The 72,089-nt window shown below is 38.5% G+C and overlaps 1 long non-coding RNA gene and 1 other non-coding gene across 3 annotated transcripts; both read right to left on the bottom strand.

Annotated features, from left to right (window-relative positions):
* Positions 1-39,091: 39,091 nt before the first annotated feature.
* On the bottom strand, positions 39,092-42,876 carry LOC145112516 (uncharacterized). Of its 2 annotated transcripts, XR_013710536.1 has the most exons (3): positions 42,744-42,876; positions 39,842-41,602; positions 39,092-39,766 (listed from the first exon to the last, which is right to left on the bottom strand). It is a non-coding gene; the product is annotated as an uncharacterized LOC145112516 (long non-coding RNA). The 2 variants fall into 2 exon arrangements; XR_013710535.1 differs by lacking the exon at positions 42,744-42,876 and having other exon boundaries at positions 39,842-41,990.
* Positions 42,877-54,548: 11,672 nt separating this feature from the next.
* On the bottom strand, positions 54,549-54,655 carry LOC145117973 (small nucleolar RNA R71). The gene has a single exon (XR_013712963.1). It is a non-coding gene; the product is annotated as a small nucleolar RNA R71 (small nucleolar RNA).
* Positions 54,656-72,089: the final 17,434 nt, after the last annotated feature.

Below are 72,089 nucleotides of genomic sequence, written 5' to 3'. Positions count from 1 at the left end.
CATCCTTTGGTCTTTACTAATTCTCTTATCCTGGATTGCTTCTTCGGCTACTTTCATTATCATCTTGGCCTCTGGCTGCTTCTCGTGATCCTGCAAACAAAAGGTTACCATTCGTGATAAGGAGTCTGCTAAAACATTTTGTTTGCCATCAATATGTTCGATATTGATTTGTACTCCAGTTCCTGTAACTGCATCTGTAAACTTTAACCACCGGACTCTTGAGGCTTTGTTGGAATTAGTTTTGTTGTAAAAACTAATTATTGCCTGGCAATCGGTTCTGAGGGTTATTTCCTTCTTGTCTAAGTAATGGATCTTCAATTTCTCCAGTGTGTTTATGCAGGCATTGATTTCAGCGTCAATGGTGGATTGTATAGTTTTAAACCTCCCGCTGGTATAGGCGCAAACTTGTTCTTGAGACTTTGGGTCTCCTTTCTTGTTCTTCCACTTGCAAATTCCTCCCCATCCTTCCATGCATCCATCCGTTTCTAGGATTAAATAGGCTTCTTTTGGTGGGATTTGAAGGTCTGGTAACTCTTGAACCTGCCTCTTTATCCTCCTTTCCATCATAGGGACAATGGAAATAGACTTATCTGCAGGAACGCAGTTAATCTATATGGTGCCAAATATGATGATAAGCACAGAAGATTTCCATAACCACATTGAAGTTGCAATCCAAACTCATGGCTATGAAGCATGGCAAGGAGGAGAAAGCAACCTCCTGGTAACCATTAATCTCACCGGAAGATTATCAAACACCAGCTACATGGGCTTTGAATATGAAGTCCAAAATGCAGTAGACCACCTGGAAACAAGCGGAATCATAGCAATTCCAGGCGAGAATCTAAGCATATCAGACCTTGAGGGAAGAAGTTGGCACCTTCAACCATCAACTCAAGCAACAGTCAGAGTTCCAATCGGAGTAGCTGTCAATAACAGGCTTGACAGATCACAAAGCTTAAAGTTCACAAGATACTCACGAAGGCCAGAACCTAGAAGATACTCTGTTGACAATAATGATAGAGAAGTCCTTGAGCAAGATGAGCCTGAAGAAGAATTTATTGGGGCATTTATTCAACAAAACAATTGGGATACTCTAGGAGAGCCATCTGGAAAATTTGACTATCTGGTCAACTATGATCCCCCTTCTGAAACAATTGCAATAGAGGACATCATACCTTCCGGCTGGGAGACGGATGATGAACAAGACGAAGATGAACATGATCAGAAAGACCCCTTTGGTGCGATAAACACAGAAAAAACAGTTGCCGTCACAACCGAAGAAGACGCTATGGAATATCCAAGAATCCGAAAGCTTAGAAGAGACCTAGAGCAGTTAGCCTTCCCAAATACAGAAGAAAGCGGACAATATGATCCTCCAAGTGATCATAATATGGGTCTCCCAACCTACCCACCTGCTAGACAGCAACAACAGCAGCAACCCACAGGGTTCAACTATCCAAGAACCAATAGAGTGTTTAAAGGAGGATATGGTGAATACTATAATCAGCAGTGGACATTACCACCAGCCCACCTCGGCACAGGAGTTTTACTAATCCTACCAGCAGATCCAGGCTTATGGGCAGACGTAATCTCCAGATGGGAGTCTATAACAATTAATAGACTCAACGACCAAGATTGGCCTGACAACAAAGCAAAACTTGCATTTGTTGAAAATCTATTTGGAGAAAATGAAAAAAGAATGTGGCAACAATGGCGAACCATGTACCCTGATGCCTACACCACACTAGAGGCTATAGCGGACGACCCACAAAACATTACTTCACAAGTTCGCCAAATTATTCTTCTGGAAGACCCCTACCGAGGATCTACTGAAGAACAAGATGCAGCCTACAGAGATCTTGAACGACTCACCTGTGAACACACAAAAGACCTATGGAAATTCCGTGATGAATTCAGGATTTTGGCTTCAAAATCAGGCAGGATGTTCTTCCCATCCACAACAGAGAAATTCTTCACCAAACTTCCACCAATATTATCAAAGAAAATTGAAGAATTATTTAGAGCCAAATATCCTGGTCTTGGATCAGGAGTCCTACCAGCGATCAAGTTCACACATAGCTTTGTTGCAGAAATGTGCAAAGAAGCTGCCCTACAAAAAGAATTAAGAGCACTTGACTTCTGTTCTAACATCCCAATCCCCGGATATTATAAAGCAACAAAGAAATACGGCCTCAGAAGATCAACAACATACAAAGGTAAACCCCACAAAACCCACATCAAGGTCTTCAAGAGGAAATATAAAGATGAAAGGAGCAGGATGTCCAAATGCAAGTGCTACATCTGTGGAAAGGAAGGACACTTTGCACGAGACTGCAGAAGTGAAAAAGGGAATATGGCTAGAGCCGCCGTATTTCAAAATATGGAACTTGGTGATGAATGGGATGTCATTTCAGCCGACAATGATGATTCTAGTGTTTATAGTTTTTCCGAAGGAGAGCAAGGAAAAACAAATCAGAACATTGGGACATTAATCAATGAATCACCACTTGAAGAAACATGTTTTATGTTCCATCCAGGAAGTTCTTCACAAATTCAAAAGCAAACACAGGAAGTGGACTCATGGAGGCCAGACAAACAACTTCCTCAAAATAGCAAAAATTGTCAGCATAATTGGGAAGAAAATGGTCTGACAAACCATGTGATGTGTTATTATTGTGGGATAGCTACAACACATAGGTCCAGGTTACATTGCTCACACTGTAAGCTCACAACATGTGCTCTTTGTGCCTTCAATTACCTTGGCAAAAGGATAACAATCAAAAGAGAAGAAAGAATTGCTGAAAGTACCCAACGAGAGGTTCAGTTGCTAAAAGAACTTTTGCAAGAAAAAGACAAGAATTTCAAACAAGCCCTCCAAGATCAAGCCAAGGAATATGCAGAAAGACTCAGGACTGAAGGGCATGCGCTCTTAAATAGAGACATTGACACTCTAAAACTGCAAAATGAAATACGAAGCTTAAAGGAAACTCTAATGGAGCAAAGAGTTGAAATAGCAAACATGCAGAAAGACTATGAACATCAGCTGCATAATAGAATTATGGATGTTCATATTCTTAAAGATCAGCTTAGAATGGCAAGAGAAAAGATAAAAGATTTAGAGGAAGAGATAAGATGCTTCCAAGAAATAAACACGCCCGAACCAGAAACCCCATACCAAGACTCTCAAAATCCTTACTCGAATGAACAATTCCCACCCTTAGAAACCCAGAAGTCAGCCAAAGTGTTCATCGAAACAGAAGTCCACCATTCAATGAATACAGTTGAAGAACCCAAAGTACGAAAGGTGACAAACAAACTATACAATGTCACCGTTGAATTCGAAATCCAAGGCGTCCAGATGTTCAAAGTAAATGCTATTTTAGATACTGGTGCAACCGCTTGCTGTGTAAGCAAGGCAGTCATACCACAAGAAGCCTTAGAACCACTTGAACGAACTGTTTATTTCAATGGTGTTAACTCACGGCAACCTGCAGATCACAAAATTAAACCTGGCTACTTTGTGATTGAAGGTAATAAATTCAGAATGCCTCTGATCTATGTTCTTGATATGAGCATAAGTGATGGAATACAAATGCTCATCGGAACGAATTTCACAAGAGCCATGAATGGAGGAATTCGAATTGAAGGGGACGAAATAACCTTGTACAAAAGGGTTACAAAAATAAGATCTTTCCCCCAGGCAGAGGTTGCTGCAGTCGAAGAAGTTCAAGGATGGGACTGGTACGACGATGAAGCTCATCAAATGTTACAGGAAGCATATGTAACTTCACCTGCTATACCAGAGATTAGTCTAAATCTCTCAAAAGATTTCAACCCAGTCATCCAAGAGCTTAAGCAACAAGGCTATATTGGTGAAGAACCGTTGAAACACTGGCGAAAGAATGGAGAGTTGTGCAAAATTGATATCATCAACCCTGATATCACAATACAAGACAAGCCTCTCAAGCACGTGACACCGGCCATGGAAGACGCCTTCAAAAGGCACATTGATGCTCTACTACAATTAGGAGTTATAAGACACAGTTCAAGTAGACACAGGACCATGGCCATGTTAGTCAACTCAGGCACAACAATCGACACCAAAACTGGTGAAGAGATAAAAGGAAAGGAACGTATGGTCTTCAATTATCGAACATTGAATGACAATACGTACAAAGATCAATACTCTCTGCCAGGTATTAACACGTTGCTACACAGAATCGGGAGATCCAAGATTTATTCCAAATTTGATTTAAAATCAGGATTCCATCAAGTAGCAATGGAAGAAGCATCCATACCATGGACTGCTTTTCTGGTACCAGGAGGATTATATGAATGGCTAGTTATGCCATTTGGGCTAAAAAATGCCCCAGCAATCTTCCAACGAAAAATGGATCGATGTTTTAGAGGAACAGAAAATTTTATCGCAGTTTACATTGACGACATTTTGGTCTTCTCAGAAAACGAAGAGCAACATAAACACCATTTAAGGATATTGGTTCAAAAGTGCAAAGAATTTGGCCTCGTCCTCTCTCCAACAAAAATGAAGATTGCAGTAACAGAAATAGATTTCCTCGGAGCAGTCGTTGGAAGGCAGAAGCTTAAACTCCAACCACACATAATTAAGAAAATTGCTGATTTCAATGAAGAAAATATGAAGACAAAAGCAGGCCTACGATCATTCTTAGGAATTCTTAATTAAGCAAGAGGATATATCCCAAAGCTTGGTATCTTACTTGGACCCCTATATGAAAAAACAAGCCTGTATGGAGACAAAAGGCTCAAACCTTCAGATTACGAACTGATAAAGAAGATAAAGAGGCAGGTTCAAGAGTTACCAGACCTTCAAATCCTACCAAAAGAAGCCTATTTAATCCTAGAAACGGATGGATGCATGGAAGGATGGGGAGGAATTTGCAAGTGGAAGAACAAGAAAGGAGACCCAAAGTCTCAAGAACAAGTTTGCGCCTATACCAGCGGGAGGTTTAAAACTATACAATCCACCATTGACGCTGAAATCAATGCCTGCATAAACACACTGGAGAAATTGAAGATCCATTACTTAGACAAGAAGGAAATAACCCTCAGAACTGATTGCCAGGCAATAATTAGTTTTTACAACAAAACTAATTCCAACAAAGCCTCAAGAGTCCGGTGGTTAAAGTTTACAGATGCAGTTACAGGAACTGGAGTACAAATCAATATCGAACATATTGATGGCAAACAAAATGTTTTAGCAGACTCCTTATCACGAATGGTAACCTTTTGTTTGCAGGATCACGAGAAGCAGCCAGAGGCCAAGATGATAATGAAAGTAGCCGAAGAAGCAATCCAGGATAAGAGAATTAGTAAAGACCAAAGGATGGAAGAACTCAAGCAAATGCAAAGCCTTTTGGAAGAATTGAAGTTACTACCAAAACCCATAATCAAAACCAAGGACCAACCGCAGGAAGTTACTTACCCTTTAGCCCAAAGATTTACTCAAGAAAGTCCTTCAACCTTAAAACCACAAAGCATGGCAAACATGAATCTGGCCCAATTTCATGAAGCCCATAAAAAGGAGAAAAATTGTAAAACCCAATGGTATGAAGCAGAAACCCATGACGATAGCGGAAGATGGGAATGGTATGGAGCACGTTTTGGAACATACTCAATACGGGCTAATAAAGTTGAAGCCCAAAGCCAAACCAAAGCCCAAGGAAAAGAAATCATAGATCAGGCAAAAAGAGCCCAAAGGCCTAACAATTCCCTGTCAATCAACTGCATAACTGAAGAAGAGGAAAAGCCCATTTTCAGAAACAACCCGGTCCATGCATACAAGCCTAAAGGAGACTGGACTGGTGAATCACAAGACACGAATAAAAAACTAGGCCCATATGAAACTCACAAATATTATCGTACGGACCTCGGATACGTAAGGGATGACGATTCCACAGGAGACAATAACAAAGAGGAAGAATGTAACTGTACCAGTTACATTCTTGAAGATGACGGATGGGATGACGCTATACTCCATACACTAGGCCTTCTTTCGAAGAGAACCAATATACGTGGAGCCAGATACTGTCGACTCTAAAAAGCAACGTGTTCGGACCACTTTACAGCTGTTTGTCTGTTTGTTTAAATTATTATCCTACTTTGCCTGGTTTGTCAAATTTTCTCTAGAAACCTGCCCCACCTCACAGCAGTCCTGAGAATTATTGAAGCCAGCTGTGAATAAGTTTGAATAATAGGTGGACCAGCTACCTTATCGTGGGTTTTCTCTATAATTGAGTTGTCCACTTAAAATCTTGTATAAATAAGTGTGTTTATTTTCCGATAGAGAGGCATCGAAAAGCATATACACTTCTCTCTCTATCTCCCTTGTAAGAATCATATTGTGTGAAATATAAGTTGGAAGTTCTTAAACCTTTTTTTTTCAAGTAAGTTTTAATAAATATGTTTGAATATTCTAAGATTTAGTCTTTGTTCTTAGAATAAAAATACTTTCCTGGTAAATATTTCTATTATATTTTTATTTGGTATCAGAGCTTATGAACAAAGCGTTTATAAGCATGGTAGCTTAAAAGCCCATTCAAGGTTTGCAGGAAAAGGATATTTGTACCTTTCTTCTAGTTTTGTTTAAAAATCTTTGGTTATTTAAAGTAATATCGTCTGTATTATCCTAAACGGTTGTTATTGGATTTCTTATTTATGTGGGTCCTGTTTTCAAAAACTAATGTAAAAGCCAAAGTACACGCGATCAAGTACCCAGAAGGGGGAATTATGTGTGGAAACGTGAACATTTTTCAAAGAATTTTAGCATCCACAAGTCCAATAAGAATCGTAACTCCCTTAGTATAAATACAGAAGTTATTATTTTCTATGACTGATCGTTTTGAACAAGATATAGCAGATTGGTATAAACATTCCCGAACTGCTAACCTTGAATATCTCAACCTTGAAGAAACTCAAAAGGTCAAGCTGCCAGTTTTAAGTAATAATATTTCCTGTATTCATGATAAACTACTTTTACACGCAAAAGTTTGCATCAAACGTTTTCATCAGATACTTGAAAATCAAAAGGAATTACAACTTCGTTTAGAAACCTATGAGGAATTGATAAGAAAAACCCAGAGTGAAACCAGAAAAAGCCTACAGCAAATCTCGTTTGAAGTACATCAATATCAACCCCTCACTAAAAGTCAAGTTCTCGATCTAGTTCAAAGAATAGCCGAGCAACCAAAATTGGTTGAGAAAGAAGCACTCAAACTCACGGAAGACCTTAATCAGAAGATCCAGAAGGTTGAACGCCTTCTGCATGAAGTAAGAGCCTTCTTAACCTCATGAGCCTAGCTAGTGTCAGAGCTAGTTCGGACTATCAGGAAGTCGTCGGTGCAACAGAAGACTTTGATTCACCTGCAGTTGGATTTGCAAAACCATCTGATTACAAAAGTGGTGTAGCAGCGCAAAACAGTACAGCCATCATAGGGACAATGGAAATAGACTTATCTGCAGGAACGCAGTTAATCTATATGGTGCCAAATATGATGATAAGCACAGAAGATTTCCATAACCACATTGAAGTTGCAATCCAAACTCATGGCTATGAAGCATGGCAAGGAGGAGAAAGCAACCTCCTGGTAACCATTAATCTCACCGGAAGATTATCAAACACCAGCTACATGGGCTTTGAATATGAAGTCCAAAATGCAGTAGACCACCTGGAAACAAGCGGAATCATAGCAATTCCAGGCGAGAATCTAAGCATATCAGACCTTGAGGGAAGAAGTTGGCACCTTCAACCATCAACTCAAGCAACAGTCAGAGTTCCAATCGGAGTAGCTGTCAATAACAGGCTTGACAGATCACAAAGCTTAAAGTTCACAAGATACTCACGAAGGCCAGAACCTAGAAGATACTCTGTTGACAATAATGATAGAGAAGTCCTTGAGCAAGATGAGCCTGAAGAAGAATTTATTGGGGCATTTATTCAACAAAACAATTGGGATACTCTAGGAGAGCCATCTGGAAAATTTGACTATCTGGTCAAATATGATCCCCCTTCTGAAACAATTGCAATAGAGGACATCATACCTTCCGGCTGGGAGACGGATGATGAACAAGACGAAGATGAACATGACCAGAAAGACCACTTTGGTGCGATAAACACAGAAAAAACAGTTGCCGTCACAACCGAAGAAGACGCTATGGAATATCCAAGAATCCGAAAGCTTAGAAGAGACCTAGAGCAGTTAGCCTTCCCAAATACAGAAGAAAGCGGACAATATGATCCTCCAAGTGATCATAATATGGGTCTCCCAACCTACCCACCTGCTAGACAGCAACAACAGCAGCAACCCACAGGGTTCAACTATCCAAGAACCAATAGAGTGTTTAAAGGAGGATATGGTGAATACTATAATCAGCAGTGGACATTACCACCAGCCCACCTCGGCACAGGAGTTTTACTAATCCTACCAGCAGATCCAGGCTTATGGGCAGACGTAATCTCCAGATGGGAGTCTATAACAATTAATAGACTCAACGACCAAGATTGGCCTGACAACAAAGCAAAACTTGCATTTGTTGAAAATCTATTTGGAGAAAATGAAAAAAGAATGTGGCAACAATGGCGAACCATGTACCCTGATGCCTACACCACACTAGAGGCTATAGCGGACGACCCACAAAACATTACTTCACAAGTTCGCCAAATTATTCTTCTGGAAGACCCCTACCGAGGATCTACTGAAGAACAAGATGCAGCCTACAGAGATCTTGAACGACTCACCTGTAAACACACAAAAGACCTATGGAAATTCCGTGATGAATTCAGGATTTTGGCTTCAAAATCAGGCAGGATGTTCTTCCCATCCACAACAGAGAAATTCTTCACCAAACTTCCACCAATATTATCAAAGAAAATTGAAGAATTATTTAGAGCCAAATATCCTGGTCTTGGATCAGGAGTCCTACCAGCGATCAAGTTCACACATAGCTTTGTTGCAGAAATGTGCAAAGAAGCTGCCCTACAAAAAGAATTAAGAGCACTTGACTTCTGTTCTAACATCCCAATCCCCGGATATTATAAAGCAACAAAGAAATACGGCCTCAGAAGATCAACAACATACAAAGGTAAACCCCACAAAACCCACATCAAGGTCTTCAAGAGGAAATATAAAGATGAAAGGAGCAGGATTTCCAAATGCAAGTGCTACATCTGTGGAAAGGAAGGACACTTTGCACGAGACTGCAGAAGTGAAAAAGGGAATATGGCTAGAGCCACCGTATTTCAAAATATGGAACTTGGTGATGAATGGGATGTCATTTCAGCCGACAATGATGATTCTAGTGTTTATAGTTTTTCCGAAGGAGAGCAAGGAAAAACAAATCAGAACATTGGGACATTAATCAATGAATCACCACTTGAAGAAACATGTTTTATGTTCCATCCAGGAAGTTCTTCACAAATTCAAAAGCAAACACAGGAAGTGGACTCATGGAGGCCAGACAAACAACTTCCTCAAAATAGCAAAAATTGTCAGCATAATTGGGAAGAAAATGGTCTGACAAACCATGTGATGTGCTATTATTGTGGGATAGCTACAACACATAGGTCCAGGTTACATTGCTCACACTGTAAGCTCACAACATGTGCTCTTTGTGCCTTCAATTACCTTGGCAAAAGGATAACAATCAAAAGAGAAGAAAGAATTGCTGAAAGTACCCAACGAGAGGTTCAGTTGCTAAAAGAACTTTTGCAAGAAAAAGACAAGAATTTCAAACAAGCCCTCCAAGATCAAGCCAAGGAATATGCAGAAAGACTCAGGACTGAAGGGCATGCGCTCTTAAATAGAGACATTGACACTCTAAAACTGCAAAATGAAATACGAAGCTTAAAGGAAACTCTAATGGAGCAAAGAGTTGAAATAGCAAACATGCAGAAAGACTATGAACATCAGCTGCATAATAGAATTATGGATGTTCATATTCTTAAAGATCAGCTTAGAATGGCAAGAGAAAAGATAAAAGATTTAGAGGAAGAGATAAGATGCTTCCAAGAAATAAACACGCCCGAACCAGAAACCCCATACCAAGACTCTCAAAATCCTTACTCGAATGAACAATTCCCACCCTTAGAAACCCAGAAGTCAGCCAAAGTGTTCATCGAAACAGAAGTCCACCATTCAATGAATACAGTTGAAGAACCCAAAGTACGAAAGGTGACAAACAAACTATACAATGTCACCGTTGAATTCGAAATCCAAGGCGTCCAGATGTTCAAAGTAAATGCTATTTTAGATACTGGTGCAACCGCTTGCTGTGTAAGCAAGGCAGTCATACCACAAGAAGCCTTAGAACCACTTGAACGAACTGTTTATTTCAATGGTGTTAACTCACGGCAACCTGCAGATCACAAAATTAAACCTGGCTACTTTGTGATTGAAGGTAATAAATTCAGAATGCCTCTGATCTATGTTCTTGATATGAGCATAAGTGATGGAATACAAATGCTCATCGGAACGAATTTCACAAGAGCCATGAATGGAGGAATTCGAATTGAAGGGGACGAAATAACCTTGTACAAAAGGGTTACAAAAATAAGATCTTTCCCCCAGGCAGAGGTTGCTGCAGTCGAAGAAGTTCAAGGATGGGACTGGTACGACGATGAAGCTCATCAAATGTTACAGGAAGCATATGTAACTTCACCTGCTATACCAGAGATTAGTCTAAATCTCTCAAAAGATTTCAACCCAGTCATCCAAGAGCTTAAGCAACAAGGCTATATTGGTGAAGAACCGTTGAAACACTGGCGAAAGAATGGAGAGTTGTGCAAAATTGATATCATCAACCCTGATATCACAATACAAGACAAGCCTCTCAAGCACGTGACACCGGCCATGGAAGACGCCTTCAAAAGGCACATTGATGCTCTACTACAATTAGGAGTTATAAGACACAGTTCAAGTAGACACAGGACCATGGCCATGTTAGTCAACTCAGGCACAACAATCGACACCAAAACTGGTGAAGAGATAAAAGGAAAGGAACGTATGGTCTTCAATTATCGAACATTGAATGACAATACATACAAAGATCAATACTCTCTGCCAGGTATTAACACGTTGCTACACAGAATCGGGAGATCCAAGATTTATTCCAAATTTGATTTAAAATCAGGATTCCATCAAGTAGCAATGGAAGAAGCATCCATACCATGGACTGCTTTTCTGGTACCAGGAGGATTATATGAATGGATAGTTATGCCATTTGGGCTAAAAAATGCCCTAGCAATCTTCCAACGAAAAATGGATCGATGTTTTAGAGGAACAGAAAATTTTATCGCAGTTTACATTGACGACATTTTGGTCTTCTCAGAAAACGAAGAGCAACATAAACACCATTTAAGGATATTGGTTCAAAAGTGCAAAGAATTTGGCCTCCTCCTCTCTCCAACAAAAATGAAGATTGCAGTAACAGAAATAGATTTCCTCGGAGCAGTCGTTGGAAGGCAGAAGCTTAAACTCCAACCACACATAATTAAGAAAATTGTTGATTTCAATGAAGAAAATATGAAGACAAAAGCAGGCCTATGATCATTCTTAGGAATTCTTAATTAAGCAAGAGGATATATCCCAAAGCTTGGTATCTTACTTGGACCCCTATATGAAAAAACAAGCCTGCATGGAGACAAAAGGCTCAAACCTTCAGATTACGAACTGATAAAGAAGATAAAGAGGCAGGTTCAAGAGTTACCAGACCTTCAAATCCCACCAAAAGAAGCCTATTTAATCCTAGAAACGGATGGATGCATGGAAGGATGGGGAGGAATTTGCAAGTGGAAGAACAAGAAAGGAGACCCAAAGTCTCAAGAACAAGTTTGCGCCTATACCAGCGGGAGGTTTAAAACTATACAATCCACCATTGACGCTGAAATCAATGCCTGCATAAACACACTGGAGAAATTGAAGATCCATTACTTAGACAAGAAGGAAATAACCCTCAGAACTGATTGCCAGGCAATAATTAGTTTTTACAACAAAACTAATTCCAACAAAGCCTCAAGAGTCCGGTGGTTAAAGTTTACAGATGCAGTTACAGGAACTGGAGTACAAATCAATATCGAACATATTGATGGCAAACAAAATGTTTTAGCAGACTCCTTATCACGAATGGTAACCTTTTGTTTGCAGGATCACGAGAAGCAGCCAGAGGCCAAGATGATAATGAAAGTAGCCGAAGAAGCAATCCAGGATAAGAGAATTAGTAAAGACCAAAGGATGGAAGAACTCAAGCAAATGCAAAGCCTTTTGGAAGAATTGAAGTTACTACCAAAACCCATAATCAAAACCAAGGACCAACCGCAGGAAGTTACTTACCCTTTAGCCCAAAGATTTACTCAAGAAAGTCCTTCAACCTTAAAACCACAAAGCATGGCAAACATGAATCTGGCCCAATTTCATGAAGCCCATAAAAAGGAGAAAAATTGTAAAACCCAATGGTATGAAGCAGAAACCCATGACGATAGCGGAAGATGGGAATGGTATGGAGCACGTTTTGGAACATACTCAATACGGGCTAATAAAGTTGAAGCCCAAAGCCAAACCAAAGCCCAAGGAAAAGAAATCATAGATCAGGCAAAAAGAGCCCAAAGGCCTAACAATTCCCTGTCAATCAACTGCATAACTGAAGAAGAGGAAAAACCCATTTTCAGAAACAACCCGGTCCATGCATACAAGCCTAAAGGAGACTGGACTGGTGAATCACAAGACACGAATAAAAAACTAGGCCCATATGAAACTCACAAATATTATCGTACGGACCTCGGATACGTAAGGGATGACGATTCCACAGGAGACAATAACAAAGAGGAAGAATGTAACTGTACCAGTTACATTCTTGAAGATGACGGATGGGATGACGCTATACTCCATACACTAGGCCTTCTTTCGAAGAGAACCAATATACGTGGAGCCAGATACTGTCGACTCTAAAAAGCAACGTGTTCGGACCACTTTACAGCTGTTTGTCTGTTTGTTTAAATTATTATCCTACTTTGCCTGGTTTGTCAAATTTTCTCTAGAAACCTGCCCCACCTCACAGCAGTCCTGAGAATTATTGAAGCCAGCTGTGAATAAGTTTGAATAATAGGTGGACCAGCTACCTTATCGTGGGTTTTCTCTATAATTGAGTTGTCCACTTAAAATCTTGTATAAATAAGTGTGTTTATTTTCCGATAGAGAGGCATCGAAAAGCATATACACTTCTCTCTCTATCTCCCTTGTAAGAATCATATTGTGTGAAATATAAGTTGGAAGTTCTTAAACCTTTTTTTTTCAAGTAAGTTTTAATAAATATGTTTGAATATTCTAAGATTTAGTCTTTGTTCTTAGAATAAAAATACTTTCCTGGTAAATATTTCTATTATATTTTTATTTGGTATCAGAGCTTATGAACAAAGCGTTTATAAGCATGGTAGCTTAAAAGCCCATTCAAGGTTTGCAGGAAAAGGATATTTGTACCTTTCTTCTAGTTTTGTTTAAAAATCTTTGGTTATTTAAAGTAATATCGTCTGTATTATCCTAAACGGTTGTTATTGGATTTCTTATTTATGTGGGTCCTGTTTTCAAAAACTAATGTAAAAGCCAAAGTACACGCGATCAAGTACCCAGAAGGGGGAATTATGTGTGGAAACGTGAACATTTTTCAAAGAATTTTAGCATCCACAAGTCCAATAAGAATCGTAACTCCCTTAGTATAAATACAGAAGTTATTATTTTCTATGACTAATCGTTTTGAACAAGATATAGCAGATTGGTATAAACATACCCGAACTGCTAACCTTGAATATCTTAACCTTGAAGAAACTCAAAAGGTCAAGCTGCCAGTTTTAAGTAATAATATTTCCTGTATTCATGATAAACTACTTTTACACGCAAAAGTTTGCATCAAACGTTTTCATCAGATACTTGAAAATCAAAAGGAATTACAACTTCGTTTAGAAACCTGTGAGGAATTGATAAGAAAAACCCAGAGTGAAACCAGAAAAAGCCTACAACAAATCTCGTTTGAAGTACATCAATATCAACCCCTCACTAAAAGTCAAGTTCTCGATCTAGTTCAAAGAATAGCCGAGCAACCAAAATTGGTTGAGAAAGAAGCACTCAAACTCACGGAAGACCTTAATCAGAAGATCCAGAAGGTTGAACGCCTTCTGCATGAAGTAAGAGCCTTCTTAACCTCATGAGCCTAGCTAGTGTCAGAGCTAGTTCGGACTATCAGGAAGCCGTCGGTGCAACAGAAGACTTTGATTCACCTGCAGTTGGATTTGCAAAACCATCTGATTACAAAAGTGGTGTAGCAGCGCAAAACAGTACAGCCATCATAGGGACAATGGAAATAGACTTATCTGCAGGAACGCAGTTAATCTATATGGTGCCAAATATGATGATAAGCACAGAAGATTTCCATAACCACATTGAAGTTGCAATCCAAACTCATGGCTATGAAGCATGGCAAGGAGGAGAAAGCAACCTCCTGGTAACCATTAATCTCACCGGAAGATTATCAAACACCAGCTACATGGGCTTTGAATATGAAGTCCAAAATGCAGTAGACCACCTGGAAACAAGCGGAATCATAGCAATTCCAGGCGAGAATCTAAGCATATCAGACCTTGAGGGAAGAAGTTGGCACCTTCAACCATCAACTCAAGCAACAGTCAGAGTTCCAATCGGAGTAGCTGTCAATAACAGGCTTGACAGATCACAAAGCTTAAAGTTCACAAGATACTCACGAAGGCCAGAACCTAGAAGATACTCTGTTGACAATAATGATAGAGAAGTCCTTGAGCAAGATGAGCCTGAAGAAGAATTTATTGGGGCATTTATTCAACAAAACAATTGGGATACTCTAGGAGAGCCATCTGGAAAATTTGACTATCTGGTCAAATATGATCCCCCTTCTGAAACAATTGCAATAGAGGACATCATACCTTCCGGCTGGGAGACGGATGATGAACAAGACGAAGATGAACATGACCAGAAAGACCACTTTGGTGCGATAAACACAGAAAAAACAGTTGCCGTCACAACCGAAGAAGACGCTATGGAATATCCAAGAATCCGAAAGCTTAGAAGAGACCTAGAGCAGTTAGCCTTCCCAAATACAGAAGAAAGCGGACAATATGATCCTCCAAGTGATCATAATATGGGTCTCCCAACCTACCCACCTGCTAGACAGCAACAACAGCAGCAACCCACAGGGTTCAACTATCCAAGAACCAATAGAGTGTTTAAAGGAGGATATGGTGAATACTATAATCAGCAGTGGACATTACCACCAGCCCACCTCGGCACAGGAGTTTTACTAATCCTACCAGCAGATCCAGGCTTATGGGCAGACGTAATCTCCAGATGGGAGTCTATAACAATTAATAGACTCAACGACCAAGATTGGCCTGACAACAAAGCAAAACTTGCATTTGTTGAAAATCTATTTGGAGAAAATGAAAAAAGAATGTGGCAACAATGGCGAACCATGTACCCTGATGCCTACACCACACTAGAGGCTATAGCGGACGACCCACAAAACATTACTTCACAAGTTCGCCAAATTATTCTTCTGGAAGACCCCTACCGAGGATCTACTGAAGAACAAGATGCAGCCTACAGAGATCTTGAACGACTCACCTGTGAACACACAAAAGACCTATGGAAATTCCTTGATGAATTCAGGATTTTGGCTTCAAAATCAGACAGGATGTTCTTCCCATCCACAACAGAGAAATTCTTCACCAAACTTCCACCAATATTATCAAAGAAAATTGAAGAATTATTTAGAGCCAAATATCCTGGTCTTGGATCAGGAGTCCTACCAGCGATCAAGTTCACACATAGCTTTGTTGCAGAAATGTGCAAAGAAGCTGCCCTACAAAAAGAATTAAGAGCACTTGACTTCTGTTCTAACATCCCAATCCCCGGATATTATAAAGCAACAAAGAAATACGGCCTCGGAAGATCAACAACATACAAAGGTAAACCCCACAAAACCCACATCAAGGTCTTCAAGAGGAAATATAAAGATGATAGGAGCAGGATTTCCAAATGCAAGTGCTACATCTGTGGAAAGGAAGGACACTTTGCACGAGACTGCAGAAGTGAAAAAGGGAATATGGCTAGAGCCGCCGTATTTCAAAATATGGAACTTGGTGATGAATGGGATGTCATTTCAGCCGACAATGATGATTCTAGTGTTTATAGTTTTTCCGAAGGAGAGCAAGGAAAAACAAATCAGAACATTGGGACATTAATCAATGAATCACCACTTGAAGAAACATGTTTTATGTTCCATCCAGGAAGTTCTTCACAAATTCAAAAGCAAACACAGGAAGTGGGCTCATGGAGGCCAGACAAACAACTTCCTCAAAATAGCAAAAATTGTCAGCATAATTGGGAAGAAAATGGTCTGACAAACCATGTGATGTGCTATTATTGTGGGATAGCTACAACACATAGGTCCAGGTTACATTGCTCACACTGTAAGCTCACAACATGTGCTCTTTGTGCCTTCAATTACCTTGGCAAAAGGATAACAATCAAAAGAGAAGAAAGAATTGCTGAAAGTACCCAACGAGAGGTTCAGTTGCTAAAAGAACTTTTGCAAGAAAAAGACAAGAATTTCAAACAAGCCCTCCAAGATCAAGCCAAGGAATATGCAGAAAGACTCAGGACTGAAGGGCATGCGCTCTTAAATAGAGACATTGACACTCTAAAACTGCAAAATGAAATACGAAGCTTAAAGGAAACTCTAATGGAGCAAAGAGTTGAAATAGCAAACATGCAGAAAGACTATGAACATCAGCTGCATAATAGAATTATGGATGTTCATATTCTTAAAGATCAGCTTAGAATGGCAAGAGAAAAGATAAAAGATTTAGAGGAAGAGATAAGATGCTTCCAAGAAATAAACACGCCCGAACCAGAAACCCCATACCAAGACTCTCAAAATCCTTACTCGAATGAACAATTCCCACCCTTAGAAACCCAGAAGTCAGCCAAAGTGTTCATCGAAACAGAAGTCCACCATTCAATGAATACAGTTGAAGAACCCAAAGTACGAAAGGTGACAAACAAACTATACAATGTCACCGTTGAATTCGAAATCCAAGGCGTCCAGATGTTCAAAGTAAATGCTATTTTAGATACTGGTGCAACCGCTTGCTGTGTAAGCAAGGCAGTCATACCACAAGAAGCCTTAGAACCACTTGAACGAACTGTTTATTTCAATGGTGTTAACTCACGGCAACCTGCAGATCACAAAATTAAACCTGGCTACTTTGTGATTGAAGGTAATAAATTCAGAATGCCTTTGATCTATGTTCTTGATATGAGCATAAGTGATGGAATACAAATGCTCATCGGAACGAATTTCACAAGAGCCATGAATGGAGGAATTCGAATTGAAGGGAACGAAATAACCTTGTACAAAAGGGTTACAAAAATAAGATCTTTCCCCCAGGCAGAGGTTGCTGCAGTCGAAGAAGTTCAAGGATGGGACTGGTACGACGATGAAGCTCATCAAATGTTACAGGAAGCATATGTAACTTCACCTGCTATACCATGAAGAAGTTCAAGGATGGGACTGGTACGACGATGAAGCTCATCAAATGTTACAGGAAGCATATGTGAAGTTACATATGCTTCCTGTAACATTTGATGAGCTTCATCGTCGTACCAGTCCCATCCTTGAACTTCTTCGACTGCAGCAACCTCTGCCAGGGGGAAAGATCTTATTTTTGTAACCCTTTTGTACAAGGTTATTTCGTCCCCTTCAATTCGAATTCCTCCATTCATGGCTCTTGTGAAATTCGTTCCGATGAGCATTTGTATTTCATCACTTATGCTCATATCAAGAACATAGATCAGAGGCATTCTGAATTTATTACCTTCAATCACAAAGTAGCCAGGTTTAATTTTGTGATCTGCAGGTTGTCGTGAGTTAACACCATTGAAATAAACAGTTCGTTCAAGTGGTTCTAAGGCTTCTTGTGGTATGACTGCCTTGCTTACACAGCAAGCGGTTGCACCAGTATCTAAAATAGCATTTACTTTGAACATCTGGACGCCTTGGATTTCGAATTCAACGGTGACATTGTATAGTTTGTTTGTCACCTTTCGTACTTTGGGTTCTTCAACTGTATTCATTGAATGGTGGGCTTCTGTTTCGATGAACACTTTGGCTGACTTCTGGGTTTCTAAGGGTGGGAATTGTTCATTCGAGTAAGGATTTTGAGAGTCTTGGTATGGGGTTTCTGGTTCGGGCGTGTTTATTTCTTGGAAGCATCTTATCTCTTCCTCTAAATCTTTTATCTCTTCTCTTGCCATTCTAAGCTGATCTTTAAGAATATGAACATCCATAATTCTATTATGCAGCTGATGTTCATAGTCTTTCTGCATGTTTGCTATTTCAACTCTTTGCTCCATTAGAGTTTCCTTTAAGCTTCGTATTTCATTTTGCAGTTTTAGAGTGTCAATGTCTCTATTTAAGAGCGCATGCCCTTCAGTCCTGAGTCTTTCTGTATATTCCTTGGCTTGATCTTGGAGGGCTTGTTTGAAATTCTTGTCTTTTTCTTGCAAAAGTTCTTTTAGCAACTGAACCTCTCGTTGGGTACTTTCAGCAATTCTTTCTTCTCTTTTGATTGTTATCCTTTTGCCAAGGTAATTGAAGGCACAAAGAGCACATGTTGTGAGCTTACAGTGTGAGCAATGTAACCTGGACCTATGTGTTGTAGCTATCCCACAATAATAGCACATCACATGGTTTGTCAGACCATTTTCTTCCCAATTATGCTGACAATTTTTGCTATTTTGAGGAAGTTGTTTGTCTGGCCTCCATGAGTCCACTTCCTGTGTTTGCTTTTGAATTTGTGAAGAACTTCCTGGATGGAACATAAAACATGTTTCTTCAAGTGGTGATTCATTGATTAATGTCCCAATGTTCTGATTTGTTTTTCCTTGCTCTCCTTCGGAAAAACTATAAACACTAGAATCATCATTGTCGGCTGAAATGACATCCCATTCATCACCAAGTTCCATATTTTGAAATACGGCGGCTCTAGCCATATTCCCTTTTTCACTTCTGCAGTCTCGTGCAAAGTGTCCTTCCTTTCCACAGATGTAGCACTTGCATTTGGAAATCCTGCTCCTTTCATCTTTATATTTCCTCTTGAAGACCTTGATGTGGGTTTTGTGGGGTTTACCTTTGTATGTTGTTGATCTTCTGAGGCCGTATTTCTTTGTTGCTTTATAATATCCGGGGATTGGGATGTTAGAACAGAAGTCAAGTGCTCTTAATTCTTTTTGTAGGGCAGCTTCTTTGCACATTTCTGCAACAAAGCTATGTGTGAACTTGATCGCTGGTAGGACTCCTGATCCAAGACCAGGATATTTGGCTCTAAATAATTCTTCAATTTTCTTTGATAATATTGGTGGAAGTTTGGTGAAGAATTTCTCTGTTGTGGATGGGAAGAACATCCTGCCTGATTTTGAAGCCAAAATCCTGAATTCATCAAGGAATTTCCATAGGTCTTTTGTGTGTTCACAGGTGAGTCGTTCAAGATCTCTGTAGGCTGCATCTTGTTCTTCAGTAGATCCTCGGTAGGGGTCTTCCAGAAGAATAATTTGGCGAACTTGTGAAGTAATGTTTTGTGGGTCGTCCGCTATAGCCTCTAGTGTGGTGTAGGCATCAGGGTACATGGTTCGCCATTGTTGCCACATTCTTTTTTCATTTTCTCCAAATAGATTTTCAACAAATGCAAGTTTTGCTTTGTTGTCAGGCCAATCTTGGTCGTTGAGTCTATTAATTGTTATAGACTCCCATCTGGAGATTACGTCTGCCCATAAGCCTGGATCTGCTGGTAGGATTAGTAAAACTCCTGTGCCGAGGTGGGCTGGTGGTAATGTCCACTGCTGATTATAGTATTCACCATATCCTCCTTTAAACACTCTATTGGTTCTTGGATAGTTGAACCCTGTGGGTTGCTGCTGTTGTTGCTGTCTAGCAGGTGGGTAGGTTGGGAGACCCATATTATGATCACTTGGAGGATCATATTGTCCGCTTTCTTCTGTATTTGGGAAGGCTAACTGCTCTAGGTCTCTTCTGAGCTTTCGGATTCTTGGATATTCCATAGCGTCTTCTTCGGTTGTGACGGCAACTGTTTTTTCTGTGTTTATCGCACCAAAGGGGTCTTTCTGATCATGTTCATCTTCGTCTTGTTCATCATCCGTCTCCCAGCCGGAAGGTATGATGTCCTCTATTACAATTGTTTCAGAAGGGGGATCATATTTGACCAGATAGTCAAATTTTCCAGATGGCTCTCCTAGAGTATCCCAATTGTTTTGTTGAATAAATGCCCCAATAAATTCTTCTTCAGGCTCATCTTGCTCAAGGACTTCTCTATCATTATTGTCAATAGAGTATCTTCTAGGTTCTGGCCTTCGTGAGTATCTTGTGAACTTTAAGCTTTGTGATCTGTCAAGCCTGTTATTGACAGCTACTCCGATTGGAACTCTGACTGTTGCTTGAGTTGATGGTTGAAGGTGCCAACTTCTTCCCTCAAGGTCTGATATGCTTAGATTCTCGCCTGGAATTGCTATGATTCCGCTTGTTTCCAGGTGGTCTACTGCATTTTGGACTTCATATTCAAAGCCCATGTAGCTGGTGTTTGATAATCTTCCGGTGAGATTAATGGTTACCAGGAGGTTGCTTTCTCCTCCTTGCCATGCTTCATAGCCATGAGTTTGGATTGCAACTTCAATGTGGTTATGGAAATCTTCTGTGCTTATCATCATATTTGGCACCATATAGATTAACTGCGTTCCTGCAGATAAGTCTATTTCCATTGTCCCTATGATGGTTGTACTGTTTTCCCATCTAGTATCACGGAGTACTGCTAGTGCCATAGTCCCTGCTCCTCTCCTATGGAGTGCATGTATGCGGATCATAATTAATCCCATGTGTACATGTTGCAACCCTGATTCTTGAAGTTGTCTGTAACTTTGATCATTACAGAGCCTTATATTTGTCTGTTGCCCTTCTGTTACCAGTATCCTTCTTTCTGAATAGTGTTGATACACTCTGTGATGAACTGTGGTTCTGTTGTTGGAGTACAGGACTTCTGCCGGAACGAGACTTGCCCTTCTGCTTCTTGAAAGTTCTAGTTGTCTTTCTGGGCTAACCATGGATTCTAAGGTTCTGTTGTACCTTGTTCCAAACGTCCTCTGAAGACTTCTTCTTGTGTTGTACTGAAGTCGTTGAATCTGTTGATATCCTCGTATCTGATCTTCTTGTGTTGGTGGTTGAGTCTGGGTTACAGATTCTCTGTTAAGAACGGCTGCCCTGTGGCTCATTTTCTCGAGTCTTTCTTGTATTCTTCTTTAAATATTATGTTGGGATCTTGGTAAAAGTATATAGGACCTTGTTTTCTTGAAGTGACTGTTTTTTCCGTAATTGAAACTTTGTCTAACCGTTTGGATAAGCTGATGATGGATTCTTCAAGGTCTGCGGGTGTTGCTTCTTTTCCACGACTGACTTCCTTTTGTAGTCTTTCAACCTTTTCTTCTATTTCTGAAAGCTTCTGGTTTTGCTTTATTACTAGATATAATAGGGTGTTGTTTTGTTTAATTATGGCTGCGTTTTGCGCTGCTACACCACTTTTGTAATCAGATGGTTTTGCAAATCCAACTGCAGGTGAATCAAAGTCTTCTGTTGCACCGACGGCTTCCTGATAGTCCGAACTAGCTCTGACACTAGCTAGGCTCATGAGGTTAAGAAGGCTCTTACTTCATGCAGAAGGCGTTCAACCTTCTGGATCTTCTGATTAAGGTCTTCCGTGAGTTTGAGTGCTTCTTTCTCAACCAATTTTGGTTGCTCGGCTATTCTTTGAACTAGATCGAGAACTTGACTTTTAGTGAGGGGTTGATATTGATGTACTTCAAACGAGATTTGCTGTAGGCTTTTTCTGGTTTCACTCTGGGTTTTTCTTATCAATTCCTCACAGGTTTCTAAACGAAGTTGTAATTCCTTTTGATTTTCAAGTATCTGATGAAAACGTTTGATGCAAACTTTTGCGTGTAAAAGTAGTTTATCATGAATACAGGAAATATTATTACTTAAAACTGGCAGCTTGACCTTTTGAGTTTCTTCAAGGTTGAGATATTCAAGGTTAGCAGTTCGGGAATGTTTATACCAATCTGCTATATCTTGTTCAAAACGATCAGTCATAGAAAATAATAACTTCTGTATTTATACTAAGGGAGTTACGATTCTTATTGGACTTGTGGATGCTAAAATTCTTTGAAAAATGTTCACGTTTCCACACATAATTCCCCCTTCTGGGTACTTGATCGCGTGTACTTTGGCTTTTACATTAGTTTTTGAAAACAGGACCCACATAAATAAGAAATCCAATAACAACCGTTTAGGATAATACAGACGATATTACTTTAAATAACCAAAGATTTTTAAACAAAACTAGAAGAAAGGTACAAATATCCTTTTCCTGCAAACCTTGAATGGGCTTTTAAGCTACCATGCTTATAAACGCTTTGTTCATAAGCTCTGATACCAAATAAAAATATAATAGAAATATTTACCAGGAAAGTATTTTTATTCTAAGAACAAAGACTAAATCTTAGAATATTCAAACATATTTATTAAAACTTACTTGAAAAAAAAAGGTTTAAGAACTTCCAACTTATATTTCACACAATATGATTCTTACAAGGGAGATAGAGAGAGAAGTGTATATGCTTTTCGATGCCTCTCTATCGGAAAATAAACACACTTATTTATACAAGATTTTAAGTGGACAACTCAATTATAGAGAAAACCCACGATAAGGTAGCTGGTCCACCTATTATTCAAACTTATTCACAGCTGGCTTCAATAATTCTCAGGACTGCTGTGAGGTGGGGCAGGTTTCTAGAGAAAATTTGACAAACCAGGCAAAGTAGGATAATAATTTAAACAAACAGACAAACAGCTGTAAAGTGGTCCGAACACGTTGCTTTTTAGAGTCGACAGTATCTGGCTCCACGTATATTGGTTCTCTTCGAAAGAAGGCCTAGTGTATGGAGTATAGCGTCATCCCATCCGTCATCTTCAAGAATGTAACTGGTACAGTTACATTCTTCCTCTTTGTTATTGTCTCCTGTGGAATCGTCATCCCTTACGTATCCGAGGTCCGTACGATAATATTTGTGAGTTTCATATGGGCCTAGTTTTTTATTCGTGTCTTGTGATTCACCAGTCCAGTCTCCTTTAGGCTTGTATGCATGGACCGGGTTGTTTCTGAAAATGGGCTTTTCCTCTTCTTCAGTTATGCAGTTGATTGACAGGGAATTGTTAGGCCTTTGGGCTCTTTTTGCCTGATCTATGATTTCTTTTCCTTGGGCTTTGGTTTGGCTTTGGGCTTCAACTTTATTAGCCCGTATTGAGTATGTTCCAAAACGTGCTCCATACCATTCCCATCTTCCGCTATCGTCATGGGTTTCTGCTTCATACCATTGGGTTTTACAATTTTTCTCCTTTTTATGGGCTTCATGAAATTGGGCCAGATTCATGTTTGCCATGCTTTGTGGTTTTAAGGTTGAAGGACTTTCTTGAGTAAATCTTTGGGCTAAAGGGTAAGTAACTTCCTGCGGTTGGTCCTTGGTTTTGATTATGGGTTTTGGTAGTAACTTCAATTCTTCCAAAAGGCTTTGCATTTGCTTGAGTTCTTCCATCCTTTGGTCTTTACTAATTCTCTTATCCTGGATTGCTTCTTCGGCTACTTTCATTATCATCTTGGCCTCTGGCTGCTTCTCGTGATCCTGCAAACAAAAGGTTACCATTCGTGATAAGGAGTCTGCTAAAACATTTTGTTTGCCATCAATATGTTCGATATTGATTTGTACTCCAGTTCCTGTAACTGCATCTGTAAACTTTAACCACCGGACTCTTGAGGCTTTGTTGGAATTAGTTTTGTTGTAAAAACTAATTATTGCCTGGCAATCGGTTCTGAGGGTTATTTCCTTCTTGTCTAAGTAATGGATCTTCAATTTCTCCAGTGTGTTTATGCAGGCATTGATTTCAGCGTCAATGGTGGATTGTATAGTTTTAAACCTCCCGCTGGTATAGGCGCAAACTTGTTCTTGAGACTTTGGGTCTCCTTTCTTGTTCTTCCACTTGCAAATTCCTCCCCATCCTTCCATGCATCCATCCGTTTCTAGGATTGAATAGGCTTCTTTTGGTGGGATTTGAAGGTCTGGTAACTCTTGAACCTGCCTCTTTATCCTCCTTTCCATCATAGGGACAATGGAAATAGACTTATCTGCAGGAACGCAGTTAATCTATATGGTGCCAAATATGATGATAAGCACAGAAGATTTCCATAACCACATTGAAGTTGCAATCCAAACTCATGGCTATGAAGCATGGCAAGGAGGAGAAAGCAACCTCCTGGTAACCATTAATCTCACCGGAAGATTATCAAACACCAGCTACATGGGCTTTGAATATGAAGTCCAAAATGCAGTAGACCACCTGGAAACAAGCGGAATCATAGCAATTCCAGGCGAGAATCTAAGCATATCAGACCTTGAGGGAAGAAGTTGGCACCTTCAACCATCAACTCAAGCAACAGTCAGAGTTCCAATCGGAGTAGCTGTCAATAACAGGCTTGACAGATCACAAAGCTTAAAGTTCACAAGATACTCACGAAGGCCAGAACCTAGAAGATACTCTGTTGACAATAATGATAGAGAAGTCCTTGAGCAAGATGAGCCTGAAGAAGAATTTATTGGGGCATTTATTCAACAAAACAATTGGGATACTCTAGGAGAGCCATCTGGAAAATTTGACTATCTGGTCAAATATGATCCCCCTTCTGAAACAATTGCAATAGAGGACATCATACCTTCCGGCTGGGAGACGGATGATGAACAAGACGAAGATGAACATGATCAGAAAGACCCCTTTGGTGCGATAAACACAGAAAAAACAGTTGCCGTCACAACCGAAGAAGACGCTATGGAATATCCAAGAATCCGAAAGCTCAGAAGAGACCTAGAGCAGTTAGCCTTCCCAAATACAGAAGAAAGCGGTCAATATGATCCTCCAAGTGATCATAATATGGGTCTCCCAACCTACCCACCTGCTAGACAACAACAACAGCAGCAACCCACAGGGTTCAACTATCTAAGAACCAATAGAGTGTTTAAAGGAGGATATGGTGAATACTATAATCAGCAGTGGACATTACCACCAGCCCACCTCGGCACAGGAGTTTTACTAATCCTACCAGCAGATCCAGGCTTATGGGCAGACGTAATCTCCAGATGGGAGTCTATAACAATTAATAGACTCAACGACCAAGATTGGCCTGACAACAAAGCAAAACTTGCATTTGTTGAAAATCTATTTGGAGAAAATGAAAAAAGAATGTGGCAACAATGGCGAACCATGTACCCTGATGCCTACACCACACTAGAGGCTATAGCGGACGACCCACAAAACATTACTTCACAAGTTCGCCAAATTATTCTTCTGGAAGACCCCTACCGAGGATCTACTGAAGAACAAGATGCAGCCTACAGAGATCTTGAACGACTCACCTGTGAACACACAAAAGACCTATGGAAATTCCGTGATGAATTCAGGATTTTGGCTTCAAAATCAGGCAGGATGTTCTTCCCATCCACAACAGAGAAATTCTTCACCAAACTTCCACCAATATTATCAAAGAAAATTGAAGAATTATTTAGAGCCAAATATCCTGGTCTTGGATCAGGAGTCCTACCAGCGATCAAGTTCACACATAGCTTTGTTGCAGAAATGTGCAAAGAAGCTGCCCTACAAAGAGAATTAAGAGCACTTGACTTCTGTTCTAACATCCCAATCCCCGGATATTATAAAGCAACAAAGAAATACGGCCTCAGAAGATCAACAACATACAAAGGTAAACCCCACAAAACCCACATCAAGGTCTTCAAGAGGAAATATAAAGATGATAGGAGCAGGATTTCCAAATGCAAGTGCTACATCTGTGGAAAGGAAGGACACTTTGCACGAGACTGCAGAAGTGAAAAAGGGAATATGGCTAGAGCCGCCGTATTTCAAAATATGGAACTTGGTGATGAATGGGATGTCATTTCAGCCGACAATGATGATTCTAGTGTTTATAGTTTTTCCGAAGGAGAGCAAGGAAAAACAAATCAGAACATTGGGACATTAATCAATGAATCACCACTTGAAGAAACATGTTTTATGTTCCATCCAGGAAGTTCTTCACAAATTTAAAAGCAAACACAGGAAGTGGGCTCATGGAGGCCAGACAAACAACTTCCTCAAAATAGCAAAAATTGTCAGCATAATTGGGAAGAAAATGGTCTGACAAACCATGTGATGTGCTATTATTGTGGGATAGCTACAACACATAGGTCCAGGTTACATTGCTCACACTGTAAGCTCACAACATGTGCTCTTTGTGCCTTCAATTACCTTGGCAAAAGGATAACAATCAAAAGAGAAGAAAGAATTGCTGAAAGTACCCAACGAGAGGTTCAGTTGCTAAAAGAACTTTTGCAAGAAAAAGACAAGAATTTCAAACAAGCCCTCCAAGATCAAGCCAAGGAATATGCAGAAAGACTCAGGACTGAAGGGCATGCGCTCTTAAATAGAGACATTGACACTCTAAAACTGCAAAATGAAATACGAAGCTTAAAGGAAACTCTAATGGAGCAAAGAGTTGAAATAGCAAACATGCAGAAAGACTATAAACATCAGCTGCATAATAGAATTATGGATGTTCATATTCTTAAAGATCAGCTTAGAATGGCAAGAGAAAAGATAAAAGATTTAGAGGAAGAGATAAGATGCTTCCAAGAAATAAACACGCCCGAACCAGAAACCCCATACCAAGACTCTCAAAATCCTTACTCGAATGAACAATTCCCACCCTTAGAAACCCAGAAGTCAGCCAAAGTGTTCATCGAAACAGAAGTCCACCATTCAATGAATACAGTTGAAGAACCCAAAGTACGAAAGGTGACAAACAAACTATACAATGTCACCGTTGAATTCGAAATCCAAGGCGTCCAGATGTTCAAAGTAAATGCTATTTTAGATACTGGTGCAACCGCTTGCTGTGTAAGCAAGGCAGTCATACCACAAGAAGCCTTAGAACCACTTGAACGAACTGTTTATTTCAATGGTGTTAACTCACGGCAACCTGCAGATCACAAAATTAAACCTGGCTACTTTGTGATTGAAGGTAATAAATTCAGAATGCCTCTGATCTATGTTCTTGATATGAGCATAAGTGATGGAATACAAATGCTCATCGGAACGAATTTCACAAGAGCCATGAATGGAGGAATTCGAATTGAAGGGGACGAAATAACCTTGTACAAAAGGGTTACAAAAATAAGATCTTTCCCCCAGGCAGAGGTTGCTGCAGTCGAAGAAGTTCAAGGATGGGACTGGTACGACGATGAAGCTCATCAAATGTTACAGGAAGCATATGTAACTTCACCTGCTATACCAGAGATTAGTCTAAATCTCTCAAAAGATTTCAACCCAGTCATCCAAGAGCTTAAGCAACAAGGCTATATTGGTGAAGAACCGTTGAAACACTGGCGAAAGAATGGAGAGTTGTGCAAAATTGATATCATCAACCCTGATATCACAATACAAGACAAGCCTCTCATGCACGTGACACCGGCCATGGAAGACGCCTTCAAAAGGCACATTGATGCTCTACTACAATTAGGAGTTATAAGACACAGTTCAAGTAGACACAGGACCATGGCCATGTTAGTCAACTCAGGCACAACAATCGACACCAAAACTGGTGAAGAGATAAAAGGAAAGGAACGTATGGTCTTCAATTATCGAACATTGAATGACAATACGTACAAAGATCAATACTCTCTGCCAGGTATTAACACGTTGCTACACAGAATCGGGAGATCCAAGATTTATTCCAAATTTGATTTAAAATCAGGATTCCATCAAGTAGCAATGGAAGAAGCATCCATACCATGGACTGCTTTTCTGGTACCAGGAGGATTATATGAATGGCTAGTTATGCCATTTGGGCTAAAAATGCCACAGCAATCTTCCAACGAAAAATGGATCGATGTTTTAGAGGAACAGAAAATTTTATCGCAGTTTACATTGACGACATTTTGGTCTTCTCAGAAAACGAAGAGCAACATAAACACCATTTAAGGATATTGGTTCAAAAGTGCAAAGAATTTGGCCTCGTCCTCTCTCCAACAAAAATGAAGATTGCAGTAACAGAAATAGATTTCCTCGGAGCAGTCGTTGGAAGGCAGAAGCTTAAACTCCAACCACACATAATTAAGAAAATTGCTGATTTCAATGAAGAAAATATGAAGACAAAAGCAGGCCTACGATCATTCTTAGGAATTCTTAATTAAGCAAGAGGATATATCCCAAAGCTTGGTATCTTACTTGGACCCCTATATGAAAAAACAAGCCTGCATGGAGACAAAAGGCTCAAACCTTCAGATTACGAACTGATAAAGAAGATAAAGAGGCAGGTTCAAGAGTTACCAGACCTTCAAATCCCACCAAAAGAAGCCTATTTAATCCTAGAAACGGATGGATGCATGGAAGGATGGGGAGGAATTTGCAAGTGGAAGAACAAGAAAGGAGACCCAAAGTCTCAAGAACAAGTTTACGCCTATACCAGCGGGAGGTTTAAAACTATACAATCCACCATTGACGCTGAAATCAATGCCTGCATAAACACACTGGAGAAATTGAAGATCCATTACTTAGACAAGAAGGAAATAACCCTCAGAACCGATTGCCAGGCAATAATTAGTTTTTACAACAAAACTAATTCCAACAAAGCCTCAAGAGTCCGGTGGTTAAAGTTTACAGATGCAGTTACAGGAACTGGAGTACAAATCAATATCGAACATATTGATGGCAAACAAAATGTTTTAGCAGACTCCTTATCACGAATGGTAACCTTTTGTTTGCAGGATCACGAGAAGCAGCCAGAGGCCAAGATGATAATGAAAGTAGCCGAAGAAGCAATCCAGGATAAGAGAATTAGTAAAGACCAAAGGATGGAAGAACTCAAGCAAATGCAAAGCCTTTTGGAAGAATTGAAGTTACTACCAAAACCCATAATCAAAACCAAGGACCAACCGCAGGAAGTTACTTACCCTTTAGCCCAAAGATTACTCAAGAAAGTCCTTCAACCTTAAAACCACAAAGCATGGCAAACATGAATCTGGCCCAATTTCATGAAGCCCATAAAAAGGAGAAAAATTGTAAAACCCAATGGTATGAAGCAGAAACCCATGACGATAGCGGAAGATGGGAATGGTATGGAGCACGTTTTGGAACATACTCAATACGGGCTAATAAAGTTGAAGCCCAAAGCCAAACCAAAGCCCAAGGAAAAGAAATCATAGATCAGGCAAAAAGAGCCCAAAGGCCTAACAATTCCCTGTCAATCAACTGCATAACTGAAGAAGAGGAAAAGCCCATTTTCAGAAACAACCCGGTCCATGCATACAAGCCTAAAGGAGACTGGACTGGTGAATCACAAGACACGAATAAAAAACTAGGCCCATATGAAACTCACAAATATTATCGTACGGGCCTCGGATACGTAAGGGATGACGATTCCACAGGAGACAATAACAAAGAGGAAGAATGTAACTGTACCAGTTACATTCTTGAAGATGACGGATGGGATGACGCTATACTCCATACACTAGGCCTTCTTTCTGAATAGTGTTGATACACTCTGTGACGAACTGTGGTTCTGTTGTTGGAGTACAGGACTTCTGCCGGAACGAGACTTGCCCTTCTGCTTCTTGAAAGTTCTAGTTGTCTTTCTGGGCTAACCATGGATTCTAAGGTTCTGTTGTACCTTGTTCCAAACGTCCTCTGAAGACTTCTTCTTGTGTTGTACTGAAGTCGTTGAATCTGTTGATATCCTCGTATCTGATCTTCTTGTGTTGGTGGTTGAGTCTGGGTTACAGATTCTCTGTTAAGAACGGCTGCCCTGTGGCTCATTTTCTCGAGTCTTTCTTGTATTCTTCTTTAAATATTATGTTGGGATCTTGGTAAAAGTATATAGGACCTTGTTTTCTTGAAGTGACTGTTTTTTCCGTAATTGAAACTTTGTCTAACCGTTTGGATAAGCTGATGATGGATTCTTCAAGGTCTGCGGGTGTTGCTTCTTTTCCACGACTGACTTCCTTTTGTAGTCTTTCAACCTTTTCTTCTATTTCTGAAAGCTTCTGGTTTTGCTTTATTACTAGATATAATAGGGTGTTGTTTTGTTTAATTATGGCTGCGTTTTGCGCTGCTACACCACTTTTGTAATCAGATGGTTTTGCAAATCCAACTGCAGGTGAATCAAAGTCTTCTGTTGCACCGACGGCTTCCTGATAGTCCGAACTAGCTCTGACACTAGCTAGGCTCATGAGGTTAAGAAGGCTCTTACTTCATGCAGAAGGCGTTCAACCTTCTGGATCTTCTGATTAAGGTCTTCCGTGAGTTTGAGTGCTTCTTTCTCAACCAATTTTGGTTGCTCGGCTATTCTTTGAACTAGATCGAGAACTTGACTTTTAGTGAGGGGTTGATATTGATGTACTTCAAACGAGATTTGCTGTAGGCTTTTTCTGGTTTCACTCTGGGTTTTTCTTATCAATTCCTCACAGGTTTCTAAACGAAGTTGTAATTCCTTTTGATTTTCAAGTATCTGATGAAAACGTTTGATGCAAACTTTTGCGTGTAAAAGTAGTTTATCATGAATACAGGAAATATTATTACTTAAAACTGGCAGCTTGACCTTTTGAGTTTCTTCAAGGTTGAGATATTCAAGGTTAGCAGTTCGGGAATGTTTATACCAATCTGCTATATCTTGTTCAAAACGATCAGTCATAGAAAATAATAACTTCTGTATTTATACTAAGGGAGTTACGATTCTTATTGGACTTGTGGATGCTAAAATTCTTTGAAAAATGTTCACGTTTCCACACATAATTCCCCCTTCTGGGTACTTGATCGCGTGTACTTTGGCTTTTACATTAGTTTTTGAAAACAGGACCCACATAAATAAGAAATCCAATAACAACCGTTTAGGATAATACAGACGATATTACTTTAAATAACCAAAGATTTTTAAACAAAACTAGAAGAAAGGTACAAATATCCTTTTCCTGCAAACCTTGAATGGGCTTTTAAGCTACCATGCTTATAAACGCTTTGTTCATAAGCTCTGATACCAAATAAAAATATAATAGAAATATTTACCAGGAAAGTATTTTTATTCTAAGAACAAAGACTAAATCTTAGAATATTCAAACATATTTATTAAAACTTACTTGAAAAAAAAAGGTTTAAGAACTTCCAACTTATATTTCACACAATATGATTCTTACAAGGGAGATAGAGAGAGAAGTGTATATGGTGCCAAATATGATGATAAGCACAGAAGATTTCCATAACCACATTGAAGTTGCAATCCAAACTCATGGCTATGAAGCATGGCAAGGAGGAGAAAGCAACCTCCTGGTAACCATTAATCTCACCGGAAGATTATCAAACACCAGCTACATGGGCTTTGAATATGAAGTCCAAAATGCAGTAGACCACCTGGAAACAAGCGGAATCATAGCAATTCCAGGCGAGAATCTAAGCATATCAGACCTTGAGGGAAGAAGTTGGCACCTTCAACCATCAACTCAAGCAACAGTCAGAGTTCCAATCGGAGTAGCTGTCAATAACAGGCTTGACAGATCACAAAGCTTAAAGTTCACAAGATACTCACGAAGGCCAGAACCTAGAAGATACTCTGTTGACAATAATGATAGAGAAGTCCTTGAGCAAGATGAGCCTGAAGAAGAATTTATTGGGGCATTTATTCAACAAAACAATTGGGATACTCTAGGAGAGCCATCTGGAAAATTTGACTATTTGGTCAAATATGATCCCCCTTCTGAAACAATTGCAATAGAGGACATCATACCTTCCGGCTGGGAGACGGATGATGAACAAGACGAAGATGAACATGATCAGAAAGACCCCTTTGGTGCGATAAACACAGAAAAAACAGTTGCCGTCACAACCGAAGAAGACGCTATGGAATATCCAAGAATCCGAAAGCTCAGAAGAGACCTAGAGCAGTTAGCCTTCCCAAATACAGAAGAAAGCGGACAATATGATCCTCCAAGTGATCATAATATGGGTCTCCCAACCTACCCACCTGCTAGACAGCAACAACAGCAGCAACCCACAGGGTTCAACTATCCAAGAACCAATAGAGTGTTTAAAGGAGGATATGGTGAATACTATAATCAGTAGTGGACATTACCACCAGCCCACCTCGGCACAGGAGTTTTACTAATCCTACCAGCAGATCCAGGCTTATGGGCAGACGTAATCTCCAGATGGGAGTCTATAACAATTAATAGACTCAACGACCAAGATTGGCCTGACAACAAAGCAAAACTTGCATTTGTTGAAAATCTATTTGGAGAAAATGAAAAAAGAATGTGGCAACAATGGCGAACCATGTACCCTGATGCCTACACCACACTAGAGGCTATAGCGGACGACCCACAAAACATTACTTCACAAGTTCGCCAAATTATTCTTCTGGAAGACCCCTACCGAGGATCTACTGAAGAACAAGATGCAGCCTACAGAGATCTTGAACGACTCACCTGTGAACACACAAAAGACCTATGGAAATTCCTTGATGAATTCAGGATTTTGGCTTCAAAATCAGGCAGGATGTTCTTCCCATCCACAACAGAGAAATTCTTCACCAAACTTCCACCAATATTATCAAAGAAAATTGAAGAATTATTTAGAGCCAAATATCCTGGTCTTGGATCAGGAGTCCTACCAGCGATCAAGTTCACACATAGCTTTGTTGCAGAAATGTGCAAAGAAGCTGCCCTACAAAAAGAATTAAGAGCACTTGACTTCTGTTCTAACATCCCAATCCCCGGATATTATAAAGCAACAAAGAAATACGGCCTCAGAAGATCAACAACATACAAAGGTAAACCCCACAAAACCCACATCAAGGTCTTCAAGAGGAAATATAAAGATGAAAGGAGCAGGATTTCCAAATGCAAGTGCTACATCTGTGGAAAGGAAGGACACTTTGCACGAGACTGCAGAAGTGAAAAAGGGAATATGGCTAGAGCCGCCGTATTTCAAAATATGGAACTTGGTGATGAATGGGATGTCATTTCAGCCGACAATGATGATTCTAGTGTTTATAGTTTTTCCGAAGGAGAGCAAGGAAAAACAAATCAGAACATTGGGACATTAATCAATGAATCACCACTTGAAGAAACATGTTTTATGTTCCATCCAGGAAGTTCTTCACAAATTCAAAAGCAAACACAGGAAGTGGACTCATGGAGGCCAGACAAACAACTTCCTCAAAATAGCAAAAATTGTCAGCATAATTGGGAAGAAAATGGTCTGACAAACCATGTGATGTGCTATTATTGTGGGATAGCTACAACACATAGGTCCAGGTTACATTGCTCACACTGTAAGCTCACAACATGTGCTCTTTGTGCCTTCAATTACCTTGGCAAAAGGATAACAATCAAAAGAGAAGAAAGAATTGCTGAAAGTACCCAACGAGAGGTTCAGTTGCTAAAAGAACTTTTGCAAGAAAAAGACAAGAATTTCAAACAAGCCCTCCAAGATCAAGCCAAGGAATATGCAGAAAGACTCAGGACTGAAGGGCATGCGCTCTTAAATAGAGACATTGACACTCTAAAACTGCAAAATGAAATACAAAGCTTAAAGGAAACTCTAATGGAGCAAAGAGTTGAAATAGCAAACATGCAGAAAGACTATGAACATCAGCTGCATAATAGAATTATGGATGTTCATATTCTTAAAGATCAGCTTAGAATGGCAAGAGAAAAGATAAAAGATTTAGAGGAAGAGATAAGATGCTTCCAAGAAATAAACACGCCCGAACCAGAAACCCCATACCAAGACTCTCAAAATCCTTACTCGAATGAACAATTCCCACCCTTAGAAACCCAGAAGTCAGCCAAAGTGTTCATCGAAACAGAAGTCCACCATTCAATGAATACAGTTGAAGAACCCAAAGTACGAAAGGTGACAAACAAACTATACAATGTCACCGTTGAATTCGAAATCCAAGGCGTCCAGATGTTCAAAGTAAATGCTATTTTAGATACTGGTGCAACCGCTTGCTGTGTAAGCAAGGCAGTCATACCACAAGAAGCCTTAGAACCACTTGAACGAACTGTTTATTTCAATGGTGTTAACTCACGGCAACCTGCAGATCACAAAATTAAACCTGGCTACTTTGTGATTGAAGGTAATAAATTCAGAATGCCTCTGATCTATGTTCTTGATATGAGCATAAGTGATGGAATACAAATGCTCATCGGAACGAATTTCACAAGAGCCATGAATGGAGGAATTCGAATTGAAGGGGACGAAATAACCTTGTACAAAAGGGTTACAAAAATAAGATCTTTCCCCCTGGCAGAGGTTGCTGCAGTCGAAGAAGTTCAAGGATGGGACTGGTACGACGATGAAGCTCATCAAATGTTACAGTAAGCATATGTAACTTCACCTGCTATACCAGAGATTAGTCTAAATCTCTCAAAAGATTTCAACCCAGTCATCCAAGAGCTTAAGCAACAAGGCTATATTGGTGAAGAACCGTTGAAACACTGGCGAAAGAATGGAGAGTTGTGCAAAATTGATATCATCAACCCTGATATCACAATACAAGACAAGCCTCTCAAGCACGTGACACCGGCCATGGAAAACGCCTTCAAAAGGCACATTGATGCTCTACTACAATTAGGAGTTATAAGACACAGTTCAAGTAGACACAGGACCATGGCCATGTTAGTCAACTCAGGCACAACAATCGACACCAAAACTGGTGAAGAGATAAAAGGAAAGGAACGTATGGTCTTCAATTATCGAACATTGAATGACAATACGTACAAAGATCAATACTCTCTGCCAGGTATTAACACGTTGCTACACAGAATCGGGAGATCCAAGATTTATTCCAAATTTGATTTAAAATCAGGATTCCATCAAGTAGCAATGGAAGAAGCATCCATACCATGGACTGCTTTTCTGGTACCAGGAGGATTATATGAATGGCTAGTTATGCCATTTGGGCTAAAAATGCCACAGCAATCTTCCAACGAAAAATGGATCGATGTTTTAGAGGAACAGAAAATTTTATCGCAGTTTACATTGACGACATTTTGGTCTTCTCAGAAAACGAAGAGCAACATAAACACCATTTAAGGATATTGGTTCAAAAGTGCAAAGAATTTGGCCTCGTCCTCTCTCCAACAAAAATGAAGATTGCAGTAACAGAAATAGATTTCCTCGGAGCAGTCGTTGGAAGGCAGAAGCTTAAACTCCAACCACACATAATTAAGAAAATTGCTGATTTCAATGAAGAAAATATGAAGACAAAAGCAGGCCTACGATCATTCTTAGGAATTCTTAATTAAGCAAGAGGATATATCCCAAAGCTTGGTATCTTACTTGGACCCCTATATGAAAAAACAAGCCTGCATGGAGACAAAAGGCTCAAACCTTCAGATTACGAACTGATAAAGAAGATAAAGAGGCAGGTTCAAGAGTTACCAGACCTTCAAATCCCACCAAAAGAAGCCTATTTAATCCTAGAAACGGATGGATGCATGGAAGGATGGGGAGGAATTTGCAAGTGGAAGAACAAGAAAGGAGACCCAAAGTCTCAAGAACAAGTTTACGCCTATACCAGCGGGAGGTTTAAAACTATACAATCCACCATTGACGCTGAAATCAATGCCTGCATAAACACACTGGAGAAATTGAAGATCCATTACTTAGACAAGAAGGAAATAACCCTCAGAACCGATTGCCAGGCAATAATTAGTTTTTACAACAAAACTAATTCCAACAAAGCCTCAAGAGTCCGGTGGTTAAAGTTTACAGATGCAGTTACAGGAACTGGAGTACAAATCAATATCGAACATATTGATGGCAAACAAAATGTTTTAGCAGACTCCTTATCACGAATGGTAACCTTTTGTTTGCAGGATCACGAGAAGCAGCCAGAGGCCAAGATGATAATGAAAGTAGCCGAAGAAGCAATCCAGGATAAGAGAATTAGTAAAGACCAAAGGATGGAAGAACTCAAGCAAATGCAAAGCCTTTTGGAAGAATTGAAGTTACTACCAAAACCCATAATCAAAACCAAGGACCAACCGCAGGAAGTTACTTACCCTTTAGCCCAAAGATTTACTCAAGAAAGTCCTTCAACCTTAAAACCACAAAGCATGGCAAACATGAATCTGGCCCAATTTCATGAAGCCCATAAAAAGGAGAAAAATTGTAAAACCCAATGGTATGAAGCAGAAACCCATGACGATAGCGGAAGATGGGAATGGTATGGAGCACGTTTTGGAACATACTCAATACGGGCTAATAAAGTTGAAGCCCAAAGCCAAACCAAAGCCCAAGGAAAAGAAATCATAGATCAGGCAAAAAGAGCCCAAAGGCCTAACAATTCCCTGTCAATCAACTGCATAACTGAAGAAGAGGAAAAGCCCATTTTCAGAAACAACCCGGTCCATGCATACAAGCCTAAAGGAGACTGGACTGGTGAATCACAAGACACGAATAAAAAACTAGGCCCATATGAAACTCACAAATATTATCGTACGGGCCTCGGATACGTAAGGGATGACGATTCCACAGGAGACAATAACAAAGAGGAAGAATGTAACTGTACCAGTTACATTCTTGAAGATGACGGATGGGATGACGCTATACTCCATACACTAGGCCTTCTTTCGAAGAGAACCAATATACGTGGAGCCAGATACTGTCGACTCTAAAAAGCAACGTGTTCGGACCACTTTACAGCTGTTTGTCTGTTTGTTTAAATTATTATCCTACTTTGCCTGGTTTGTCAAATTTTCTCTAGAAACCTGCCCCACCTCACAGCAGTCCTGAGAATTATTGAAGCCAGCTGTGAATAAGTTTGAATAATAGGTGGACCAACTACCTTATCGTGGGTTTTCTCTATAATTGAGTTGTCCACTTAAAATCTTGTATAAATAAGTGTGTTTATTTTCCGATAGAGAGGCATCGAAAAGCATATACACTTCTCTCTCTATCTCCCTTGTAAGAATCATATTGTGTGAAATATAAGTTGGAAGTTCTTAAACCTTTTTTTTCAAGTAAGTTTTAATAAATATGTTTGAATATTCTAAGATTTAGTCTTTGTTCTTTGAATAAAAATACTTTCCTGGTAAATATTCATCGATTGAAGTTTTTGATTTATATTTCTTCAATAAAATTTCCTGCATAAAGTTTATGCAGTAATCTTTGTTTCTAGTTTCCTATTTACCTTTATATTATTGGTTAAATTATAAATAAATAAATTTGTGAAGAAATCTCTCTAGAAAGAAAATTCTAATTTTCAAAATAATTTGAAAATAAACAACATTGTATTTTTCTGAAGTCTCCGAGGGTTAAAAAAAATCTAGAGACTGTTAAAACCAATAAACTATATAAAACAATTGAGCTTCGCTATTAAGTTGTTAGTGTAGGTTTTAGTATTGTTGTATAGTTTGGGTTTTTTTTTCTTTTTAATTTCTTCTTATTTTGAAAAAACTGAATCATTTATTTAAAACCGATTTGGTTAAAACCGAACCGTTGGTTATTGGTATGTTTGTTTTTTTAACCGGTTTTTTTCCCGACTTTTCTAAAAGAACGAAACCGAACCGATTTTTTAACCAAAAAAATTGATTTTTTTAACACAATTCCACTTTCAAAAAAACCAAACCACTTATAACCAAAACCGATTTTCAATAGAAATAACCGTTTTAAAACTGGTACTTGTGCACCTCTAGATTATAATCAATGTATAGGGCCGGCCCATGACCACAGATCAGTCATAGAGGGGGAATATTTTATAGCCCTCATACCGATAGTTTGGTATTATTAGCCCCAAAGTGTTTACTCTAAATGGATCAGAAATTAAAGATACGAGATGAGACAGATAGAAGGAGCGATGATTAATCAAATTGCCATATTGATTTTGAATATTTTATTCTTTTTTGGTCTTTGATATTTAATTGTAATTGTTACATCTTATTATAACATTTAGATTGGTTTTGATATATTTGGTTCTTCTGAACAATTAGATTGGTTTTGATTTTTGAGTTGGTGCTAGTGTAGCATTGTTCTTCATAATAGTTGCTTGCTAGAGGAGTTCATAATAACATTGGTTTTGAACATAAAATTATGATTGTTTTAATCCTTTTCAACATCAGAAACCACCATTATAAATATTTATTGTGAATATGTCTTAATTGGTGCCACATTCTAGATCTGTTATGAATTGTTTGATTTGTTATAAATATAAAAATCTCCTTAGATGTGAAAACTTATAACTGTATATATTTGTATGGCTTTTATTTTTTATTTTTCAGATCATTTTCTTTTAAAAATTCAAAACTTATCTGCTCTCATAATTTGCAACCTGAATTGAGAACTTATATCAGGTTGTATCTTTCTTAGCTCGAGTAATATTTTATTCAATATATTTTCTAAAATTATAGTATGTGTTTGATACACAGTATGATATATGAGCATTGTTATTCATTTCGTTTATGGGCATTAAAAATTAATGTACCGACATTGTTATTGAAATTATGTTGAGCGCAAACTTCTATGTGGACGATAACATTTCACATTTGTATGGTAATGGTCAGAAATAAGGGTTATTGTCATTATAGCCCAACGATGTTTAGTATATTGGTTTAAAAGGTCCCTCGCGATTTTTTTTTGCCTTTTAGGGGTACGTACTTGTATTTTACCATTTTAAAAGGTCATTATACGTACTTGTATTTTACCATTTTAAAAGGTCATTATAAAAAATATGAAGGGTCACTCGGTGAAACCTTCCTAACAATCGATTTTGATATGTCACGTGGTATTTAGTAAGCATCCAACTGTTTCAAACAGAAAGGGATAATGGAATCAAACAGTTCATTAAGAAAGGATTAAAACCAAAAATATCAATTTTGTATGACATAAAATAATCAAATTCGGTGGATCATTACGAATTCCCAAGTAACGATTTACTATAAAATAAGTAAAATTATAAAGAAAAGGTAAAGATTCAACCTTGTTGCCACCATCGATGATGACCGGATGATTGCAGAGACGAAGATGCATCTCCTTCTTCGAACCACACTTGGCTGAACCGCCGCCATCAAAATCTTTTGGTAATCCGAAGGCAAGAACTTCTCCCACACGGCGTCCCATTCTACCGCAAATCGGAAAACATAACACACCAACAATAATCTACATACATCCCTAGGGCTTGTGAGTACCAACGCATTCACGATGAACCCCTCGGGCAACGATTCACAAAAATTGCCCACAAAACCGCCATGGATTTCGCTTTCGTGCTTATCTTTTTCAATCTTCAAAAACCCACCTCTCAGTTTCGCTCCCAAATCAAGAAATTGACGGCTTTTCTCGCTCCAAAAATCTGACCAATCACTTTGCACTAGCAATGAACCCCATCAAACCCACACCCCCGTCTTCACCTCGCTCCATCAAACCCGCAACTCGATTGAAGGTAAGCATCGAATTCGACAAGAACTGAAGATGGGTTTGCTCTTCCTCCAATGTAAAACGACTGCAACATAATACAGTGATGATGACAAATATGATAAAGTAGATCGAAATCAGAAATTCATTCAGATTTGGGTACCTGAAAAGCACTCCAATCGGAGCTCTCGGGAGTGTCGATGCTAGTGATGAGAAGGAGGCTGTGATCGTATCAAAAAGAAAAGGGGGTAGCTTTGTGTGATTTTAGCATAAAAACGAAGAGTGGGATAAAGAAGCAGGGGTTGACCGGCTTAGAAGAAAAAAACCCAAATGCATTATTCTTTTAAATTTTATATTTAAAAAAAAAAAGCCAAATAAGCTTTTTGTAACCGGTAAACCGTCTTAAAAAATATTGTCCATCCATTTATCAGCAGGTAAAATACAAGTACGTACCCCTAAAAGGCAAAAAAAAATTCGAGAGGGACCTTTTAAACCAATATGCTAAACATCGTTGGGCTATAATGACAATAACCCTAGAAATAAATGTAAGGGTGTCTTGTTAGGCTTTTTCGTTGCTTTTATTTTGCTTCAGGTTTTAAAGTCAATTTGGTGATTTAGGGGTTAGTACTTTATGAGGTTGGCTAAAAAGACACCACATTTTACCATATACACACTTTAATTTAATTTTGAAGTATTTTTATTTGTTTAAATTGTATTGTTTTTTAGTAAAATGACACCCTACTTTATTTTTATTGGTTTAAATTGTATTGTTTTTTAGTAAAATGACACCCTACTTTATTTGTCTCTTTTGTCATTTTTTCGCATCGTATACATTTAATTCAAACAAACATCAAAAGTAATTTATTTTTGAGTAAAATGACAAAATCATACAATTTGGTAATAAATAAATTATAACTAAAGCAGTAAAGCGATATGAAACCGACCGATCAAACCTTCCTAACTTAATTCTTTCTCGTCCCGAAAAGGCCTTTAACAAAATCATTAGTGTTAAAAATACTCCTTAGATCATATAAAATATCAAATAAATAAATAAATAAGCATTCCACAACTATCAGTTTACAAACAATTATGAACCGGACAACTTTTATAAAATTGTAAATATCTGTTAGATTGGTTCCTTATTTGAAATACAATAGACACGAATTAGAAAATAGTTTCCTTTAAGTACTTGAATATTTTAATATAACATATTTTTTTTTTCAAGATCACATTCGAAAAAGAAATCAAGTATGGGAAGGACAGGCTTAGCATTTGTTATTTATTCTCCTAAATGAACAAATAAATATACTAATACTAAAAATATAATAAAAATAAGGATGACGACACACCTGTAGTACGGTGGTACGTGGTAGACGAGGCTTTGATTTTTCAAATAAGGTTCAACAATTGAAGGTAATTACAGACTTTTTTGTTAGGTCCAAACAAAACCATTTTTTTTCAAAGTTCGTCACTTTTCCTTAAATCATCTAATCTTCTTGGGTTTCCTGTATTTTCTATTTGTGTATATCATCTCCCCCAACTTTAAGTCTTATATCGTCTATTATACATCAAAGGATAAATGCCATATCAATAAAAAAAACTACAAACACATTTTATGTTAGATAAAAAAAATAAAATGCAACTATCTAGCCGTCAATATTGATGGGGTCCATGAAAGTCTGTAATTACCTTCAATTGTTGAACCTTAAATATTGTATCACAATCTATTCTGCATTCACAATCGTCTCTATCATGTGTATGATTTCTAAATAGATTGTGATTGCCTTTATGTAATGTCCTAACATTTTCCATAACATAAATTACCTCAATATCACGATGAACTCCTACGATCTTACAATATAAACCATAAAACTTGTACAAGTCTTTTCATTTTCTTTGCTGCTACTACTAGCCAGATAGCTTCCTGGGTTGCAAATAAACGAGTGCCTCGTGGCTTAATGAGATCATCGTTTTCATACATATTGACAACAATAGTTTTTAAAACACATGCAACAAAATATATACATCCAACAATTTTACCATGCATTTCTTTTCTTTCCACAACCCGGTGACACATATTAGGGACCTAAAATATCTGGTTCATGCAAGTAACCATAAAATTCGCATCAAACTCACCTCACAGATCTCAATCCTACAAACTCACCTCACAGATCTCAATCCTACTACGAGCTCTTCCCACTTATTAGAACCCTACAAGTCCCAATAAAATTCTAAGACGATAATCTAATATTTATATTGCTTAAAATGCTCCATGATTTAGTCGCATAACCTACATAACCTGTTAAACCAACTGTATTACATTTTTTCATTTACTTTATAGTATTTTGTTCGAATAAATGATATTTACTCGACTTAATCATTTATAAACTCTTGAATCCATCAAGGTTACCATATCAATCTTTATATAAATTTCAAGTTATTAATCTTAACATCTACATCAAAATTAGCGTATTTAATAGAACCCAATTTTTTTTAATTGTAATCAAATACTACTTAAATTTAAAAATATTTACATAAGCTCGTTTAAATAGGTGTTAAATAACTTATTAATATATTAATCTACGAAATGAGTTCATCATCCATACTCCATAGAAAGCAGTATGTCTTTAGATTAGAATGAGCTCAGCCTAATATGTTCCGATTTAATCAAGTAGCTTTATTTATTTAGCCCACTATATATTAGTTGGCCCAAGATCCGCTTCAACAATCTAAACCGGGTTTTGTTTTCTTCTTAACCCGGAACGCATCTATCATAAACTGACATTTCTCTTTTCTGATTTACCAATTAATTTTACTAAGTAAATCAATACTTCCATTAATGCTTATCTTCATCTCTGTAAACAAACAGTTGCAGTAAATTTTCACAAAAACAATATGAAATTTCATCTTATCGCCAGTTTTTCATAACCCAGAATTCGAAATATTTAACTCATCAGTTAATTGGTTTATCGGTCGAATTCTACGGGATCAACTGCAATACGCAACAGGAACACTAGCATCACAAAAGATACATACTGATTAAAACCCAAAAGCATAAATTGTACCTTAATTGATGAAACAAATTGAAAGCCCTCTCCCGTTTTCACCCTCGCGGTTTTATAATACAATTCTAATGAGGTAACTGTTAATAGTTATTGTGAGAAATTATCTCCGAAAATTTCCAGGTAGACTCGTCAATCCTTACGCACGTCTTTTTTGCCCAACCACTTCAAGATTTCATATTTAAGTTGCAGCCCGCAACCAATGTTTTAAAAACCGGTTTGAACCGGCCGGTCGAACCGGTTGGACCGGAAACCGGGGAGACAACGGTTCAACTATCACCGGCTTTACGTTTATTTTTGAACCGGCCTGTTTTTAGAAAAACCCGCTTGAACCGGTCAAAATAAACCGGTTGAATCGATTAAAGCGAATAAAAACACATGAAAATTAACTATTTGCATAATAATCTTTCGTAATTTTTTTCAAATCTATTTAGTTTTCTTTAAATAAAAATATATGGTAAATGTTATAAAGTTTTTTGATGTATTTATATTCATCTAAAACTATATTTTGTTTCGGTATTATACTTTATTTTCTTTTTGACATATATGAATTGATGTAAAACACTAAAACTTATGATTATATGTTAAATATAATTAATTTGGATTGATCTACAATTTACTTATGTATATTTTTAACTAGGTGTGAGACCCATGTATTACATGAATTTTAAAAAAAAATATATATATGAAATTTTAACGATTTGAGAAGTTTGAATTTATAAGAAAAATAAGAAAAAATTTAAATTATTAAAATTAATGAGGCTTTAATAAATTGAATACTTTACATATATAAACACTTTCTAATAAATACCTTGCATATATATTACCTTACATATTAAATGTGGATATTTAATTTAATAAAATAAAAAATACAATAAAATGACAAGTGGAAAATAAAAAATTCAAAAGTTTTAGAAAATGACATTTGTCCAAATGAAGGAGAAGATGACATGTGATAAATTTTTTTTGATTTATTAGGGAGTATGTTTGAACTTGTAAACATCAAAATCATTATATATATATATATATATATATATATATATATAAAAGAAAATTAAAAAAAATGAAAATTATAGAAACCTGTTGATCCGGCGGTCGAACCGGTTGAACTGGGAACCGGTCATCGTACCAGTTCAACTAAAAAACCAGTTTTTAAAACATTGCTGCAACCACATGCCTTTCTTTTAAAAATATTTGCTATCAATCTTCCACCCAAGAGCATCCCTTGTGTGTGTATAGATGACATATTGACCGTTTACCTATTACTATGCATCTATCCACCATCCATGTGTCATTACACGATAACCAACCGGTGGATTTAAGGGGTTTTTGTGATTGCTTAAAAAAATGAATTTTTGACTTTTGGCTTTTTCAAAAAGTTAAAAATTCTAAAAGATGTTTGGCATTTGCAAAAGAACTTTTGGAAATAACTTTTTGGTAAGAAGGAATTGGTGGTTTTCCAAAAGACAAGAAAACATGACTTTTTGTGACTTTTGCCTTCTTACAAGGTAAATTACCTTCAAAAGTCAAAAAATATTTGCAAATACTTTTTAAAACTGACTTTTGACTTTTACTCCGTTAAAAGTTAAAATCAAAAAGTTCTTTTACAAAAAAAACTTTTCACCTTGAAAAGCAATCCCAAACACCCCCTTAAACTCGTATGTGTATAATTTATAAGTTGGCGTTATATTCTTTTCGTGGTCGAGTTGACCGATTTAAAAAATAAATAAATTTTACGTTATTTTATAATGTTCCACTTTCATTTGTTCTTATTATAACATTGTACTATGATTCATTATAGATTGAGATCTTCTTCGAATTTGATGCACAAATAGATATAACAACAACAAATATCATCTTTCTAGCTTACATATGCATGAAACTCAATCTCATTTAGAAAACCTTTTGTCTATCTTTTAGCGATTGAACGAGAAGTGGTTTAGGAAAAGACTTTAGAATCGAATGCGCTCGCCCAACAAGAAAGACATTGATCTTGCCAACCAAGTTAAAATAAAAAAGAAATAAGAGAACGAAAAGATAACTTCGGACAAATGTTAAAGTTAATAATATAAATCAGACGGTTTCCCCCCCACATATCTTCTATAACGCATTATCTCACTTCTAGGCTTCTGGCCACTGAGTTTGCCATGAGTGACCTATGAGATCTTTCATATTTTCTGGGTATTCCAACGACAAGGGTCTCTTTCTATCTCAACGACAATATGCATTGGAACTTCTCGAACGTGTAAACATGTAAAATTACAACCCTTGTCGTACACCGATAGGCACACAGTGTAAGTTGGACGAATCAACCCCTCTATTATCGTATCCAACTCTTTATCTCATTTAACCGATGGCCTTCAATACCTTACATTCACTCGTCAAGATTTTTCATATGCATTTCAACATATTTGCTTATATATGCATCATCCTAGAGATCCTCAACCACATGCACTCAAATACATCCTTAGATACGTTTGTGGCACTCTTGATTTCGGGCTACAACTTCACAGATCCATGCACTCAAATGCATCCTCATATATGTTTGTTTAACAAAAGAATCCTTTTCATGGGAAAATACTAATTGTAATAAAGTTAGCTTCAACAATTGATGAACTACATAGACCAAAACAAATGAAATCCATTACTAAGAAAAACATATTTAATTAGTTGATGATGATACCATTTTTCAGCACCAACACCATGCTAAGGAAATCTTTCCTCTACGACCATCAGTTTGTTTCCCTGGCATAGGCATTAATTGTGGCTCTATATTGTGGTCGAATTGTATATGGTTCCTATAAGAGCTTAATTACTTATGGGAATTTACCATGTCAAATTTAATTCTTCCCATGAATGCCCAAGAAGTGTCAAAAGGAAACTAAAGTAAACTATTGTAGATCTTTGACCTAGAAAATATTCTCCATCTAGGTTAAACAGTTTCACGTAACTTACCACTTAGGTTAAACTCCAACTTAAGCACTAAGTTTGTGGTTTCTTTTAACTATAATGTTACTTAATAGTAAATTTAATAACCAAATCAACTATAAGCCATATGGTGTGAGAAACAAATATCATTTAATAAAATCAAATTACAAATATCAACAATGAGAAGACATTATACAACGAAACCAAGAAGATAGAAATTTAGGTTAAAATATACCTAGGTTACCCAAGGCGGAATATGTGAGGATATGGAGTAGAATGTCATGACTTGTCATTTATATTAGAATCACGAAAAAAGAAGAATATGGCCATTTGTGACCTAATATTCAGTTGCTTGTAGCGAATCAAGTGATGGAGATAAGGAAAATTCAAAGGAGCCAAGTAAGGCATCAGTAGGGTTGATTTTTTACGTTTAGATAAGGAGAAAGTATGAGAAATCAATGAGTTGTTAGAAATTATATAAACAGTTCACTCCATCACTAACTATTTATTTGAAGTATACTTATTTGAATTCTGTGACAATCATAAAACCAATGTTGTGGAACTACATCAAAATACATGTATTTGTAGAAAATGGTAGAATTCCAATTTATCTTGTACCAACATGGTAAGGCTATGTGTTATACTAACATTGTTGTCCAATGGTTCCCGACGAGAATACAATGTCGGTTATGGCGCCCGCATAGAAGAGCCTCGTCGTGGTGTGGCAACACGACACCTCTCTCTCATTTCTTTCTCTTAGTTGATATTATAATTATTTTACTGCACTGTTTTTTTGTTTAATATAATGAAATATTTTAATTAACTTCAATTTTATTTAAAATATTATTATTATTATTATTTGTATTAAAAATGAAAGATGAAAGAGGAGTATAATACAGGTTGAAAGAAAGAACGAATAATTGAATGAAAAATGAGGTGACACCGATAGTTGAACAAAAATCTAGGAAAAAAAGTATAACACATGGCATAACCATTTTGAGAAACCTAAATTATTTAGAATGTCTTGGGTATTGTTGTATTATTATACTATTTGTGAGACCTGTGTACTACATGATTTTTTTTTTAAAAGTTAAATATAAAGGTCTAAGCATTTATAAGTTTGAATTTATAAGAAAAATGAGAAAAATATTAAATTATTAAAATTGAAGTGCTCATTTCTCTTTTAAATTTAAACAAATAATTTAAATAAATAAACAAAAAAATAATTGGGATTTAATTTAAGATATTTATAATTAAAAAGAAATTTGCATTAATGAAATTGATATACATTTATTACAATTATTACATTTAAATACTATGTGGAATTTAATAAATGGAAAAACTCATAAATGAAATGGAAAAAATTTAATTTAAAATAACTAAAAAATGACATGTGGCAAAATTAATGAGATGGTGACATGTGACAAAAAGATTTTTATTTATTAGAATAGATTCTACTACAAACGTATATCAGTCTAAATATGAGGAGATAACAAATTCTATTCCATATCCCTCTGAATTGGAACTACCTATGAAGTGACTGTGAAACCACTAGTGATGAATAAACATTAAGCTAGTCACATAAGTCATTACATTTACAATCTCATGCCATCATAAGGAAATGATCGAATACGTAAAAACATCTTCTCAATGCCAAAAGAATAGGCTTACATGACTCTCTTGTTTGTCTTTTTACTAGCTGGCAAATTGAAATCCTGCGTTTGATTTGAAGAGATAACTTATAAAAATTTAGTTTTGATTTGTAGTTTGGCTTTAATAATAGTTTGATATAGTATAATTTTCTAGTGTAGCGTCTTAACCAATATGTAACAAACATATACTAAAATCGTAAATTTAATGAAAAAATAAGTCAAGAGTATGTTGAAACTCAACAAGGACACACATGGAGTCAGTTATGCTCATCTCAAAGTTAAACACAATTCAGTCCAAGTGCAATTAATTCCATCAAGAGCATGACATTTTGCATCACTTCAATTCGTAAGTATATTGGTGGATATGGTAACTACGAGACTTCAAATTTGTCTATGGAAGACAAGAACTTTGCAAGGTCGCTAATCAGAGCAATCAAGACCTACACCATATTGTTAATGACTAATTACTAGTGATCTTCCGAGGCTGCAAACATTATTAGGGTATGTTATGGTGTGCATTGTAACGACCCTCATTTTTCTCATCTAATTATCTAAGGGATTATCAGGGTTTTCTAACAAAATGTGAAATTCTATAACTCAAAAACACTTTACATCCGAGGGTTAATTTTGGGTTTATAGTAAATCATAACAATAAAATGAGCAACCATGATAATACAAAGAAATAAAATTATTCTTCTATTTTGAGTCCTTGTGATACTACCTTCTCACGTACAACGGTTGCTACATGACCTATAAAAAATTAAAAATATCTACAAGAGCAGACCACATGTCTGATAAGTTATATTCTATCTATTTTCATGTTAACATATTCTTCTCAAATCTTTCTATATTTTCATACTCTAACTTTCTACTCTTTTCTTCTCATACTCTTTAACTTTAATATCTTCTCTTTATCTCATCTATCTCTTCTAGTCCTTTCTCATCCATTCTCATATCATTTGTCTCACCTCATGCCTTCTTATTTTTTCTCTTATTCACTTTATACTCTATCTTCATCTCTTCCTGAGCTCTTCTCATCCGCTATGTATTCTTTATCTTTACCTCTCTCATACTCTTCTCACTTCATCTATTTTATCTTGTTCCATTCTATCCATGTCTCTTGTATAATGTCATTCTCTCTCACCCTTACTCTTTTCTCAATCTAAAGCATACTTTATCCTCACTCTTCATCCCATCCCATCTCATCTTGCCTTCTGCCTCTCTATTCTCATTTAGACCCACCCGGTCTAACCGTCTATGATAACTTCATCTATCATCTAGGGTTACAACATCACATTAACATTACCGGATATACTCATCCGGACTTCAACCCCTTCCTTTGATCCCTCATGGACCCCTAGTCATTCTTCTTCGCTTGAATCCCTCACAGATTCCTTACTCTTAATCCCATACGAATTATATCTATGTTCTTTTAAAGAAATCTCTTACCTTGTTCCACTCATGGAACCCTTACTCTATATTTTCTAAACACCACAAGTTCATTCCCACATGAATCATCTATCTACATTAGGAATCATAACCTCATTCTCGAAGGAATCATAACCTCGTTCCGGAAGGAATCATAATCTCATTCCCATAGGAATCATACTCTTATTCTTGACGAAATCTCTATCTCATTCCCAAAGGAATCATCTTTCTACACTTCTCTAAATCTTTCATGTGACATATCACATGGCACTTGTCCCATGGACATTTTATCTCTTTATCTCCTCAAGAGATCTCCTACTGCTTATCTAGTACTTCACTTATTAATTAATTAGTATCGATATTCTTCTTATAGACATATGTATTCTACCCAACACTATTAACATCTACACATACATACATACTCTATCTGAAACACCTACTTTCAGGTATTTCTCTTGAGATCCAACATTTCTAATTTTTGTAGGTTTTAGTGAATCTTAGCTGACCACGACGTAGTGATGGAGCTCACCACAACGTGGTTGTGCCCATAAAAAGGAATGCACATTTTTAATGACCATGGCATGGTCATGTATTGGCCAAGGTGTGGTGACGGTTGGGTGCAAAACACTAAGTTCGGGCCTTAAGCCTTACTTAATAAACATTATGAGGGTTTGCTCTCAACTCTAGCCTCCATACCTTTGAGAGAAACCCTAATGTGTGTGTTTGTGTGTTCTTGGTGTTTGAGTGTGTGTTCTTGGCTTTTCAAGGATTAAGAAGGAAGAAGAAGGTGATTCAAGGTAGTGGTGGGATATGTTTTCTTAAGGGTTGCTTCTACAACCATCCTTAGAATCCAGAAGGTATAAAGTTCATATATTTTCATCTTATGAGTTTATTATTATATGTTTGAGTCCTTTCTTGGTTGTTGGAAATGAATCCTATGAGTTTGAAGCAACTCCATCACCTTGGATGAGATTCATGTTAGTTTTTTGACCTTATAGTCTCATAAAGTTTGCATCTTGATCAAGAATCAACCATGCATGGATCTATTAGGTCATTTGGTCCCTTTTTGTGTTAGTATTTTAGAACTAGGATTCTAGAGGTTAGGAAAGGGATAAAGTTGGAAACCTTATCCATATATGGCATTAATCGATCCAGATATGAGATTTGGAGCGCTAGAAATAAGGGTTAATAGCTTAATGGATTAAGTTGAGCAACACGTTACCACGACGTGACAATGCTACTGCCACGTCATGGTAGTGAGGGACTTCCTGACCATTTTGGTGTTTAGTCACCATGTTGTGGCCATGGTGTTGGCCACGACATGGTGACTCGGATGTTGACTTTGACTTTTGACCAAGTTTGACCTTAAGTCAAACTTTAGGGTTAACTCATAGATTGATAATTGACCACTGTAAAATGTCTATGTGGGTGTTGTACCGGTTTCTATTACGTGTGACAAGTTATAGGGATATCTGTTTTCGTCTGTGAGGTGAGTTTCCTCACTATACTATATATTGCAGTATGTGTCCTAGTGTGCTAGGATGTGGTTAGACTGTTGTATATTGTAAGACATGTAGACTTGTAAATTGTTACATGTAATGTTGAATTGTCTGATTAATCGTATTATACATATGTATACATATTTATGAAGGGACGAGGCATCCAACTTTGTGCGAATGGCCAATAGTACGGGAGGTACAACTTTCGGCTGGGGGCCAATAAGGGGGTGAGTTGATGACAAGACCAATATTGAGTGATGTGAGTCTAGACATTCACATCGGTTGGGTTGATAGCAAGATCAGCTAAACTGTTGTGAGTCTATACATCCATTGGGTTGGTGTGGACCCGGTTGCATGTATGTTTATGTGTATATTATTATATATGGTATTTTGGGGAACTCACTAATCTTTGGCTTACTGTTATGGATTAAAATGGTTCAGGTACTTCAGATGATCGTGAGAAGGTGAAGGCTTAACTGTACACATTCATCAACACCTTTTGTGATTTCGCATTTGTTATGACACTCTGGTTTTTGGACGACTTTAGTTTTGAACATACAAGATTTATTTGACTTGGGTTTTATGAAAATGATGTTTATTCTTAATTAAAAATGAAAATTTTGTTGTGAAAAAAATGGGACGTTAAAAGTTTGTATCAGAGCCCTGGTTTGAGGGATTTGGATGAACGCTTGTATGATTCGAAACCCAAAATAAGGATCTGAGAGTTTTTTTCAAACATTTTTTAAAAGAATAACTGTAAAAAGGGAAGATGCGATGTGTACAGTCAACTGAAGCTCGAGGAAAGTGATCTCCCAAAACATCCATACTTGTTATATAACTGTTGATATGTGAATTGTTAGAGATGCATGCTAAATGATAGCTTAAGGATCCCCTCATGAATTGCATGATATAATTACATGATTATGTGATGCCTTGTAGACTGGGAGATTGTTTTTTTTTGCATTACTAGATGTCTAAAATGAATTCGTTAATTGTTAAGTGTATACTATATAGTAATACATAATTAAGATTTTATAGCCCTAAAATGGTTGGTTTAGCCTTGTTTCATGTTCCTTATTTGGTTGTGGATTTGGGGTAGAATCATTTATTCGACCATCTATCGAATCTTGGATTATGTACGACTTGTATACGTAAAGCAATCAACAAGGTTAGTGGAGATTTCTAGCGATGCAGAAGCGTGACTGAGGAGTATCTAGGAGCTTAGAGGTGGTTCTTCGGTGCATGTAGGTGTGTGTTTGTATGTTAATGCACATAGTGTGGTTTATTTTAGTGACTTAGAAGTTTGGGATGCATTCAGAGTCAAATATAGATAGGTGTGGAAGGCAGTATGGGCTCGTACTACTGAAAGCACATGATCAGTATGAGAATCAGGGAAAGTCCCAAGGCTACTAAGGAACTAGTTGGTGAGTGCATAGTGTGTATGGGCATTATGGCCCGATATTTGATCTTTTTCCGTTGTTTGTTTTAGAATGGTGACTAACAGAGGTTCAGGCGCTACTAGCGATCCAGAGAGGGCAGGTACAAGTAAAGAGGATATACGTGGGATCATTGTCGCCGAGGTGGCTTCCGCGATCAGAGAGGCGATTCCAGAGGTGTTTTGGGTCTATCAGTATCACATTGAGTATGTTCCACTTATGGAGAGAGAGAGCGATTGGCTTAGGAGTACGTATCACTCAAGTAGACGACATAGTTGGTGACTGAGATCACCAAGATGTTTCATGAGAGAGCCCTATTTTGTCCTGAGTACGCATCTTCGGAGCAGGTGCAAATGTCCTGTTACTTGAGTATGCTCAAGAGTGAGATAAGGGAGTTTGTGGAGAACACCTAGTACTGGACGTTGGCTGAGTTGTAGTCCAATGCTAAGAAGAGAGTGATATTGCCATATTTATACACATTTTAGGCAATATTTTAATACATTTTTATTAATATTTTGGTTAATTGCAAAGATATATGATACTTATTAGATTAAATTGTATTTTGTAGCTAAAAAGAACACTCTTGAAGAATAAGGTCTGAAATTGACAAGAATGGGAACGTTGGAGGATTGAAGATTAAAATAAGGAAATTCCAGCTGAAAAGCCAAGCTCACAACGTGAGGGATCAAATCTCACGACCTGCGAATCAAGTTCTAGAAGATCAGCATACGGGATCTAATTTCCTTGGAAGATAAGGATTACTACCGAGCTCACGACGTGAGCCATCAAGTCTCACGATGTGAGCAACATATTTACCAGAACTATAAATATCCCTTCATTCTCACGGCTTTGAGATGCTTTTGGAGAGTTTTCTGGAGGAAAGGTATTCTGAGAAACCGATTTTGGAGTCCAGAAAGTGCACAAAGCATCCTTTTGAAGGATATTAGCTTGGAGATCAAGAAATTGAAGAGCACATTCATTACATTGGTTTGTTTACTTTAATCATGTCAATTTATGTGGAGATTTTGTCTATGTTTTCATCCATGAGTAGCTGAATTTAGTGTCTTTCGTTTAGCTAGATGAAGCTTTGACTCTATGGTTTAGTTTATCAAATTATGGATTTTTATAGTTGGTTTTGAGCTTGTGTTTGATTTTGATTACCTAGCATGTTAATATTGGATACTTTGATTGCTTGAATTCAGGTTTTGTGTAGCATAGTGACCATTAAATTACATGAACTTGATACCTAGTAGTTTAGTGGCTATTAAATTGCTAGAGCTACGATCGACCAAATCTTAGATAAGTGATAAAAGTAACTAATTTAAATGTGCTGGAGAACATAAATTATGACTATAATTGTGTTTATTTAGATAAATCTTACATAGCTTATCTATATCCAATAACTGATTTTGTGTTTGCTTGTGTATGACCATACATAGTTTTACATGAATTAGTGAAAACATTAGTAAATTTAGACTTAAATTTCTAAAAACATAATATTTGATAACCAACCTTAATAATCCAATTATTAGTAGCTAAGCATAGAGGACAAGTGGATTCGAACTAAACAGATGTGTTTTTAGAATACTGATTAAAACTATTAGTTAATTACTTAAGTTTGTGTGAACTTGTAAAATCAGATAAAAACCATTTAAACTTTTTCTTGCTTTTAGGTTAATTTTTAGTAATTAAATTAGTTAATTAAATTCATTCCCTATGTTCGATACCCGACTGTTAGTGTTATATTATTTGCGAGAAGGTACACTTCCTTAAATCGTAATAGTTAGTTAGATAGTTGGTAAAACTAATAGGTGTAGTAATATTATGTATCAAGTTTTTGGTGCCGTTGCCGGGGAACAGCTAATTTAGTTTTTGATTTAATTGTTTTAGGTTAATCGATCCTTTTTGTGGGGTTAAACCTGCAAAAAGTTAATTTTTAGCATTAGTTTTTTTTTTGAATTACTGAACTCACTACATGAGCTCTTAAAGCTCAAGACGTGAACAAGCTCAAGACGTGAACTCAGCTATTTCACATTTTTAGTTCGATTTTGCTTTCTTTTTAGTTTATTTGGTTCACCACGAGGTGTTATCATTACCACGTCGTGGTGAACGATCAGTAGGAATTTTTAATTACTTTTTATTCGTTTTTACGTTTTTATTTTTGTTTGTGTTGTAGAAGTTTATGACCCGTAGATCCAATACACCTTTGACACCACCACTTGAAGATCCAGAGTCAGATTTTCATAAAAAGAAGGACAAGGACGAAGGAGAATCACACACACCAAATAAATCACCATTCAAGGATCTAAAATCAGTTTTTCGTAAAAAAGAAGGGAAAGCACGTAGGAGAATCAAGCAACCCCCCCCCCCCCCCCGAAATACGAAGGCACTTTAGAAGGAATTGAGAACAATCATAATAAAAAGGAGGCTGGTTACAAAACAAACGAAAGTAGCGAACCCGAAAGCGAGCCAGGAAACAACATGGCTGACATTGCTAACATTTCGATGGAAACATACAAGAAGAGAATTCGAGAGGAAACCGGTCCAGGTTTAGTGCAATCCGCAATTCCCGCTACCTCCACATTCGAGCTTAAATGACATATTCTTTCCGCACTTAAGGATGTTCCATTTTCCGGGAAATATCATGAGGATTCTTACAAACACCTTGATGAAGTAAATGACATTGCAGATTACTTCAACATCCCGAATGTTCCACACGAGACGGTGTTATTGAGAATGCTTCCAGTCACTTTCAGAGGAGCTGCTAAAGACTGGTTAAAAGCACTTCCACCTGGTACAATCACTACGTGGGCACAAATGCGTGAACAATTCTTAGAGAAATTTTTCCCACCATCAAAAGTGTCCAAACTCAAGAAGGCAATAGCTAATTTTGAGCAACAACCAGGTGAGTCACTTTATGAAGCATGGGAGCCCTACAAGGGATTGCTTCGATATTGCCCCCAAAATGATCGTAATGTGCAACAAGAAGTCTCAATCTTCTACGATGGGGTAAATGTGATGACAAGGCAACTCCTTGATTCTCAAGGACCTTTAATGAAGAAAAATCCCACTGAAATTAAGGAGCTAATCGAAGAATTTTGTAATCATTCGCGTGAGTATCACAACTCTCAAAATGACGGAGCGAAGGGAATTGGGAGTGGCATTTAAGAAGACATGGCGGCTGTTTTGGTTGTGTTGAATAATATGGATCGAAGAACGACAAAGATGGATTAATCCATACATGCCATACGTGTGGGTTGTGAAAAGTGCAATGGTCCACATTTGACAAAAGATTGCCATCTAGACGAAAACGAGAATAGGAAAGCTCAAGTGTGCTACTCAAGTGGAGACCGATATGATGAAGATTGGAGGAAGTCGAAGAAGGAATGGTTGCCTTATGATGAATACAAAAAGCAAAAAGACAAGAAATTTAGGCAAACAGGCCTGGACTTTTACCAAAAAGAGAAAGCACAACCTGAAAAGAAAGTTGATTTTGAGTCCATACTTACTAGGTTCATGGAGGCTTCGGAAAAATGTCATTATGAAACCGATGCAACAATAAGAGATCAACAAGCTCTAATGAGAGATCAACCAGATTTACTTAGAAATCATCAAGCATCAATTTAAAATATTGAAGCTCAACTTGGTCAATTAACTTGAGCTATGCCAAAATTTCCCTTATATCTGCTAACCATGCTCAAATTATAAGCCACATCAGGTCGAGTACAGGTCATATCATACATGATCGATCCTATAGCCGATGCATGTGGGACTCGACTCATCGCATCTATTTCCTTGTCACTACTGGGACATTGAGCCTTACTAAATTTACCAGTATGATGCATGGGTTAATCCCCTTTATTGGAATTCTCCATATTGAATTATTTCAATATTTTATCCAAATAAGTACTCTGGATAAGCCCAAGCAAATGTTCCTGCCTATCTCTATAAATTATTATTCCGAGAATGTATGTTGCCTCTCCTAGATCATTCATAGCGAAACATTTCCCAGGCAAAGAATTCACCTCTTGCAAAGTTGGAACATTATTTCCTATAAGGAGTATGTCATCAACATACAAAAATAGAGAGGTCACTACACTCCCACTAGCTTTGACATATACGCAAGACTCTTCCTCACTTCTACAAAATCCAAACTCTTTGACCTTTTCAAGGAAGCAAATATTCCAGCTACGAGGTGCTTGTTTGACTCCATATATGGATTTCTCAAGCTTGCACACCTTATTAGGGAACTTGGCATGTTCAAAACCTTCTAGTTGAGCCATGTAAACATCCTCAATCAGTTTCCCATTAAAGAAAGCAATTTTAACATCCATTTTCCATACTTCATAGTCATCATAAGCAGTTATGGCAAGCATTACCCTAATCGACTTAATCTTGGCAACTGGTGAAAAGGTATCATCATAGTCAACCCCTTGCGTTTAAGTAAAGCCCTTTGCAACCACCCTTTCCTTGAAGGTTTGTACATTACCATCCATGGTTGTCTTCTTCTTGAAGATCCATTTACACCCTAGTGTCTTTTGGCCATGTGTGTGATCAACCAAAGTCGATACTTGGTTATCATACACGGATTGGATCTCACTATCCATCATCTCTTTCCATCTTACAGCCACAAGGCCTGCCATTGCTTCCTTGTAATTAGCTGGCTCATCCACAATTACCAGTGTACTATAACTGATAAACGTGTCCGCATCCATTTTTATATGAAAACCATTGAACGAGGGTAGCATGCTAACTCTACTGGATCGACGAAGGGGTAACAAATTGTCAATGGGCTCAACAAGCTCATCCTCAGGTTGAGAGCTAGCTTCTTCTAATGTTCCTTCATTGGATGACTCTTGAATTTCTTCAAGATTAATTGTACTCCCAATGTCCTATTTGAATTTATTCATTGTTAGGACATAAATTTGTGGTTTATACTTTGCTTTTCAAGGCTTTTATAGTTCTCTGTTTTGGACCGAAATCTCCATGTTTTCGGTGGTGTTTGGACCGAAATCACCATGTGATTTCGGTGGGCTTATAAGGATTTCGGTTGGGTTATTGGGTGGGGCCTTTGTAATTAGGTCTAGGTATTTATATAGCTTTGTTACAGCCATGTAAAGTGTTGGTCATTCCAAGAGGTTGGTTTTCGAGAACTGAGAGAGAAAGAGAGAACCGAGAGAGTAATTGTGAATCTTATGTACTAAACTTTTATCAATATAATGTGCATTGAAGATTCATCACTGTGTTCTTATTTCATATTTACGATTTGTGGCATTCACTTGATTGGCATTCCACACTAATTCTAGTGATTTCGATTGATACGTCCAAATCGGGACTTACAATTAGTATCAGAGATTGGATCGGTATCAATCGATTTGGCAACGTATTAAACATTTCTTGGAGTTTTTCTTGGAGTTTCTGGCGTTTTTGATTTATTTTGACGAAACGTATTGTTGTTTGTTCTTTGTGTTCTTCATTATTTTAGAGTTTTTGATAGAATTTGGTTTGAAAATTTGAAAATTCCGTGTTTTTGGGCAACTTCGGTCTCAGCTTTAAGAGTTCTCGGCGGAAAACCTCGTCCTCGGTTAGGGTTTTAGGAGACTTCGGCGGCCAGCAAAGCGACTTCGGTTAGGGTTAGTTCTCAGCCAACTCCTCGGTTGCACCTTCGATCTCGGTCCCTGCCTCGCAGTTCTCGGTGGCTGCACCTTGTTTTCGGTTAGGTCAAACAAGTTATCGGTACTACTTAGAGTCTTCGGTCAACATCTTCGTATTCGGTCAGCGTCTTCAGTCTGCGTATTCGGTGCACGTTTTCGGCTTCACATTCTCGGTTAAGTTTCTCGAATTATTAAGATACCGGCCAAGGTTCTCGGTCAAGATACCATATTCTCGGTCAAACGTCTTCGGCCTCGCATTCTCGGTTAGATTCTCGGATTATCAAGATTTCAGCTAAGGTCTCGGTATAGTAGCCTCGTTCTCTTTCAAGATTTTTATTTCGGAGAAAAGGTTGACTTTCAAGGTTCTCGGTCAACAGAGAGTTGACCATTGGTATTTTCGGTCAGAAAAGCATTTATTTTTTATTTTCGATCAAAATTAATTCACACAATCAGATTCTTTTTGGTAAATAATGAGTTCTTACAACAGTACCAAGGAGGTTAATGAAGCCTCATGCTCTCAGTCTTGTGAAGCTAAAATTAAACATTATCGTGATCAACATGATTTATTAATTAGGGAAATTGAGGACCTTAAATATGAAGGTTATACTCTCAGAAAGGCCCAAAAACCCTTAAAAGAAAAATTGAAGGCCCAAACCAAAGATCTAAAAAAAATTAGGGAAGAATACATCACTAAATGTGAACACTATGATTATGCTCAAGAAAATATTGCTAGTCTAACTGCCGAGCTTGACACATTGAAAATTAGATTTGAAAATGCATATTTTAATTTTAAAAAATTTGATGTGTCAAGTAAGAAAGTTGAGACAATGATTGAAAAACAACTTAGATGGAAAGACAAAAAGAATGTAGGTCTAGGTTATGATAGTGTTCCTCCTCCATTCAATGTTAACTACACTTTTACTCCTATGACTGAGGAAGAAAAGGCAAGGGAAGCACACCTACAGTATGGCAAACCAACTGTAGTTGAGACTGTAAATAATGATAGTGTGAACGATACTATTGTTTTTACCTCATGTGCAGATAAGGTCACAGTGCAAGATGGGCATGAGTAGAACAAAAATAATTCTAATTCTGCTGAAAATCATTCAAAAACTTGTTGTAACACCCCGTTTATTAAATAGATAAATGAACAAATTAATAAATTAATAGTAGCCCTAAAATCCGTAATAATTTAGCAAGGTGTTGGTCTCGAGGGTTAATTGTTACAATTTTAGAGGTTTGGGGTTAAAATTGTAAGTTTTGGATTTAATTTGAAAAGGATTTCAGAAGTCAGGGTGCATTTGGTAAATAATGGATTTAAATTGAAAAGATTTGAAGGCATAGGGGGCTGGTTGGTAATGTTGAGACTTATTATGAAAGGAAATTATGGGACCAAGGGCCAAAGGGTAAATTGTTGGATTTAAACTAAAAAGATTTTGTTAAGAAGGGCTAATTTCGGAAATATGGGCAAAGTTGGCATGAGACACGGGTTTAACCCCGTATCTTTTTTTCCCTCTCATTTGAATGTTGAACCCTAACCCTAATGACCCATTACAGCCGCCAGTAGTGGATACGCTAAGGTTATATGTGACTAAGGTGTCATAGATTTAGAATATGTGATCTTTGCTTTACTTCCTGTTCCTTGTTTGGTTGTGGACTTAGAGTTAGGATCACTTATTCGAAGGTCTATTCTATCTTGGTTACATATGATTGGTATGCACTACGCAAATATTGGAGTAACTAGTAAGGATCATCTTATAATTATCTATAGTAGTACGTCTATTAACTACCTCTTTTACCCCTATTCTCGCGTATATATCATGGCAGGATTTCATCCTCATGGAGATCCGTACTTCCCTAACCAAGGGAATGGTGGATGGCTCGATGCAGAGCCAGAAGAGAATCATGAAGTTCCCTTAGACGATGACTTTGCAGAAAATCTCCTGGAGGATTCTGACTCCGAGCCAGAAGTCAATGATCTACCCCTGGTAGCTCCAATCCCAAATCCTAACCCTCGTCCGGCTTTTCAAGGCCCGACTCCTTTGTGGGCTGAGAACTTGGGTAGGTGGAGCCGTGAGCAGGGTCAACCCTTACCTTATAACGGAGAACGAAGCTTCTACAACCTAAGCGAGGGAGGCTCTACAGACAGAATTCTTCCCATCTTGGTTCACCGAGTGGCTCGAAATGTTGAACTAGGAATGACAGCCATTCAACAAACCGTGGAGCTTGATGCGGACACAAACGCCAATACGGATCGTATTCGCAACCTTGAAGTTGTTCATGGGGGAGATATGAGAGGCAATGAGGCTCTGCAGCAAGAGCTAGTTGCAACTCGAGCTGAAGTCATAGAGCTCCGAGCACGTCAGACAGTGTATGAGAGACACCTACGTGATGTGGAGCGTCAGCTGACCGTATTCAGGGTTCATCCGAGGTTGTGCCCGTCGCCAGTAGGAGATGCTCTACTCATCCTTTCTTTTGGTTCAAGGAATAGCCTTCTTATCTATGCTCTAAGTAGCACTTTTCCCTGTAAATTTACTGTTTATCTTAAGACCGTGAACTTTCAGTCTGTTAGGTCTTTGTGCTGTCAAAATTTTCTAAATTCTGGTATGATGTAAGACCTACTCCAAGGTCATTTTTCCCGAACTTATTACATCTTTAAATACCAGTGATATTGACAGACATCTAATCTCATTGGAAATCTATATCCAAATGCTTTCATCCTTCTATTGTTAGATCTCTATTTCAATCATACTCTCATCTGTTTTGTTGGGCTATGGCGATTTAGTCCATGGATCACTCTCATTTTATCACTATTGAATGCTTACCAATATCTTCATCTTTGTAAAACTTTTAGTTGAAAGATGCCTCCACGTCGATCAACGATACGTAATCCTCCAATAACTCTGTGACATCCCCTAATTTCTCGGCCAGAAAAGACCGATTTAATTTATGCTTTTTAAAATAAAATCAGAGAAATCTTTTCAAAAGATGTTGCGGAATAGGTCCCCAAAATAAAACATGATAAAAGTTTATCAAAACCCTTCTTTAAGAAGGTATATATTTTCCATATATATCAAAACCTCGGGATCTCATGTTCCGATACAGATCAAAAGCATAAACAAGACATTATAAGCCTTTCAACAGTTATTTACAACTACTGGCCTATAATCCAAAAATCTCTCATCGTCCTCCGACTATGCTCGGGGTCCACTACCTGTAATCATAAAAAGCTGAGTGGGTCAGGCTTGGGAGCCTGGTGAGCATATATGGTTTTCAACCCACAATAATAATAACTTATTAAGTTCACCAATCAACAATAACCCTGATTACCCATTCCCGTTGTCCTCACTTTACATCCCTAAACACCTAACACAAGGGACTTAGCCTAAGGAATATCATCGGGTTGGACACTACTGCTAAGGGGACTCCTCGGCTATACATGTCCTAAAGGCAACCATGAGGGGGATTGGAGTACACCAATGAACATTTAGTTCATCAACACCTACAAGTTGCGAACCTGCTAGTGTGCCACTGGACTGTCTAGAAAGGTCTGTGGTCGTCATCTATACTCCGTTAGACGACTTCACCGATAACAACAACAACAACACCAACACCGACACCGAGGCCTCTCATCATTTTAACACCCACCGAATATTTTGTCTACCCATGTTCTACCCAACATATTTGTAGATAAAATACATATACAGTTTAAAACTTGTATAAAACATCTATTCAACAGTCACCTCAAATAAACAATTAACATATTTACACATAGCACGTATTTTAAGCTAAATACTTCATATCTATGTGTAAAGTGAAAGTAACTACACACTCACATGATTTGATGATAATCGGGCAGCAATTCGTTTCCTAAAACGTTCGTTTCTAATAAAACCGGGAGTTTTATTTAGAAACCGGGCTCTGCAAAGGTCGGGCTTCGAAACCGAAAAGATAAATTTTCCGGCCTTCACGGGCACTTCGTGGCGTATTCCGGGGCTTATAATCGATACCAGGGCTTTGGGGGATGTTAAGATGAAGAAAATATGAAGAAAGGGGTGAAAGATGGTGATTTTCTAAATGTATCCGAGAAGGCTCGCAACCTTCTATTTATAGGGGCCGAAGCTCCTGATCCGACGGCTGAGAAGCCTCCAGGTGGCGAAGATCCGAGGCTCGCAGGGGAGGGCTCGCACGTGGGCTGCGCGTGCAAAGGCTTGCTGGCAGCTTCTTACTGGACCGAGGTCTAGGTCCGAAGTAGGGATGGTTCGTGGCAGCCTTGCGAGGGTTCGGACACGCACCAAAGGGCACGCGTCAGATTCTTAGTGGACCGCGACTTCGGACTCGGAAGGATCGCGACACGTCTTCGGATGACTTAGCAGATTTCGCCACGTAGCTCGCATGACTCACTGATTTCGGACACGTGGCACGTTCTAAGCGAGGGTGACGTGGCAAAAACGTGACTATGCGAATTTTCTCGATTTTTGTGCAAAAACTTCTAAAATCCATAACTTTCGCATACGAGCTCCGTTTTTGACGTTCTTTATATGAACGCGTAGGTAAAATTACGCTCTACAACTTTTGTTTAGACTTCGTCGGATAATTTTGAGTTTAATTTTTATATTATTATTTTTAACAGACCGGGACAGGAAATCCGTTAAAAATTCATAACTTCTTCATTCGACGTCCGTTTTCGTCAGACTTTTTACCGTTGTGCTACTAATGACGAGACCTTCGATTCTCGTTTAGGTCGTGTCGGCTAAAAATCACTCGATCTAAAATTCGAGTTTTTAGCTGTCTACTGCTAAGCTGAAACTTCGAAAAATCATAACTTCCTCATACGAAGTCAGATTTGGGCGTTCTTTTTATACCTACTCTCGGTTTAACGAACACTACAATTTTCGTTTAGATCACTAAGGCTAAAAAGTAGTTTATCGTAAACTCACTTTTTACGACATTCAGCACCGAGCCGGTTTTGTCGTAACTTCTTCGTTATAACTCGGATTTCGGCATTCTTTATATATCTGTAATCCTTGTCACGACCACTACAACTTTCTTAATAGATATCGGCTTTATCTAAAATTTATTTTCGACTCTCATTTTTATTCTTAATTAATTAACTCCTAGTAATTAAGCAATAAACACATAAAACACATAGAATTCACATAATTCCTTTTTCATTTCTTCAAAATGTGTTACAAAGGTTAAACTAGACTATCACCTTAATATTAATGCCTAGGCTAGAAACACGAGTGTTACAATTCTCTCCCCTTAGGATGATTCCGTCCCCGGAATCACACATCACCAAACAACTGCGGGTAACGACTCATCATGTCACTCTTCGTTTCCCAGGTGAGATTTGGTCCATTCGTATGTTTCCAGCGCACAAGCACTAAATCAACCATCTTGCGCCGCAACTTCATAGTCTTACGGTCAACTATTGCCTCAGGTTCTTCAATCAACCTTTTGTTTTCATCCAACCTTAATTCAGAAATGGGAATTATGTCGGGCACATCTCCCGTGAACTTCCTCAAATAACACACATGAAATGTGTTATGAATACCCTCCAGTTCTTCCGGTAGTTCTAGCTTGTAAGCTTGATTCCCGATCCTCTGAAGAACTTTAAATGGTCCAATAAACCTTGGACTCAACTTTCCCCTTTTACCAAATCTTATAAGTCCCTTCCACGACGAGACTTTAAGTAAAACCGAATCTCCAACTTCGAAGGATATCGGTTGTCTTTTCTTGTCAGCGTAGCTCTTTTGTCGATCTTGAGCAGCTAACATCCTCTCCCATATCACTTTCAACTTTTCAGCAGTTTGATGGACTATCTCAGGTCCCATAAACTGCTTTTCCCCAGCTTCCAGCCAACATGATGGCGTTCGACACTTTTCTCCATACAAAGCGTGATAAGGTGCCATCTTGATGCTTGAGTGGAAACTATTATTATAGGAAAATTCTACTAAAGGTAAGTGTTCATCCCAGTTACCTTGGAATTCTAGGGTACATGCTCTCAGCATATCCTCCAATGTTTGAATCGTTCGTTCGCTCTGACCATCAGTTTGCGGATGGTAAGCTGTACTCAAACACAACTTGGTACCCAATTCCTCTTATAGACTCCTCCAAAACCTTGAGGTAAAACGGCTGTCACGATCGGATACAATCGTTAACGGAACACCGTGTGGCCTTACAATTTCCTTCACATAAGAATTCGCAAGTTTATCCATAGACCATTTCTCATTAGCGGCTATGAAATGCGCACTCTTAGTGAAGCGATCAACAACCACCCAAATCATGTCGTGACCGTTCCTTGTTCTGGGCAGTTTAGTCACAAAATCCATGGTAATATCTTCCCATTTACTCATGGGTACAGGCAATGGTTCTAAACTCCCATACGGTTTCTGATGTTGTGCCTTAACCCTAGCACAAGTTACACACTCAGCCACATACTTAGCAACATCGAGCTTCATTTTCGGCCACCAGTAATAGGGTTTTAGATCCCTATACATTTTCGTACTGCCGGGATGAATCGAGTACATGGTCTTGTGAGCTTCTTCCATCAGCTCCTCCCGTCTTAGGTACCCAAATCCTATCTTTGAATACCTTCAATCCTTGACCGTTTGTATCAAACACCAACGTTTTACCCAAACGTTCCTCCTTCCGGTCAATTTTCTCTAAAGCTTCCTCCTGAGCTTTCTTTATACTTTCCACAATTGTAAAGACAACTTCAATTCTCAACGCTCTTGGCCGTCTCTTTTCAAGATTTACCTTCCGACTGAGAGCATCAGCAACAACATTTGCTTTACCAGGGTGGTAAAGTATCTCACAGTCGTAGTCCTTGAGTAATTCCAGCCAGCGCTGTTGCCTCATGTTCAATTCTTTCTGATTAAAGAGATATTGAAGACTCTTATGATTAGTGAAAAGTTTACACTTAGTACCGTAAAGATAGTGCCTCCATATCTTTAAGGCGAATACTACCGCTGCCAACTCTAGATCATGAGTGGGGTAGTTCTTTTCATGCTCTTTCAATTGCCTCGATGCATACGCGATCACTTTATCCATTTGGGTCAGAACACAACCTAACCCAACTCTAGAGGCATCACTATAGACTGCGAAGTCATCAACTCCTTCAGGTAACGAAAGAATCGGTGCTTCACACAGTCTCTTCTTTAACTTCTCAAAGGCCTCCTTATGCTTTTCATTCCAAGCATAAGTAGCTCCTTTGTGGGTCAAAGCTGTTAATGGAGTAGCAATCGAAGAAAAGCCTTGGATAAATCTTCGATAATATCCAGCTAATCCTAAAAAGCTTCTAATCTCCGTAGGACTTTTTGGTTGTTCCCACTTCATCACAGCTTCAATCTTTGCTGGGTCAACCATTATCCCTTCTTGGTTAATCACATGACCCAAAAATTGGACTTCTTGAATCCAAAATTCACATTTGGAGAACTTTGCATACAGCTTCTCCTTTTTCAGAACTTCTAGCACTTCACGCAGATGCTTATCATGCTCCTGCTTGCTTTTCGAATAGATCAAGATATCGTCTATGAATACTATCACGGATTTATCAAGGTATGGTTTACAAACCCTGTTCATCAAATCCATGAAAGCTGTTGGGGCATTGGTTAATCCGAACGACATAACCAAAAATTCATAGTGTCCATATCTTGTTCTGAACGCGGTCTTCTCGATATCCTGCTCCCTCACCTTTAGTTGATGGTACCCCGACCTAAGATCGATCTTCGAAAAATAGCTCGATCCTTGCAACTGATCGAACAAGTCATCGATCCTCGGCAACGGGTACTTGTTCTTTATCGTCGCTTTATTCGGCTCTCTGTAATCGATGCACATTCTCATGCTCCAGTCTTTCTTCTTTACAAATAACATAGGGGCTCCCCAGGGTGATGAACTAGGTCGAATGAAACTTTTGTCCAATAACTCCTGAAGTTGTGTCATAAGTTCTTTCATCTCTGTTGGTGCTAATCGATATGGTGCTTTGGCTATCGGCATCGTTCCTGGTAACAAGTCGATACGGAATTCTACTTGTCGATCAGGGGGCAATCCGGGAAGATCTTCAGGAAAGACTTCCGGATAATCACACACCACAGAAAATATTCTGCACCTCCTTCTTTTCCTTCTGAGCATCGATCATGAACGCTAGATATGATGTACACCCCTTGGCCAAACACTTTCTGGCTTTCATTAGGGAAATGATTCCAGAATTTACTCTGCGTTTGTCTCCATACACCATAAACGACTCTTTCCCTGGCGGGTTTACTTTTACGATCTTCTTCCTACATATTATTTCGGCATCATTGGCGCTAAGCCAATCCATTCCTAAAACTATGTCGAAACCATTTAACTCGATAGGCAATAATTCCTCATGGAACTTATTCCCATCCAAGTCAATGATGATGTTTTTCATACGATGGCTAACAGGTACAAACTTGCCACTAGCAATTTTGACTAATAAAGCATTAACTAGTCTATCAACAGGCAAAGCTAGTTTTCTACCAAATTCATGCGATATAAAGGAGTAATTAGCTCCAGAATCAAACAAAATTTGGGCAGGCAATTCGTTTACGAGAAAGGTACCTGAAGCGACATTGGCTTCTTCTTTCGCAGCTTCGAGTGTCATCTAAAAGGCTCTCGCCTTCGGCTTTGGTGACAGATTGGGTTTCGCTGCGTCCTTCTTCTTCGGGCAATCCCTCAAAATATGCCCTTCTTCATGGTACCCATGACAGACGCTATTAGTGAAGGTACAATTATTGGCATAATGCCCTGGCTTTCCACACTTGTAACAAGTGAGTTCCACGCTGCACTTCCCAACATGTTTCTTCTTGCACCTGTCACACCACTTGGCTTCGGCTCCTCCTCCGAATTTTCTCGAACCAGTCCTCGAGAATTTGTTCTTCTTATTGGAACCTGAAGTTCCTTCAAACTTTCTCTTTTCCCCAACTTCAGCCTTGCTGGTGGCTCTCCCCTTTATCATATCTTCAACAGACTTGGCAGCCCATATAGCTGCCTCCAAATTAAGTGCCTGATGTACTGGCACTGCATACTCCCATGGAAATCCCTTTGCGTACCTGTCAATTTTCGTCAGCTCATCTCGGACAATACGCAAAGCAAACTCCATTTTGTCTGTGAAGTTATTCGTATACTCGTCAACGGTCATACTCCCCTTCTACAACGTTAGAAATTGGTTTTCTAACTCAAGTACGTTTTGGGCCGAGCAGTACTTGCGCTTAAAGTGCACCAAGAACTCTGCCCAAGTCATTTGCAGTGGCTCATTAGGGCTTAGGGTTTTCCCCAAAGTGTTCCACCAACGAGCAGCACTACCCCTGAACTGACGCACTGCAAAGGTGGTTTGTAACTTGCCTTGGCAATCACAAGTCATGAAAGCCAACTCCATTTCCGAGATCCAGTCCATTACTCCGACAGGATCTTCTTTTCCAGTGAAGGTCGATGGCTTGCAAGTCATAAAGTCCTTATACTTGCACCCATTTCTCTCCACTCTGCCCTCGTGGTTATTCCTCCCAACCACAAGCGGTTCACTATGACCAACCGATCTGCTGTTATTCCCTTCTTCAGATCGATCGTCATTTAGTTCACGTTGTTCAACAGGAACTGAAGGTTCATCCCTGTTGTTCAGCAACATTTGCCTCAACTCCTCCCTCTGTTCAGCCATCATGGTCTGAATCACAGCTCGTACTCCATCCATGGTGATGGGTTCTGGTGCAGCTCCTACTATAGGCACCTGTTCCACCACTTGAGGTTGAGGTTGTTGGTTTCTGTTTGCATTTCCCGCTCCACTTCTAGTTTTTTCCATTACAATCTATATACCGAATAAGGCGAATTTAGGACTTTATCCTTGTTAGACATGTCAATTCCCTTATCACTCTGACACGTTTACATGTTAGTTCTAATCTCGTAATCATACGCTTAGAATCCTACACATATAAGGTTTCCAGATCCGGTCGGCAACAGACCATACATCCGAACAAATAATGGCATATATGGCAACATATAGCATTTAGCACATAAAGGCATTTTAGGCACCTTTCCTAAAATAAACTAGTGCTCATGTCTAAAATATGGTAGACACTCACCTCACAATCATCACTTAGCATTCTATGTTTAAGTCTAGAAATCCTACAATTTCTTAGTTCGCTTAAACTAATGCTCTGATACCAATTGTGACATCCCCTAATTTCTCGGCCAGAAAAGACCGATTTAATTTATGCTTTTTAAAATAAAATCAGAGAAATCTTTTCAAAAGATGTTGCGGAATAGGTCCCCAAAATAAAACATGATAAAAGTTTATCAAACAGTGTATGAGAGACACCTACGTGATGTGGAGCGTCAGCTTACCGTATTAAGGGTTCATCCGAGGGTGTGCCCGTCGCCAGTAGGAGATGCTCTACTCATCCTTTCTTTTGGTTCAAGGAATAGCCTTCTTATCTATGCTCTAAGTAGCACTTTTCCATGTAAATTTACTGTTTATCTTAAGACCGTGAACTTTCAGTCTGTTAGGTCTTTGTGCTGTCAAAATTTTCTAAATTCTGGTATGATGTAAGATCTACTCCAAGGTCATTTTTCCCGAACTTATTACATCTTTAAATACCAGTGATATTGACAGACATCTAATCTCATTGAAAATCTATATCCAAATGCTTTCATCCTTCTATTGTTAGATCTCTATTTCAATCATACTCTCATCTGTTTTGTTGGGCTATGGCGATTTAGTCCATGGATCACTCTCATTTTATCACTATTGAATGCTTACCAATATCTTCATCTTTGTAAAACTTTTAGTTGAAAGATGCCTCCACGTCGATCAACGATACGTAATCCTCCAATAACTCTGTGACATCCCCTAATTTCTCGGCCAGAAAAGACCGATTTAATTTATGCTTTTTAAAATAAAATCAGAGAAATCTTTTCAAAAGATGTTGAGGAATAGGTCCCCAAAATAAAACATGATAAAAGTTTATCAAAACCCTTCTTTAAGAAGGTATATATTTTCCATATATATCAAAACCTCGGGATCTCATGTTCCGATACAGATCAAAAGCATAAACAAGACATTATAAGCCTTTCAACAGTTATTTACAACTACTGGCCTATAATCCAAAAATCTGTCATCGTCCTCCGACTATGCTCGAGGTCCACTACCTGTAATCATAAAAAGCTGAGTGGGTCAGGCTTGGGAGCCTGGTGAGTATATAGGGTTTTCAACCCACAACAATAATAACTTATTAAGTTCACCAATCAACAATAACCCTGATTACCCATTCCCGTTGTCCTCACTTTACATCCCTAAACACCTAACACAAGGGACTTAGCCTAAGGAATATCATCGGGTTGGACACTACTGCTAAGGGGACTCCTCGGCTATACATGTCCTAAAGGCAACCATGAGGGGGATTGGAGTACACCAATGAACATTTAGTTCATCAACACCTACAAGTTGCGAACCTGCTAGTGTGCCACTGGACTGTCTAGAAAAGTCCGTGGTCGTCATCTATACTCCGTTAGACGACTTCACCGATAACAACAACAACACCAACACCGACGCCGAGGCCGAGGCCTCTCATCATTTTAACACCCACTGAATATTTTGTCTACCCATGTTCTACCCAACATATTTGTAGATAAAATACATATACAATTTAAAACTTGTATAAAACATCTATTCAACAGTCACCTCAAATAAACAATTAACATATTTACACATAGCACGTATTTTAAGCTAAATACTTCATATCTATGTGTAAAGTGAAAGTAACTACACACTCACATGATTTGATGATAATCGGGCAGCAATTCGTTTCCTAAAACGTTCGTTTCTAATAAAACCGGGAGTTTTATTTAGAAACCGGGCTCTGCAAAGGTCGGGCTTCGAAACCGAAAAGATAAATTTTCCGGCCTTCACGGGCACTTCGTGGCGTATTCCGGGGCTTATAATCGATACCGGGGCTTTGGGGGATGTTAAGATGAAGAAAATATGAAGAAAGGGGTGAAAGATGGTGATTTTCTAAATGTATCCGAGAAGGCTCACAGCCTTCTATTTATAGGGGCCGAAGCTCCTGATCCGACGGCTGAGAAGCCTCCAGGTGGCGAAGATCCGAGGCTCGCAGGGGAGGGCTCGCACGTGGGCTGCGCGTTTAAAGGCTTGCTGGCAGCTTCTTACTGGACCGAGGTCTAGGTCCGAAGTAGGGATGGTTCGTGGCAGCCTTGCGAGGGTTCGGACACGCACCAAAGGGCACGCGTTGGATTGTTAGTGGACCGCGGCTTCGGACTCGGAAGGATCGCGACACGTCTTCGGATGACTTAGCAGATTTCGCCACGTAGCTCGCATGACTCACTGATTTCGGACACGTGGCACGTTCTAAGCGAGGGTGACGTGGCAAAAACGTGACTATGCGAATTTTCTCGATTTTTGTGCAAAAACTTCTAAAATCCATAACTTTCGCATACGAGCTCCGTTTTTGACGTTCTTTATATGAACGCGTAGGTAAAATTACGCTCTACAACTTTTGTTTAGACTTCGTCGGATAATTTTGAGTTTAATTTTTATATTATTATTTTTAACAGACCGGGACATGAAATCCGTTAAAAATTCATAACTTCTTCATTCGACGTCCGTTTTCGTCAGACTTTTTACCGTTGTGCTACTAATGACGAGACCTTCGATTCTCGTTTAGGTCGTGTCGGCTAAAAATCACTCGATCTAAAATTTGAGTTTTTAGCTGTCTACTGCTAAGCTGAAACTTCGAAAAATCATAACTACCTCATACGAAGTCAGATTTGGGCGTTCTTTTTATACCTACTCTCGGTTTAACGAACACTACAAGTTTCGTTTAGATCACTAAGACTAAAAAGTAGTTTATCGAAAACTCACTTTTTACGACATTCAGCACCGAACCGGTTTTGTCGTGAAACTTCGACAGGTCATAACTTCTTCGTTATAACTCGGATTTCGGCATTCTTTATATATCCGTAATCCTTGTCATGACCACTACAACTTTCTTAATAGATATCGGCTTTATCTAAAATTTATTTTTGACGCTCATTTTTATTCTTAATTAATTAACTCCTAGTAATTAAGCAATAAACACATAAAACACATAGAATTCCCATAATTCCTTTTTCATTTCTTCAAAATGAGTTACAAAGGTTAACCTAGACTATCACCTTAATATTAATGCCTAGGCTAGAAACACGAGTGTTACAAACTCCAGTTCAACCACCACTACCTCCTCCACAATTTGATCCGGCAGCTATCCAAGCTGCAGTGGCTGCGGCTGTTACAGCAGCCCTAGCTCCATTCAACACGACCGGTACTAGCAGGAGTGGATCGGGTGTTAACTCCACCCAAGGTGGTAGTCACGGCCATCCTAGGGAGTGTTCGTATAAGGACTTCACTAACTGCAAACCCAGGACCTTTAATGGGACTGGAGGAATCATTGACCTCTTGCAATGGTTCGAAAAGACAGAGTCGATCTTCGAGATCTACTCCTGTCCGGAAGGGAGCAAAGTAAAATTTGCTGCCTGCACCTTCTCGGACAGAGCCCAGACATGGTGGAATAGCCATGTCAAGTCACTAACCCTGATAGTGGCTAATGCAATGGGCTGGGAAGCTCTGAAGGAGCTCATGATTGAAGAATACTGCCCGAGGGGAGAGGTTCAGAAACTTGAACAAGAACTTTGGAGCCTAACCATGAAGGCTCCGATATAGTTGCCTACACCGCCAGGTTCAGCGATCTGGTGGCTCTATGTCCGGGAATGGTCCCTACTGAGGGAAAGAAAGTCGAGAGGTATATCTGGGGGCTGGTGCCTCCATTTCAGGGGAATGTCTTAGCTTCAAACCCCACTACCTTCGACAGTGCCAAGCGATTGGCACAATGGCTCATCGATCACGGAGTCCGCACCCCGACAACAACAACCCTTGCCATCCCAAAACCCTCCAAAGCCGCTGACAACAAGCAGAAGTTTTGGGACAACAAGAAGAAGAACAACGCCGCGTAGAACTCTGCCAAGAAGCAACAGGTTGTGGTTGTTCATGCCGCGATAGCACCTACTGCCACTGCGCCGGTGAAGCAGTATGCTGGAAGCTTGCCAAAGTGCAACAAGTGCAGCTTCCACCATAATGGACCCAGCCGGGAAATGCAGTGTACAAACTGCAACAGGAAAGGGCACACAACCCGTTTCTGCAAAGCTTCAGCTAGGCCAATCACCCAGGTCCCCAGCATTGGTGTGGGCCAGGCTTGCTACGGATGTGGCGAGGTGGGTCACTTCAAGAGGAACTGCCCGAAGGCAGGAAATGCTGGTGGAGTGGGAAGAGTTTTGGCGATAGGCCACGAGGAAGCGGTACCAGACCCTACAGTGGTCACTGGTACGTTTCTCCTCGATAACTCTTATGCATGCATACTGTTTGATAGTGGAGCGGAGAGGAGTTTCGTGAACCAGAAATTTGCATACTTACTTAAACAGCAATCACGCGCACTTAAAGAACCGTTCACTGTAGAAATGGCTAACGGAAAGACTGAGAGCACTAGCTGTATATACATAGGATGTACCCTAACTCTAGATAGCCATTAATTTCCAATCGACCTCATGCCGGTCTCAATTAAAAGTTTCAATGTCATTATCGGTATGGATTGGTTGAGTTCTCATCATGCCGACATCATGTGTTATGAGAAGGCCATTCGTCTTAATCTACCGTCTTAATCTTCGCATAAAGCTTCTCTAAGTGCGA

The sequence above is a fragment of the Lactuca virosa genome, chromosome 5, assembly GCF_052849685.1.
Source record: "Lactuca virosa cultivar CGN04683 chromosome 5, Lactuca_virosa_CGN04683_v6, whole genome shotgun sequence".
In the NCBI taxonomy this organism is placed as follows: Eukaryota; Viridiplantae; Streptophyta; class Magnoliopsida; order Asterales; family Asteraceae; genus Lactuca; species Lactuca virosa.
The sequence above is the reverse complement of the archived record's forward strand: the minus strand, read 5'-3'. Positions and strand labels throughout refer to the sequence as shown.